Consider the following 54,720-nt stretch of genomic DNA (forward strand, 5'->3'; position numbering starts at 1 on the left):
GACTGATGTTCAACATTTTGATAAAATTATTAATTATTCTTATTATTATTATTACAGTTAGTCAAGATTTCTGATTTTTACCAGTCTTTGTTACTTTTTGGAATAGTTAAAAAAAAAATGTTTATAAATAATTAATATGTCAGTCTAAAAAACTGTTTATAATATATATATACATATATGTTTAAAAAACCTCTTGCAGAATGAGCGCAATGCTGTTTTTAAGGAACTTCTAGTTGCAATTCAAGAGATGGCAGCACCTGAGTGTTTGTTATTTATGTAAACGATTCATTCATAGATTTGTGATGAAGCCTATCAAAGTTCTGCATCTAACAGTGAAGTCATTTAGCTGATGGACGCGAAACAAACTACCTCTTATTTAATGGGAATTCCATAAAAGAAGAATTAAAAATTATGGCATTAAAATTTACATAATGTATGAGAAAGTAGTAGTGAACAAAGTTAAGCGGAGTTATGATTTATTGCATATTATATGTTTTTTCTTTTAACAATTAATTTTCTTAATAACATTGGTTGTTTCTGTAACATTAATTTATTACAGTTTAAAAAACAACACTGAAATAATTTAAATAAGGTTAAATTCGTTGTAAAAAGAAAGTTAAGAGTAAATACGAGATATTTTTCTTCAAAATCATTACAGAACTAAAAGTTTACTTCATTTTTCTCGTTGTAATTTCTCTTTTATCGAGTAATGTTTTTATTTTGTTTAAATAAAAACCTTTAAAAACACTTTACCCGAGTTTAACCCCAAAACAGGCTTATTTATCTTAGAGTTTTGCGAAAACATTTTAATACGTTTATAGTGAAGCGAATCACTTTTATAGGGGTTTGGTTGGATTGTTTTTAGTTCAGTTAGATGTCTTATACAATTCTGAGGATGAGTAAAGTTGTTCAGGAACTCTAAAGTCTTGAGGAAGTTTTTTAATTTCTGGGGGGAAACAATTTTTTTGCAGTATATTTTTTAAATATTCAATACAAAATCATTGACTAGTAACGACCTGCATCAATCAGGATAAAAAAATCACAGTCAACCAAAGGATGACCACCTGTTGTCTGTAGAAATGCCTTCAGCATTCCTCCGGGTAATATTATTTGTTTTCTTTAATAGTTCCTCTAAAGGTAAGATCGTCCATTCTCATTAACTTCTTATCCTTACGTCTTTATTTTAAGTTCATCGGGTGTAGATTTGATTATGTTACGTCTATAGCTTTGGACCAAACCAGGGGATCATGTTATTTCTGTTTTGGATGTATATTAAGCCTAATAGTTGAAGAGCCTATCGGATAATACTGGTCATTTATCTCCTTCTAAAATACAAATTAGAATAGTCCAGTATAAATATTATATAATCTTTTTTTCAAAAATATCTGATGTGGGCACCGCATGACTTCCTTGTACATCTATTAAATTACATATACCCATTTTTTTTTTACAATCAGAAGTTGATAATTATTAATAAATAAGTATATTTAAATTAAAAACACAGTTAAAAAAAAAGGAAATTGAAGTCGGATTCGAACCGATGTGCCTTCCCCTTGTATGATCCAAATATTTCATTAATTAAAATTTCATTTGGCTATAACTCTGGAACCAGTGAAAATAAGTACCACTTTGATATATCATTGAAAATCTCTCAATGAGGGCTGATTACTGCAGTTAAGAAAAAGTCCAAAATCCATGTTTTTGGATTTTGGGCTTTTTTGGACACTTTTGGCCCAGTTGATTGCAATCAAAAGGAAAGGTGCACAACTAGATGTTACAACAGTCCTAAATCCAAAATTTCAACATTCTACGACTAATTTTTTTTAAATTATGCGAGATATATATTTACGTATGAATCCCGAAACTATTCAAAATGAATTCAGGGATCGTCGCATCAAAATGGATATTTCCGTTGAAATCTGAATAGCGAAATTTTTCGCGATCACAATACTTCCTTTATTTCATACAAGGAAGTAAAAACGTTACTACAAGTAAATATCTACTTTTATTAAAAGAATTTTAACTATTTTTTACCACAATTTTGGTAATGTTAACGGAGAAGAAAGTTTCGAGGCAGAATTTTAATGCAATGATCTACATAATTAAACTTATGTGTATTTTTTTATAACGCACTTTCAAATTATCCTTTCAGAAGATATTTTTGAAGCAAGTACACGTCTTTTCAGCTGTAATTCCATCGGAAAAGTCGATGCATAAGTCGATAAATAAGTGAATATATTTTAAATACGCATAAAGTAAAAATAATGCTTCTTTTCTGTTATGCGCTCACACTTTGTTTTTATTTATCGCGGATTTATATAAAATTATGATGTAATATCGTTTAAATCATATTAAATTATTAAATAATGGTTTAAAATTATTTAAACCATTATTCAAATAATTGATTATTTAATGGTTTCAAATTATACTTTCAGAAGATTTTTTGAAGCTAAGTATACGCCTTTTCAGCTGTAATTTCATCGGAAAAGTTGATGCATAAGTGAATATATTTTAAATATGGATAAAGTAAAAATAATACTTCTTTTCTGTTATGCGCTCACACTTTATTTTTATTTATCGCTCATTTATATAAAATTTTGATGTAATATCGTTTAAATCATATTAAATGATTAAATAATGGCTTAGATAAATATTTTTATAAAATATTTATGTTTTGCATGTAGGCTTGCACGGCTTATAGATAAGATAGCGATTTGGTATTGCTTATTTGTACGCATTTTTAATATCTTGATCTGTGCACAAAAATTAACGTGTCTGTATAGTAATGTTCCGTTATTCAAAGTATTGTTTTGGTTAGTTAAGTATGTAGAATATACTAAAGTTTTAGCATAGTTTTAAAAGTAGTTTATAAAAAACGGCTACTTAAAAGGTTTAAGGTAGCTTTTCTCCGTATAGCAAGTCTGCTTTTGGAATTAGAAAATAATGAAAGTTTACATTTTGTTAATATCTTATTATTAAATGTTTCTTTGTGAAGTTAAGGTGATGTTTCGTTAGTTGCCGTGTAAAAGTACGCTGTAAAATCGTTGTTATGGGTGACACGACAATGTGATCTAAAAGATGTCCTGCTTTACTGTAAACTCGCAGTGTCTGATTAGTAAAGTGCTAGTCTTGTGTTCTGATGGTCGTAGGTTCCAAACTCAACGAAAAAAAAATCATTATTATTACATAAAAAGAGTGTGGACACATAAGAGAAAATACCGAAATAACAATATATTAAACGAAATATAGAAAATTCAGGGGTTTTATTTTTTTTTTTAAATTAGTATTTCTTAAAAATTCATCGATAGAGTAAATTCTTCTTTTACTCGTATTTTAAATAAAGTTGTTGGTAATAGTGGAATGTTGTAGGTAGCTAATGTCGTGTTAGATCAGATAATACGTTTGTTGAAGCTACAATTTACTTTTTTTACAGACATTTTAATTTCTTGAAAATATTTTTTTTAATGAATATCCAAATATAGATGTACTATAATACTTAATCATTTCTTTCTTGACATTAGAAAATCAGCAACTCAGTTGTAATTAACCTTTGAACTAGAAACCGGTGAATTTTCCGTCTTAACCCTTAACTGGTCGCGTCGGGTCTATATGACCAGAGACATTATTTTATAAAAAGTTTAATATTTGCCTCAATGGTATCAGGTTGGCAAGCCAACATTTCCTATCGTAATTCATTTTAACAGTCAGTATCCAGCTTCCCTTAGTTTGTGCAATATAAGTAACAGAAATAAGGTATTTGACCCGACGTGACCAGCTGCGTTACACTATTGCGAGAGATTTTCTTTAAAAAAATGTAGGCCACCTTTTAGTACAAAATTTACTTGTAAAAAGTATCTCACTCCGGGAAACCCAAAAAACTTGAAGAACAAAATAAAAGTATATTTTGAAGAACACGACATAACTGTAGTTGAAGTTCAACAACCAGAGGAGCGAGATTTGAAAGTTAGAAGGAAATTTAAACCCTGCACCTCTGCCCGAGCACCAAGGACAATATATATAAAACATTATTTGTGTGAGATGTGGGCACCATATTTGTAAAAATCACACTTCTTTTATTTGTAAATAATATTAGTGTTGGAAATAAAATACTTTCTAACTCTGAAATAATAAATTTAAGAAAAATGTATACAAATGTACTTTTCAGGACATCAAAGCAAATTGTGCGTTGTTTACTTTGTAGATGTTCGGCTCAGTACAAATATTTTAATTTGAAAACATATTTACAAAGATGACGTTAGTTTGTCTTCAAATAATCGGAAATGATTATATTTTTACGTCAGCAAAGTTCAACTAAAATGAAAATATTTTTTACAAGGTTTTGCAATTGTTGTTTTTGTTTGATTATTTTGTTTTAAACAAGGAGATATTTATTTTTATTTGAATAAAAAATAGTTTCTTTTTCGGTGTTCATTTCTTTTTAATTCTAATAAGTTATTAATTTAATTTAATTTACGAATTTTCGGGTCATAGTGACCCGACGTGACTAGTAATATAAAAAGAGCGTGACCAGTTAAGGGTTAACTAGTACGAGAATGCTACAGCATTTAAAATTTGTGGTTAATGTTCTTTAATAGTAGCGTACACAATATTAAACTTATTACGTTCTATCAACTTGCTGTCGCAATCACAACGTACATCAGCGCAGCTACATATCGGCTAATAAACAAAACTAAAGGAAATGTTTGTGGGGGGGGGGGAGATTATATGATACAACGAATGTTATTGGTAACATAGAAGTTAGTTATTTATCCAGGTTAATTTGTCTTAGTCAGTTGTGTTGATCAGTTGTTCGGTTGGTAAAGAACGCTACCTATTTACGCATTTTGTTCTTCATTATTAATTCTGTCATACAAGCAGGTACAATGAATGCATCTTAATTTTTATTTATTTATTTTTCTAACATGCATTTTTTTACTTATTGTAATACTCGTTAAAAGAATTAAATTATTTTAAGCTGTTTTATTCCCAACATATTTTTCTTTATAGACTGTCTAATAAATTTGTAGCTTTTATCTTTATGTTACATAAATTTCTTTTGCAATGTTTATCTTTTAATTTTAGCGTGGAAAACTGTTCACGTAATTCAATAACGGTATTATTGATTTAAATATTTTTTTAATATTATAATATAATATTAATATATTATAAAATATAATTATTTTTTATAAATATTAATATAACTTAAAATATGCGGATATTTTACCGATTTTATTATTTGGTTATACCACCACCAATTTTATAACAAATTTGAAATCTTCTTGTGGGTGAATTCCACAATTTGGTTTTTTTTTCTTCAGTCATTTGACTGATTTAGATGCAGCTCTCCAAAATTCCCTATCTAGTGCTAGTTGTTTTATTTCAGTATATCCCCTACATCCCTAACAATTTGTTTTACATATTCCAAACGTTGCTTGCCTGCACAAATTTTTCCTTCTACCTGACCCTCTAATATTAAAGCAACTATTCCGGGATGCCTTCATATGTGGCCTATGAATCTGTCTCTTCTTTTAACTATATTTTTCCAAATGCTTTTTTCTTCATTGATTTGCCACAACACCTCTTCATTTGTCATTTTATCCACCCATCTGATTTTTAACATTTTCCTATAGCACCACATTTCAAAAGCTTCCAATCTTTTCTTCTCAGGTACTCCGATCGTCCAAGTTTCACCACCATATAAAGCGATGCTCCAAACATATACTTTCAAAAATCTTTTCCTGACATTTAAATTAATTTTTGATGTAAACAAATTATATTTCTGACTGAAAGCTTGTTTCGCCTGTGCTATTTGGCATTTTATATTGCTCCTGCTTCGTCCATCTTTAGTAATTCTACTTCCCAAATAACAAAATTCTTCCACCTCCATAATCTTTTCTCTTCCTATTTTCACATTCATTGGTCCATCTTCATTATTTCTACTACATTTAATTACTTTCATTTTGTTTTTGTTTATTTTCATGCGGTAGTTCTTGCATAGGACTTCATCCATGTCATTTCTTCTAACTCGGCTAGAATTACTTTATCATCAGCAAATCGTAGCATCTTTATGTTTTCACCTTGTACTGTTACTCTGGATCTAAATTGTTCTTTAATATCATTAACTGCTAGTTCTATGTAAAGATTAAAAAGTAAGGGGGATAGGGAACATCCTTATCGGACTCCCTTTCTTATTACAACTTGTTTCTTATGTTTTTCAATTATTACTGTTGCTGTTTGGTTCCTGTAAATGTTAGCAATCGTTCTTCTATCTCTGTATTTGAACCCATTTTTTTTTTAAATGTTGAACATTTTATTCGCGTCTACATTATCAAATGCCTTTTCTAGGACTATAAATGCCAAGTATGTTGGTTTGTTTTTCTTTAATCTTCCTTCTACTATTAATCTGAGGCCTAAAATTGCTTCCCTTGTCCCTATACTTTTCCTGAAACCAAATCGGTCTTCTCCTAACACTTCTTCCACTCTCCTCTCAATTCTTCTGTATAGAATTCTAGTTAAGATTTTTGATGCATGACTAGTTAAACTAATTGTTCTGTATTCTTCACATTTATCTGCCCCTGCTTTCTTTGATATCATGACTATAACACTTTTTTTGAAGTCTGACGGAAATTCCCCTTTTTCATAAATATTACATACCAGTTTGTATAATCTATCAATCGCTTCTTCACCTGCACTGCGCAGTAATTCTACAGGTATTCCGTCTATTCCAGGAGCCTTTCTGCCATTTAAATCTTTTAATGCTCTCTTAAATTCAGATCTCAGTATTGTTTCTCCCATTTCATCCTCCTCAACTTCCTCTTCTTCCTCTATAACACCATTTTCTAATTCATTTCCTCCGTATAACTCTTCAATATATTCCACCCATCTATTGACTTTACCTTTCGTATTATATATTGGTGTACCATCTTTGTTTAACACATTATTAGATTTTAATTTATGTACCCCAAAATGTTCCTTAACTTTCCTGTATGCTCCGTCTATTTTACCAATGTTCATTTCTCTTTCCACTTCTGAACACTTTTCTTTAATCCACTCTTCTTTCGCCAGTTTGCACTTCCTGTTTACAGCATTTCTTAATTGCTGATAGTTCCTTTTACTTTCATCACTATCATTCTTATATTTTCTACGTTCATCCATCAGCTGCAATATATCATCTGAAATCCAAGGTTTTCTATCAGTTCTCTTTGTTCTGCCTAAGTTCGCTTATGCTGATTTAAGAATTTTCTTTTTAACATTCTCCCACTCTTCTTCTACATTTTCTAACTTATCTTTTTTATTCAGACCTCTTGCGATGTCCTCCTCAAAAATCTTCTTTACCTCCTCTTCATCAAGCTTCTCTAAATTCCATCGATTCATCTGACACCTTTTCTCCATGTTTTTAAACCCCAATCTATATTTCATTACCATTAAATTATGGTCGCTATCAATATCTGCTCCAGGGTAAGTTTTACAGTCAACAAGTTGATTTCTAAATCTTTGCTTAACCATGATATAATCTATCTGATACCTAGCAGTATCAGTATCATGGCTTTTTCCATGTGTATATTTTTCTATTATGATTTTTAAACTGAAATTTGGTTAGGTTGATCAAATTTGAAATTTGAAGAAGAATAAATTGAAATTTGAAAATTGAAACAGTATTCTCACTTGTTTAATACCTACTCTTCTTGTATTAATCATTTCCTTCCCTAATTACCTGTCTTTTTCCTTTCTCTCCTAGAACTTGATGTGAGAGCATAGCCTATAGGTGTACCAGTTATCCACATAACAGCTCTTCTCTCTGCTGAAGAGCATAGTATTACTGTTTCTGTTAAAGGACATTTTTCAATGTAATTTTATGCAATTTGTTTACAGTAACAACTCACACAAACTCAAAAAATTCCATTCATTTATTTACTACTGGATATGGTAATTTTCTAAGAAAATAAAACCCATAATCATCAGACACTTGCTTAAAAATTATCAATATAAAAGGTAAATGTATTGTAGGAAAAATAGTCAAGATAGGAAAAAAACTTTAGAGAAAAAAATCTACAAAATGCATTCTTGTGAATGCAAAAAAGAAAAGAGTGTGAGTGCATGGGCTGAACAGAAGAACAAAAAACACAGCATAATGGAAGAATGAAAGAATTCTGGAGGAGAAAGAGGAAAAATCAGAACAGAAGGAATTAAACTGACATTTGTATAGTCCTCCAGAGGCCTGTTCAAAAAAAAAAATTTATAATAATTTTTTTTCATTGAAAATTAGAAATGTATATTTTTATCACATTTCAATGGAACTGTTGATAGGCTTAAATAATATTAAAATTTTATAATTAAAAGCTGTTTTATCAAATTACATTAAGATAGTGTAATAATTAACTTTCAGATTTAAAGTTAAAACAAGAGCCGCTTACAAGGTTAATTACTATCATATATTTTGTGAATAAGATAATTATTCAAGTTTAATCCCCGGAGTTAAATACTGTTTGCTATATATGTTAGTATTATCTAATAATGTTTTGTTTAAAGTATCCTTTTTCATTTATTTTAACTGATAAACACTGACAAATCAGTGTAGAGAATCTAACATATTGAAAAATTTATTGCTGTGCTTAAAATAAAATTATTTCATATGAAACTGTTTTTAACATTTTGGTAACAGAACTACTGATTCAAAATTTTGTTTATTTTTTTGCTGGTTTTTTACATAGAATATGTAATAAGATCGTACATTACACAAAATGTTACTTTCTTATCTCTGTGGTAGAGTGGTTATCAACTTTGTCTTTTATCTGAAAGGTTCTGGTTTGAATTCCAATCATCTTTGGCATTTTTCACACACTAAAAAATCTAATAAACTATATTTGGGTACTAGTATGTTGTTCTAATATAAAAAAAATAAATAAATATAAAAATCTGATCTATTTTTTCTTTAAAATAAAGTTGTAAGACATTGTGTTCCTTTTTTGTGTATCAGCAAAATCATTGTGTGTGGTTCATTCTATATGTATGGCACTATCTTTCAGTAGCTGTGTTAATAGCTGATTAGTAATAGTTTTACTAAATTATTTCCCACTAGATATTATTTTCAATAGATAATCAATCAGTGTATGTTGTTGATCAGTATGAGAAAATGTGATGTGTTTAAAATTGTTCCCTTAATGAGCCTTTTGGTAAAATTATGCCACTGTTTCTATATCAGCTATATTTATTATGTGGCTGTTTATAAATGGCACATTTCTTAAAATAGTTAAGAAAAAAAGTAAAAAATAGTATGTTGAAAAAAATTATTATATCTTGTACTTATGCATTTCATATGTTATTTTTGTTATATTCTTTGAACAATATTTGTTTGTTCTATCAAAAGTATTACTATAAATCTTTTATCAAAATTTGTTAAATTTTGAAAACAATATTCAAACAGTACCTATCAGTTGATGATTAATTCACTACATAAGCTCAAAATTTGTGAATCGGAGTATGAATGGAAATATTGTTGCACATGAAAAATGCTATGCCTGACCAGGCAGATTTTATTTGTAATATGCAGTCTTTCTTACTTTTTTCCAGTTAGTGTTTCAAAATATTTCTCTAAAGAATTGCCAGTATTTTTATTTATTGTTATAATTAATTATTTTTCCTAATATTGTCATGTTTATCTCAAATAAGTGATATGTGCTTATTATTTAAAACTGCAGAATTTTAAGCAACTAACCAAACCAAATTTTGAAAATATAATATTTTTATTACTTACATTGTAACAATATCAATTGCTCTTGTAGTTCTGTTATTTTAACGTGTTAAAAACATTATATTCATTAAATGCAGTTAGGTTTATCATTAAAAAAATCTGTAATTTAAAAATAATTTACATCACCAAACATCATAGACAAAAATACAGTAAATGATAAATGTATTTTGTGTGATATTACTCTTATATTTTTTTAATAAATACTTAGAATTGCTTAGTACATTTTTTATAAAAATGATAATAATAATTGAAAACCTCTTCTGTCAATACAAAATAATTAAATATTAAGAAATTAATAAAAACTTCCAATTTTTATACTACAAAAATATATACTCTACTTTCAAAACTCACTGTAATGGCAGTTAAACTATTTAAATTAAAATATAGTGAAAAAACAATCATAAATGAACAGATTAGTAATCAAGTGGGTGTTTTATTTAGGAATCTTAATTTTCTCAGAACAGGAAATAGATAATTATAAAATAAATAAAGTTTAACCAGTAAATAAAAGAACAGGAAGAAAGAGTAGCCAGATAATGTATATGACTTTATGTCTTACAAAGTGGAAGAAGTGCCACAACAGTGAGTGAGTTTTGAAAATTGAGTATATACAAAATGCATCAACATATGATTTAATTATGAAGAAGCTAAGAAAGGTAGATAATTGTACTGAATACAACAATTATGAAGATCTTAGCCAGTAAAAGTATATTACGAGGTGTGTGAGAAAAGTAATGAAATTGGTAAGACTGCGAGCGATCTGGCAATGCTGTGTCTACCGGTCTGTGCTAGACCGGTTTGTTCATCCCTTCCACATGCTCAGTACGAGTTTCAACTCAGTTCAGCCAACACATTATTTTTGACAGCGCCATCAGTGAAGTTGTGTTTTTGTTGTGTGTTATGAAAATGGAGCATTGGAATTTGGAGCAACGCTGTGCAATCAAGTTTTGTGTTAAACTTGGGGAATCCATGAGTGTGACCTTCGAAAAGTTGAAACAGGTCTATGGGGAATATTGCACAGAAGGCTGAGAACAAAAGGGACATTTTTGGAAGGCTGAGAACACGTTGAAGATCAACCTTGCTCAGGGAGACCTTCAACTTCAAAATCTGATGAAAATGTTGAGTGTGTGAGGGTTCTTGTGAGATCAGACCGTCGTTTAACAATAAGGATGATGAGTGAATAGTTAAATTTAAAAACACTATCACCGTACATCAAATTTTGACAGATGATTTGGACATGCGAAAGGCTTGTGCGAAATTGGTGCCGACAAACTTCACAACGGAACAGAAGGACAATCAAAGAAATGTGTGCGTTGATCTTCTTGAGAGGATTGACAATGACCAGGAATTCTTCAATCATGTGATCACAGGTGATGAATCCTGGATATTTGAGTACGATCCTGAAAAAAAGCAGCAAAGTGAAGAGTAGCACACTCCGTCATCTCCACAACCGAAAAAATGACGAATGAACAAATCAAAGATCAAAACCATGCTTATTTGCTTTTTTGACAGTAGGGGTATCGTGCATAAAGAATTTGTTCCTCCAGGACCCAAACTGTCAACCAAGTGTTTTACAAAGGTGTCCTTGAAAGACTCGGGAAAAGAGTGATTCGTGTGAGACCAGACATTGCAGACAAGTGGATGCTTCATCATGACAATGCCCCATGTCACACGGCCATTTCCATCAGGGAATTTTTGACCTCAAAATGCATTCCTACAGTTCCTCAACCCCCCTATTCACCTGATTTGAGTCCTTGTGACTTTTTCTTTTTCCCAAAATTGAAACATGTGTTAAAAGGAAGTCATTTTGAAACTCTGAAGAACATTCAAAAGACTGTGACCGACCAGTTAAAAGCCCTAGTTGAAGCCTTCCAGCGCTGCTACCAGTAGTGGGAATAACCACTCTGCCGGGGTATAGCTGTCCAAGGGAACTACTTTGAATGGGATAATATTGTTGTTTGAAAAAAATAAAAACTTTGGCAAGTAAAAAGTCAGTCTTATTACTTTTCTCACACACTTCGTATATATTAATAATAAAATATTCTAATGTGAAATTAACGATTGTTGAACAACAAAGTGAATTATATAAATACAGTAAAACATTTTTTTTTGTTTATTTCAAAACATTTTCAGTCTTCTTTGACATTCTCAGTAATTAATGCTGCTGTTTTCATACTGGTATCAGTTAATGTTACTGTTGACAACTATTTTTTAATTAGGCAGATGTTAATTAAGAATATGGTCCAAAATAGTGTGTAATTTGAATTATATCTTCATTTAATAAGTCATTATTGGATATTTTTGTTTGTTCATATATCATAATGTTCAATTAATTTGTCTTTTTTTGTGTAAATGTAAAAAAAAATATTAAGGTTGTTAATGTTGATAGATTTATGATTTCTTTCTATAAGGTGATTAACAAGTGTTAGCTAATTCAGTATTAATGTGGAGGGCTTTTAAAAGTTAATTTTATCTTTTGTTTAAATAGGGTCCTGTTTGACCAGTGTAGATAACTGCAATTAGAACAGTTTTAAGTTACATTCTAGGACATTGTGCTAGTTTGGAGGTTGTGTTGCATTTGTAATAATTTGCTTTGTTTGTTGTTCTAAAGACTAAACTGTGTCCAGATTGTACAGTTTAAAATAACTGTTTTCTCTGAATTTTTAAAAAATTTTAAAATATATTTTTTATTCTAAATTATGAAATGTTTTCTCCATTGCAAAAAGTATTGTGTTATATATACAACGCAAACAATTATTTAAAGTAATAATAACAAATTAAAAAGAAATAATCTTATTAAAAAATAAAACAGGTTTTATTCTTTACACAATAACATTCACACTATATTGTATGAAAGCTATAATAAATACTTAATAACTATGACTAATTTCACATCCCTCATTTAAAATTATAATTAAAGAATATGTGAATACTGTTAATAACTACTATACTAATATTCTAATTTTGTAACATTGCAAATAATGAATGAAAATTAAAATTGTGATAAGTTTTTAAAGTACAATTTGTTTTAGATTTTATTTATAACTAAAAAGAAACTAAATCTTTCTTATAATTTTAGTGTGTAAAATCTTCAATATTTATTTCGTTTAATTTATCATTATACTTCTAATAAGATAATCAGGATATCTTTCTGTCACTTATTTTCTGTAGGATTTTTGTTAATTTTAATTTTGCAATTAACCAATTGATAGTAAAAATTTTGTTTATAAAAGATAGGAAAATTTTTTCCTAAATCTACTTTGTCTTCAGGAAAATAATATTTATTTTATCAAATTTTCTGTTAAGTTTATACATCCTTTATGGATTTAATTATAATTAAATTTTATTACATTTATTTTTAGAATTTTAACCGTTTTGATTGTGTATTCTTTTTTACATGATTTCCTCTTTTTTTCAGAAAAATAAAGATGCTACATCAAAGAGCCATTTATACATTTAAAGCAGTGATTAATAATTGTAATTCATTTTATTTGCCAAGAACTTGGATAGGTCATCATCGTAAATTACATAGTATATTGCTGCAGAGAGTACATAAAAAAATTAGAATAAATAATGTAAATTTTTGTGTACATCGTAATAATACGATAAGATACTTAAAAACAAATATAATTACGTCAGATAATGTCGTAACAAGTCCTTATAATGACATTAATATACCAGCTTGTTTGTTGCATGAATGCATTTGGGAAAATATTGATAGGTGGCCTGATAAAATTGCTATTGTAAGTATTACAATATATATTTTTTTAAATTAATGAGATAGAGTTTATCAAGGTCATATGAAATCTTATAAAAGGAAGTAACTTTTTTAATACATTAAAATTTGTATGTTATTTATAAAGATTTCTCATAAAATGTAACAATAGAAAATTAAAAAATTTGTCAGTTTGAATAAATGATAATAGTGGCCAACATTTTGTATTTTTTTGGATTAACATTATCAAATATCAGTTGTAGAACTGAGATGAAAAGTTTGATTCTTATGGATGAAATCAACCAGCTATTATAATTTCATAAGTGCATGTACTTACTTGTGTACTAGAATGTCTAGTCATATCTTGTGGAGGATGTCCGACTAGAACATGAATTCATTTGAGTAGATATCTCCAAAACAATCTCTTTCATGCCTTATTCATTTTATAAATGTGATACCAAAGGAATACTTTTCTTTACTGTTCCTTTTCCCACAGCATTTTCTTTTTTTCATGCTTTTACTGCTTCTATAATATTACTAGGCTGTCCCCATTACTGCCTGCATCTCAGCATCATTCATGACACATGTAAACAGCCTCATCTCATACTTTCATATGTTTTACAATAAAAAAGTTATGTTATTGTGTTGTTTTACCTTTTATATTGTCATTTTTATTTTTTGTTATAATGTTTATTTTCACTAACTTGTATTTTTTATTTATTTTTTATTATTACTAAAGTTTAACATTTTAAAATTATTTTGGCCATCATTTCATGTTAGGGTAGAAAAGGAAGTCAAGTCTTTTCTCTTTTGAATACTAATTAGAGTTTTATAAAATGTTTGAAATGTTTATAGAAAAAATTAATAAAAATATATAATAGCTTTTTTTTTTATACAGAGAGTTGAAAATTGTGTTTATTACACTAAAAATAAGTTCTTAATATATCAAATGTTTCAAGCAATGTTAGGAAAGAATTAATATCTGAATTAATAAAAATGTTTATTAGTATCATGGGTGCTAAAAAATCAGCATTCTCAAATACTAATGAAAAAGTTGAGCAAAGTGGTGAAATAATATTCCTTTAGAATCTTTTATAACTTGTTCTCCAAATTTCCAGTTTAATGGAAACCTTTCTGCTTGATATGCGAGGGCTCTTTACAAATGTCCAATGATATAAAATTTTTTGCTTAACAATTAAGTAATGGAGAATTAGGAAGTCTTACAAAGAATTCTTTTGGGTGGCTACAGTTCCTTATTATTATTATTTTTATTTTTATTTATATGGGCATCCTTTTCTACTGTCATTAGCTCTCATCACATTCTTTAAAATATGGTTTAAATCACCACCATGTTTGTCATTATGTAAGAGTGTAAAGAGCCCTTACATTTTATTTAAAAACACAAAAAAATACACAAAACATTTAATTATCATATACTATGATAGTAATAACACTTGCAGAGTGTAAAGGGCCCTGATAATAAAATTAAAAAAAATAAACACATTAAAAATTGTAATGAAAAAAGAAAGTCTTGACAATACCATCATTATTAAAAAAACAACCATGTTCATAGAAAGAACTACTTCATAAAGACAAACGTTTTAATCAACAACTTCTACTAAGTTACAGACTTGTTAATAGTCTGTTGGTGTGCAGATACGCAACTGTCTTTTCTTCTTTTCCATTTTCCAAATCAGCAGCAATATTATTTGTTAGATTGTACCTCTTTCTGAGGTCCTCATATATAGTACATGCTTCCAGTAGATGCTTGAGTGTAAGCTGTTTATTACAAACATCACACATTGGTCTTTCTTTGCCAGTTAACAAATATGAATTCATTATTCATGTGTGACCACTGGTCACTGCTACTTTTCTTGGTGAGTCAGTTTCATGACGCTCTTCCATTTGTATGGAGAAGTTTTAATTGCATTTAATTTTGTATTTAACCTTCTCCATTCATTACTCCATGTATTTCTTACAATGGCAGTTAGACAGTTTTTAACATCTGCCACTTGAACAGTAATTGTATCCATATTATTGTATATCTTTTTTGCGATACCAGCATGCCCTGGAGTCCATACAAATAGACTTCACAGTACTCATCGATTTAAAATGTACAGAATGAACAGGATGTTTGCAATAAGGACATCCTTAATGTTCTTGTTCTGAATAGCAGTAAGTGTGCTTAAGGAGTCGGAACATATGAGCACTCTTTCTTTACAGAAATTTTGTGAATAGCGAAGAGCTTGCTGTATGGCAATAAGTTCTGTCGTATAAACAGTTGCCATGTATGGCAGTTTCAAAAAATGAGCTTTTCCATTTACATGTACGAAGCATCCAATACCGTGTTCAGTTTAAGAACCATCAGTATAAGTTTTAATGTATTCTTCATAACTACTGATGGTTGATAAAAATTCCTGTTGGATGAATACTGCTGATTTCTCTTTTATTTTTCCGTGAGAGAGATCTAATCTTGTGTTTACCATTGGTAAAAGCCATGGCAGTATTTCTCTTATGGAAATTGTTAATGTGTCTGGTAAAGCAATTTCATGTTTTCTTGTTAATTCAAGATACTATATTCTGGTTGGTCTGGAATAGGAAGCATGACATCCATATAATGCAGCCAAAGGATGATCGTTAAGTGTTTAACTAAAGAATCTCTCTTCTATAATGTAGTGGCATTATCCTGGTCAGTAACTTACCCACTACAGTAACCTAGCCACTGAGATTGTTCAGAAAGCTTCTGTGGCATGTCTGATTCTGCTGTTATGTATTACGTCTAACCTTTGTAGATGTGGTTTTCTAGGGGATGAATATACGGTAAACCTGTAGTTGAGCTTCAATTTAACCAATGATTTATACAGCCTCTGTAATATTTCTTTATCTGAGCCCCAGTTGGTGATGATGATAAACATTTAATAATGTCTAGGGCTTTCTTGCATCTAACACTCAAGTCCTGTATATGTAATCGCCAGGTTAGTGATTTATCAAATAGTAGACTTAAAAATCATACATTATCCTTGTATTGCATTGGATGATCATTGATGGTTAAAACACGCCATTTGTTTTTCAACGCTTCCTGGGAAATTCTCTTCATCTTAGTGTTCATCAAGGTGTCTTCAAGTATCCTTGATCTCTCAGCGGTCCTACACTTTTTGTGCAATTCTGAGGGCTTTTGATAGGGCTCCCGCATACCTTGGTTGTCGTTTCATTCTTGTAACTTGTCTTATGAGCCTATCGCTCTGAGTTTTCAATAGGAATTGCACTAGAGCAATGATTTCATTTCTATATGCCGTAATCCTTTGCCTCCTTCTTTCCACGAGATGTACAGTCTATCCAAGCCTGCTCATGGATGCATCATTCCATGCATCGTGAGTAATTTCCTCATCTTATGATCTAATTCGGCTGCCTCCACTTCTGTCTATCCCACAATGCTGAAGCTGTATTCAGGCACTGGTACAGCCAAGTTTCTGATCACCATGATTTTGTTCTTCAAGGTCAGCCTGCTTCCTCGGATGGATCTTACTTTCCTAACGTATTCTTTGGTCAGCTTTTCTTTGACCTCTGTATCCTTACATTACCATCTGAGCAGCTGCATATACGAGATCATTGATCTCTGTTATTTCCAGCGTCTCCGTATTTCTCGCTTTGTCCTGTATTATGAGGTTCACTCTACTGGGTATCTGTTGGATGTGATTGTTCTTTTTTGTCTTGATGGGTCTTTGATGCATTTGCATGTTCTTCACCTCATCCTCAACAGTTCATTATCCCATGGAATGTTTGCTTCTTACTAATTTCTAATTCATTTTCCGTGATATTTGCAGCTATTTCATTTGCTCCTAGGTCCTGATCCTTTTGACCCCGTACTTTCAATCTCAACACGATCTCTCTTCATTTTGTGCTTCTATTGCTCTTCTTACTTCCATTTGAATTGTCTTCTGTATGCCTTGCTTATCTTTTCACTTTCTTCAATTTGTCGCCTTTGGTTACCCAGTTTTTAACTATTTACATTGGGCCTAAACTCTGGGTTGCATCCTCTCCATAAATTGCATACTTCTTTTTCAGTGCCCCTCGATTGCATCCAACAATAATAAAAGCACCACATCATTTCTTTCATTTCCGCTTCTGACCTAGGCCTCATGGTCTGGGCGCTGTCTGGTGTCATGTATTCTCATCCTCTCTTGCCTTCCTTTGAGTACTCAAGTTGTTTTCTTGCATTGTTATTTTGTATGGGGATGCCGGTTGGTCATGACTCCCTGCGGTGAGCAAAACATCACTTCGGTTCCAAAGGGCCATCACCCAAGTAACCCTACCACCCCATAATTATCATTTCTTTGCTTCTCTGCTTGTTTCAGTGGGTAATGCTAGGTAAGTTCTAGCCAGCTTGTGGGTCTTTACACCCCTCTTGTCATGACAGTCGCTTCTAACAAGGCAAACAGATGTTGACCAGAATGCTGCCCAGTAAGGGAAAAGACGTGTTTGGATTTGGGTGCCTGTGATTGGTCCATGGGTGGTATTTTATTTCCCATATACCTGACATGTATGGTAAGCATTCCCATATCTGTCACCTGGGGATGCGCCTGATGAGGAACGGATAATCCCACACAGCTTATTATTATTATTATAGTTAGTATATGTTTTTTAATGTATAATTAAAATAATATTTTTAATTTTGTGTAATTACTAAGTAATTTTGTGTTACTTTTGTGTAATTACTTTTTGTCAACTTTGTTTTTATAATTATGAATCTTAAGGTAATGATTCATAATCAGGAAAAAATGACTAATTACTGCTATTAAAACCATTACATTTAACAAAATGTGTGTGTGTGTATGCGTGCACGCACGTGCTCGTGTGTGGGCATTTTAATTTTTTTTTTTTAGTTCTAAATACTATTATAATTCTTAAGTAATTATTGCATTGATAATAATGTCATGTACAGAACTCATTCTTGCTATTTAAACTGATAACTGACTATATATTTACATATAAATGCCAGGATATAGCATTTTATAAGGAAAGAGGAAGTGGCAGGTGATAAATCATTGGGGTAAACTAATTCTTCTTATGGGACATGAAATTTCACTTTCAGTAATACATTACACTTTAAGAAGTAATTCACTTAAAAACATTTGTATAACTTCACTAAGGGAAAAACAGTTGAAACATTAATAAAAAAATATATATATATGTTCTAGATTTGAGTTGTTTTATGGATTTTATTTTTATTTATATAAAATTGTTGTTAAAATAAATAAGAACTAAGACAAATTATAAAATACATATCTTTTCAGAAAATGTATAGATAAACAATGATCTTCCACTTTATTTTCTATGAAATTCAATTCAATTCTATGCACTTTTGATTTTATATTTATTAAAAATAAGTGATGAACAAATTGAACCGTAATGATAACACAAATTAAAGTTTATCCAAAGCTTGACCCATGATAAATGGTAGTATATATAAAAATGATGTGTTAAGTAATATTACTTAGTCGTTATAAACAATTATATTATTTTTGTATACATTAAATTTATTTATAATAATATGATTTTAAGCATCTAAATAGTGGTAACTTTTTTGTTTCTGTCTTTCTGTTATTTCCTGATAAGGTAAACAAAAAACATCACTATACTGACCAATTTTAGGATTCTGGCTGAACAATTTGGATATGTCCAAACACTAAAATGGTTGGAGCTTTACCTATATGAATGAAACCTGAGTTAGGTTCAGATCTCTGAGTGACTTTATTTTCTAAAGGAAAAATGAATGTGGCAGCACTTAATAATATTATATGAAATTATTAAACAAAATGTGTTCATAACAAAAAATAAACAAAAATTTACAGTAGTTATAATAAAATAGAAAACTTGTCTATTAATGGTTCATGTTGGCTGGACCTCTAGGACATCACCCAGAGAGATGAGTTACAAACAAAACAGTTATTAAAAGAATAAAAACTTTATAATACCACAATTATGAGGCAAAAAACTAAAGAAAAAAATTAAATAAATCTTTCTCTGAAGGTAGACTTTTCACTTTCTAGAATGTGACAGGTCCAGCTGATACTAGTCCATTAAAATAATAACACAAATTTTTGTAGGTAAAACAGAAAATTTCCACTGGTAAGACTCATGAAGCATTAATATGAGCTCAGTACTTGATTAACAAGACAAATATTATCTGCTGTTGAAAAAATATGTATATACACACACAAATGCACGAACAACCCTTACATGCCCTATATACAGCACATAAAATTGTAAAAACAAATTTCCAAATGCAGCATGCTGCCATGAATACAGAATTTTATCATTAATATATTCCTCTCATTCTCTTTTATTTTAAAACTTAATTTCAAATTTGTATTTTGATAAAATGTATACATATTTAACTTTATATTCTCTACGAAAAATAAAACCTGGAATTTCTTTATTCAGATTTTGAAAATATAACCACATTAAATTGTATTTGGATTTTTATTCAAAGTTGTTAGTTCAAAAATTATGTTTTATTTGGTAAAACTTTTTATTTTTCAGGAAGATGGTATAACTGGGCGGAAGTACACATTTGCACAAATACGCAAGTATTGTAGAACATTTGCAGCATCATTATTAAAGTCTGGTTTAAAACCTGGCCAAACTGTGTCAGTTATTTTGCCAAATATACCAGAATATCCAATTGTAATATTTGGTGCAATTGAAGCTGGTCTCATTGTTTCTACTGTTAACCCAGCTTACACTGCTGGTAAATGATACTTTATTATTGTTTATAATTATTGATTATTTTCTAGTTCAATTCTGATCAGGCAATTAAAAACTGACCCTGCCTCCTTACTGAGAACAATGAATTTATTAATTTTATTATGTTAAGAAAAATTTTGTCACAAATTTTGCTCACAATATTAATTAATTCATTACGTATCTACCTACAAAAAAGTGATTTTCATAATCTCTTTAGCGTTGTCATTGATATTGCAAGCATATTCATAACACAAGCAATTAAACTGTTTAAAATAAAAATTATTCTTCCAAAAACTAAACATTATATTAGACTTTTTTTTTTATCCAACAGCTACATTAAACTAATAAACTATAAATAGTATAAAATCTTAGACCATTTGGGAAAAATAAACTTGAGAACATAGAAAAGAAAATACTAGAACTCAAAAAAGCAAATGATGGGAAAGAATGAAAAATCTATAATTTTACTAGATGGTAGACAAACTATCAGATAAGATTAGGAAATGAAAAAACTTGACCTCTATGATTACTTGATGAGAATATATAAAACAGAATAAGGTATTTTTGACTAAAGAAACAGCAGAATGATAACCAAGTAAGTCAAATAGGCCAAAGAAGATCTAAAAGAAACGAAGGTAGAAACACTCAAAATTACAAATAGAGACATGTTCAGCCAAAAACTCAAAACATGTGAAGGATTCCAAAAGAAAATAACAAGAATAGGAATGAACCCATATAAAAATATTTAGGTAAATAATAAAAAAACATTTGTTGTTTCAATCACTAACTGTCATTTTTTGGTAAACAGCTCCTAAAAAAAGAAAACAGTTTGATAAATTACACTACAATCAAGTACAATTATTGTATATATTATCAATCAGTGTTTATTTTTTTATTTGTAAACACTAATTTTTAACCAACTTCTTTACTAAAGAAGATAGTTTTTATATGAGCACAATTATCTACCTTTCTTAGCTTCTTCATAGCTAAATCAATCATATGTTGATGCGTTTAAGATATATTCCATTTTCAAAACTCACTGTACTAGCACTTCTTCTCCTTTGTAGGGCTTTGTATAGTGTTATATAGCTTCTATTTTATCTATTTCCTGAGGTAGATAAAATTAAAATAAATAGATGGAGTAAAACTAGATAACAAAGAACATGAAGAAAGACTACTCAGATAATGTATATGGTTTGAATGGGGCAAGGCGTGTGACCTAACACTATATAAAGCCCTACAAAGAAGAAGATGTGCCAGTACAGTAAATTTTGCACTGATCTCTATATAATTGGATAGAGGATTCCATGTATTGGAGTTTGTAAAATCTGAAACATGGTTTTATCCCTATCCCTATAAAACCACGTTTTAAACCGATGCAGTAGAAGTGTTCTGATTTTGTATTTTGAATAAAGCGACCTATTTTTATTACATTAAAAAACAATTAATTGTGATTACTTGTAAATTGAATTAAACTTTCTGAAACTATGCTTAAACTTGAAGGTTATTTTTTGAAATTGGTTCAAAATATGTTGCTAGAAATTGGTTTGAAAAACTGAACATCTTTTATTATATTTTAATTGTTCAAACTGGATTAGAAAATTGTTCATATATTTTCTTTTAATTCTGTTTAAATATCAGCTATTTAATTGCTTAAAAAAAATTCTGAAATTTTTTACAACTGTCTAATTTTCTGCTTGTGTTGCGAAATGAGACCGTTCTTTTGGTTATCTGACTTGAGTAAAGTAAACATTCCTACCATCACAATTATAGTTGCACAAGTGTACAATGGTTTTATTTAATTTCCAGTCACTCATTCTGGGGCCATGGAGTATGCTTCAATGTTGAATACTTAATTGTATTTTACGCCATAAGGATCCTCTAGCCAGTTTTACAGACATTAGTGGAATTTTGAAAATGGAATACATCCGAAATCCATCAACATATGATTTAGTTATTATGAAGCTAAGAAATGTAGATAATTGTACTTAATAAAAAAATTATGACTAATTTAGCAGAAAATATAAATATTTTAATAATAATTTTAAAGAAGATAATATTCTATTTCAGCTATAAAGGATATTTTTATTTAACATTAAAACAATTATCATTTAGTTTCTTCTGCTCTATCTGCTCTTCATTTTGTACTGTAATCTGTAATAAAATTAAGTGATGAAAGTTTTTTCTATTACTAAACTTAAATGAGAACTTCATTTTTTCTCATTAACTGGAATAACAGAGTTATTTGTACTTCTGGTTTAGTAAGCTCAGAAGCATGTGAAATTATTCTGCTAATAAATTCTACACCTTTAATTACCTAGATGGTGGATGGTAATATCTCAACCTCTTATCCGGAACATCCTCAGGTCCAAATCCCAGTCAGGCATGGCATTATTCATTAGCTGCAAATGTTCCTTTCCATATTCCTGTACTCCAAACATACAATGATGAATTTAATCATTTACAAAAAAAAATTAACCATCCAGTAAGTGCGTAAATGAAGTATTTTGACATTTAATATATCATCTTTTAGTCTTTTGGAGCACTCCTCTCTTAGTTTTGATGGAGACTACCCATCTTTTATAATATGTTTACTACTACTATTTAAAATTTACTTTATAATACTATTATTTTCTAATAAATTAACAATAAATCAAAAAATCAGATCACGTTTTCAAGTAAAAAAAGTGGACTGTCAGACCATTATTTGGTGCCAATAAATATGAATCATGCAAATTGATATTAAGTAAATTAAAAATAACTTGTTCACATGTTAATATTTATGAATCCCTAACCCTTGCTAAAAACATTAAGCCTTATTCTTAAAAAAATAATATCTACCTGCACCTTTTCAGACAACAGAACTGTCTTTATTTAACTCAACAAAAGTTTTCAGTTTACAAGAAAGGGCCTGATGCTTTTATTATGATCAGTAAGAGTGATGGTTAAAGATATTTCAACAATTTTCTTTTACAGAAACATAATTATTCTATCAAGGATCTTTTAAATAATACTAATTCATAAGTTTTATGGTTCTTATCTTTCTTTTATTTTGAACTAATTTAGGTTAGTTACAGTATTATACTTTTAATTTCTGGGAAATTCCTGACAAAATCAAAACTTCATTGAAAAATACTGAAGGTGTAATAAAAGATGTAATAGATTTTTTTTTATAGAAAAACATTCCATTTAATTATCATTCTTCAACTATTAAATCGAACAAATATGTTAAAGTAAATATTTCTAGTACATTTTATTATAAAGCATTAGTAAAAATTTAACAGATTATTAATGCCATTCATAAAATCGAATAAATTCAAAAACATTATAATATGTAAAAATTTGTTCATTATTGTAACATAATTTGCTTATATTCTCTAGAAACTACGTTTAATCCTTGTAGTTAATTGGCATTAGTGGTTTAATCACTTATCCAATCTTAATCTAATTATTATTTAGCTATTTAATTTGGTTAATTATGTTATTTACTTCCCTTTGATGTTGTGTGGACTGACAAAAAATTCTATCACCTTCTACGATGGAAACAAAACTCACTTTTATTATCTAAAAAATTGTGTTTCTCATTTAAATTTACTTACAAGCTTTTATGTTCTGCAAAAATATACATTTCACTGGTATTTAATTATGTGTATACATGAAAATTTACTTTTTTTAGATGAATTATGTCATCAATTTTTTGATTCTGGATCAGTATGTGCAATAACATATGCACACAAGTTAGATGTCATTAATGATGCAGTTAGAAAAGTTGAAGAAAAATCTAAAAAATCAGTTTCATTTAAAATTATATCCATACAAGATTATGATGGAATATCAAGAGAATATCCATCAGGAGTCTGGTCAATTAAAGAAATGATGGAGAGTAATATTGACACTTCAAATAATATACAAAATAATATGAAACCAGAAGATATCGCCATTTTACCATATTCATCTGGTACTACTGGGTTACCAAAAGGAGTCTGTCTAACTCATTACAATCTTGTTAGTAATGTATGTCAAATTGGTTCAAAAGATACTTTAATGAATTTACCACCAGACGGTAAGTTATTAGATTTTTAGTTTTGAAAACTAAATATGATATTTAATTCATTCTTTCAATTAACAATTCTGTTTTTTTGTGATTCCCATTATAAATGATAAAAAAAGGGTTTATTATTTAAGCATCACATTACACTAGATGTGGAGTTACACCTACAGATAGTGTGTCTTTTGTGTGTAACCTGCAATAAAGAGATCCTGAGTGTCTTGAAAAATTAAATCATATACTGTGTGTTCATAAAAAAATGATGTATTTTTGAATTCCTATAACTTTGAAAAGAAATATTATGAAACATGAATCGACCAACAAATTAATGAAATGCATTGTATTATTCATAATATCTGACGAAGAAGCATTGGATGTGAGCACAAGCTTGCACAGATAAGGGTGGATATACTTTATGGCCAACACCAGGTTTAGTAGATGAGACGGTGTCTATACAAAGGTTAAGTGTATTTTGACTGGCACAAAGAACAATGTTGCATGTTCAGTGAAGAAATAATTCTATCCAAGACAATATTAGTCATTGGAACTACTAGTTGAACGAAACAGAAGAATACTACTTGATTTGAAATGTGTAGATGACTTCATCATCTGTTAGTGATGAAAGCATTGAAAAATCTTGAGAAAGTTATTTTTATTATTGCATAAATTATGCATAAATGCATTCATGAACAGGCTGACAAAAACATCGTTCATATGCTGTTAAAAAAATTACCTGTACCTCATGTTATTCCATTTATTACACAAGTTACATCCAGGTGGACACACATAAGCAGGAAAGAATTTACTTTCAATATTTTCAAATGAGATTGATGAAAATGAAATTGTTTTAGTCTGATTGATTTTTAGTAAATCCACTTTTTATGTTTTGTAAGAATTTTCATCAACACAGTATCAAGAACAGGGTTTCAAAAATCCACATAATTTATTGAACTAAACAGATTTCCCAAAAATAAACATTCGGTTTGCTTTGTGTAAGATGGGGTATAAGATCATTTGTTTGTGGAGCCTACTGCAAGATCTTCCAGTTACTTGAACATGCTTGAACTTTGATTACATTTGTTGCATTCAAATTCAAACTGTTTGAATTTCCCATACAGAAGGATGGGGGACTCCTCTTCATTAAATAAATTATGTTTATATTATCCTCAATGACACATTTCCCCAACAATGGATCAGAAGACATGAATGAAATCAATGTCTTCCATAGTCCCATGATCTTACTTCTGTAGATGTTTTTGCTTCTGGGGGGTTTGAGAAGTAAAATATGTATATCATGCCAATCAATGATATTGCCATACCAAAGAGTGATTCAGGTAGGTAATTATAACAGTCATTCCTGATGTTCTTAATAAAGTATGGCAGAAATTGGATTACCTCATTGATAGTCACAGGGCAATACACACAGTTTGGATTGAACCTCATTCCTTCGGTAAAATATTAAAAATTTCTTTCATCTGGTGCTTCATATTTCCATTCAAAGCTACCATATACCATAATTCAAAAGTGACCTCAACTTTACAGCAACATAATTTATAAAATGAAGTCACAATTCACTTAAAACAGTATGATTTTCTCTGTAATATTGTAAAATTTAATATCACATAGATTTGGCATACATGGAACTGGTTTTACATTCTTAGACAAAAGAAAAGTTATATTCAAAACATAAAGTTCTAAATTTAATTATTGCCAACCTACAATGGCAACATTTTCCATAAATTTGAAAGTTATGAAGTTCAACCAGGTCAGATTATTCATATACTAAACATTTTCCACATAATATTTCTGTGTAAAATCTATGTAGTGATTAATCATAAAAAATTTCTTAATAAATACAGATGTATTTGATGTACTTAAATGTATGTATTTTTATGTATTTATGGTCAATTGTACTCAATGATCACCTCAGCTTTGTTAGGCGTTTTGTATTATTGGATAGGAAATATAAGTTTTTAGACAGTTTCATAGTCCTGCTTCTTTAAACCACACATTTGCCAAAGGTACAGAAGTCTAAGATTCTCACATCCTTAGTAGTGATTTAAACATAACCCACAAATACCCAAGGAACACCCAAATAATTTGGAGATTTTCCAACCCTTTCAGATAAGAATATTTTTATCAACAATGAAAGCAGCTTATTATTCATAAGTGGCTTTTCATTTGTCAAGTTAAATACACTACAAAATTTTTTTTTTTTAAAACTGAAGAATTCTTCATGTTCTGGATCATTTTATGATAAACACCAAAATACTACAGCTTGCTGTAGTATCTAACTGAAGTACTAACTGTTCAGACAAATCTTTGCTAAAGGGTAGAAGTACAAAATAGAATAGTTAAATATTATTTAACTATAGGCACACAGATCAAATAGTATATCAATGAATTATTCTTTTTTATTTATTTTACTCTGTACTAAAATTTAATTGTTTTAATAACTTTCCAAATTATAAAGATTAACAGTCAACCTCCACTATCATATTTCTTATGTATTTTTTAAAATATTTTTTGAGATGAAGAATTTAATAAAAATTGATATAATTTTTACTTTACCAGTATTGTAATATTTAATATTGGTAATTAATTGTAAAGAGGAAATATTGCAATCAGTAAAAAGTGAATACATAAATTTTTTTATGTATTTTACCAAAGTCCAGATAAAAAAAGCACTCCAGAAATCTAAAATCTTTGTTTCAACATTTTATTCGTTATGTGTATATTTATTTTTCTCTATTTGGATATGTATCTTGAAATACTTTAAATTACAACAATGACAACTGGGTACTTCTATATTAGAGAAATTGATTCTATAAAGTCTTTTAAAAAGTTGGACAGAAGAGCTATTTAAAAATCTCCTATATCCAAAATGATTTCAACACCTCTTTTCTCACTATCTCTGAGAATAAATTGTTTATTGAAATACAGTCAAATTGTCTACATATATCCATTGTCATTTATTTTGTTTGAGTTGAGAAATAAAGGAAATTATATATTTTTCCAATCTTCAAACTTTTTGTTTTTTCCAATCTTCAAAGTACCTCTGAACACAATTTCTGGTATGGTGTTTAGTTCCAGCGATTCTGTCTTTATCTCTTCAGTATTGGCAAAATTTTCTTTCATGGTTTTTTTCAGGAGGGAATAAAAAGATATTGCAGGGGCGTCCAGCAAATTCAAAGGCTGAGGGATCATAATGGTGTTGTTTTTGGCCAAAAATTTACAAAAAAGCAGTGTAGTGAGAACATGTGCATGATCGTGATGCAATTTTCATGAATTGTTTTGCCACAAATCCAGGCGTTTTCTTTGTATAGCTTCACATAAATGATGTAGAACTTCCAGGTAGTAATCATTATTGTCTCTCTCATAGTGATTCGGTTGGTGATTGTCCCCAATCAGTTTCTTCACTTTTTGACATTGGCATTGGTTATTGATGTGCTAGAACATCCAGGGCATTCTTCATTTTCAACATCTTCACGGCCCTTTTGGAAATGTTTTTACTAATTGTAAGCACTCGTTTTATTCATAGAAGAATTGCCAAAAGCAACATTCAACATTTCTAATGCTGTGCCTCACTTAATATTTATTTCATTCTTAAAACAAAATTTAATGCAGATTCTTTTTTCCATTTTTTCCACAAGTTAAAAATCACTAACCATACCAAAACACATGTAACCTTTTTGATAGCCAGCAATAAACTAAGCATCCAACACGGCTACTAGTGTAGAAGTACATTAGGGACAAGTGTACCAACACAAAAAAAGACAATTAAATTTATACAGCCTGGGAAATTTAAAGATTTCACATATTATTTTTTATCAAACATCACATATTGACATATATATATATATAAAGTTGTATCAGATTATCTGATACTGTAATGTTTTTCATATTTTATAAAAATAATTATTTATAAGTTGATTAAATAAAAAAATATGATTTTTAAGATGCCTTTCAATTTATGAGTTCTGTTTAATTAATATAATAAAACATTTTATAATGCTGATAAATGAATATATACATACTGTATATACTGATATGTTTCTTACAATCTGTACCAATCCGTGCTTTCTTCTATGCATTTAATTATGATGAAGCACTGGATGGGTAAACAACATCCAGAATTATTAAGATATTTAAAATTATATTATTAAGCTATTAAATTAAATTATTTAAAAAAATTTCATGGTTGCATAGCTGTTGTTTTTAAGTAGTTGTAATATCAGCACCAGAAGATACAGAATCGTCAGTCTAAATCCTTGAAATGCAGGTGCAGAATTTTGAAGTGATCAGTTCTGCATTGAAAAAGCAACCTCCAGGTAAACCAAAGAACTGTAGATATGATGTGCCTGAAAAAAATTGATTTTACAAGAGTTGCTGCACTATTTCAGGGCCAGCTCTAGCATTTTTGCTACTGTAGGCATACCCAAAAAATGTCTTCCCCAAGCTTAAAAAAAAAAAACAGAATTAAAAAACATAATAAAAGAACCATGTTAATAAGAAAAATGACATATAATTGAATTAATACCATAATACTAATACAGATGTATGGAAAATTGTTTTATTGAAAAACAAATTTACATTTTTAATGAGCTAATGACAATGAACTTACAAACTAAAACTAGTACCTACTATTTTCAGAGATAATTTAAATATACTTTTAATACAATAAACAAAACTAGTGCAGTAATAATAATATTATTCTACTAGTAAATAGTAAATAATATCATTTTCTAGATTCAAGTAATCAAAATATTTTTGTGGGTTATGTTTATTTTATTTTATTTTTTTGCACTCTAGTTGAGGCGATTTTGCCACTCCTAAATTTTGCCACTGTAGGCAGTCACTTACCTTGCCTACCACCTAGAGCCTAGGGCCGGCCTGGATACTTATCCCTAAACATTATGCACATTCTTATGCAGGTTCACTGAGTTTAACCCACCAGCATGGTCTAGTAGTGAACGCGTCTTCCTAAATCAGCTGATTTGGAAGTCGAAAGTTCCAGCAATCAAGTCCTACTAAAGTTAGTTACTTTTATTACTCATTCATCCTCTGAAGTATTATGTGAAAGGTAATTACCAGAGGCTAAACAGGAAAAAGAAAGGTTCTCTGAGTTTGTTTTACAGACATCCATACAAAATTCAAGTAATATAAACATTAAACGTTCATGATAAATTAAGTTATACTACTATTTTTCTACACTATTAACTACTTTTGAATATCATAAGTGAAGATAATACTCATAATATGCTATTGAGCAATAAAGAGGCACATATTTGTATGAGATTTATTTGAATATGAAATATTCATATGAGTAGAAGGATTAACTATCCTTTGGGGAATATATAAATAAATATTTTATTGGGTAATAACTAATCTTCAGGAACACATCTATTGCACAGTGCTAAAGACACTGTATCTTTTGTGTCTAGCAGCAGCCTTGGCAATAGTCATAATTTTTTTATGGCAATAACCGACATTTAGTTACAGTCACATTGGAGACTGTAGATACTTCAATCCTTCATTCAGTTTTCAAATTTTTCCTCTTCAAATAATGAAAATCCTGAAATGAACTCAGATAATGTGCGACCAGGTACATACCAGGCAATCAATGAATGTTGTTAAGCATTTGTTTACTACACATAAAAATATTGGTACATAAAATACTAGTAGTGATATCTCATGCCTCACAAGATTGTAATGTCTGACACCATGTGATTTTTTCTTATAGAATTAAGAGAAAGATGTTAAATGAGTTACTACTACAAAATATTGAAAAATTCAACCCAAAAAATGTACAACAAAGTTGTTACATTTCCTGGACAGTTATATTGTGTAATGGAAAATATAAATTTCTTCAGAACTTTATGAATTGAAATAGTAGCCACCTTCAAAACATGTGTATATATATATATATATTTTTTTTTTTTTTAATCCAGTAGTTTTTAGATGCAATGAAGTGCATTAATCTGAATAATATTACATTATTCAGCTGCTTTTTCTAAGAGTTTTGTGTTCACTGTCCAGTAAGATAGAATGGTAAGATGTCATTTATAGGGCTGAGTAGTTCCTCAATTTAAGGATCTTAGCAAACTTGTACACAATAGTATTCTGCTCTCTGAAGAAAGTAACAGGAAAATACTTCATCTCCATTTTATCTTTTAGCATGATATGTGATGTTTGTTATTCTTAAAAGCAGTAACACTGTTTTTAGGAGTGACTTACCTATGTCAGGTCACTTACAACTGTGGTTATGACTCATAAACAGATTATTTACCATTAATGAAATAGATAATAATATAAAAGAGTTATTTTCAGGCAATTTTCAAGACGTTTTACCAGCAGTATTACCATTCTTTCACATTTATGGATTGGTTATTATTCTTTTTGAAGCACTTAAACATGGTGGAAAATTAATAACTCTGCCAAAATTTGAACCAGAAACTTACATTAAAACATTGAATAATCATAAAGTAAGTAATAATATTTATTCTTTTTTCATTAATACAATTCCTTCCAAAAGAAACTCATTACACATTTTACTATATGTATGTTTACAATTATATTTCATTTCACCTCATTTGAAATGTTGAAAGTTCCTCAACTGGTGAACTAATCTAAACCAACTTTGGCTTAGATGAAGACTCATCTTTGGTAACTAGCTTAGGTTGTATTTTACTTTTTTGGATCAGCTACTTTATAGAGAAGGCTTTTACAGGGAAGGGATCATTCTTTTTAAAGCTGAATTACTGAAATTTAAGCTGATTTAGCCCAAATTCCAAAATGTTTACATATAATATTCAAGTCTGTAACTGTTAGAATTAATATTATTTGATGAATGAATATCACTTATTTGATAAAATATCACTTTCAGGTCGAAAATAACAATAGAAAAATAGATGTTTGAATTTCAAGATTTCATTATCCACTTATTAAGCCTAAATCAATGGCCTAACAAGTCTTTTTGAGAATAAAGAATTCTGACTTTAAAAGTGAGATGTAATACACACTAAAAATAAGGAATAGACCTCAGAAAGCTGGTCTAAAAAGTATAAGATAATACTTCATCAATTCTTTTCTAAATTGTAATTTTTTGAAGTCATTAGTAAATTAAAAACGACTATCAACATATACTAACCCTTCATTTATTGTCAGCTTCAAAAATTTTAAATTTAAAGAATTGATAATGTTCTATTTTTTTACTTTTACAGAAGTTTCTAAGTTGGTTTTAATATTTAAAAATATTATTTTATTATATTTTTAGTTCGATTTTTATTTGAAATATGTTAAAGATTATAAAAAAAAAATGTTGCTCGTAAGAAAAGGTTCATAACAAACTCAAAAAGAAAAACCTGTGTTTTGATAATAAAAAAAACTGAATTAGAAAAATTACTTAAAGAGACTGTTTAAGCATGCTGTTAAGCATGAACTTGAGCAGTTCAGGATACAGGGACATTTATTACTTTTTACCCTAATCTGTCTGTAATCGGGTAAACTGATTAGAAGTTAATCTGTAATATTCTGTTTTGGTTAAATGTCAAGATATCTTTTAAAGGGAGTTGGGGAATTTTTTATTTTCATGTTGAGTTCAAGTCAGAGACTTTTTAACAAGTGTTTTTATTTTAATCAAAGATGTGATCTTGTTTATTTTAACGTAAAATAAAATTAAGAATGTTTATTTCCATAATAAATGAAACCTGCAAACTGTCCAATGGAGATTAACTCATGCTTACAGCCAATTTACTTCAGTTTTAAATGAATAACTTCAACTTGTTTTAATAACAACAAAGGAAAAAAATGATATTTTTGTTGTTCAGGAAAGATTAATACTTTCTCCAGAGTTTTATAGCCCATATTGGGCCCTGGCCTTCAACAAGAATATGTCTCGAGTAAAAGTTTTTCTTCTCAAAAAAAAAAAAATTAAATTCTCTGAATAATCATTTATGATGAAAATGTAAGTTGCATTATCAGTTTTAAAAGTTGTCTGAGGAAACTAATTATTTTTAGTTTTGAGATTAGAATTAAAGAATTAGGAAATAATTATTTCTTGATAATAATTATTTTTACATATCTTTTATTATTAAATAAATGTTAAACACAGGGATATTTTAATTCATGACTCAATAAATTTAACAAAAAAAAAAGAGCTTGACCGATTATATTTATATTTTATTTATAAAAAATTACAAATAATGAAAACTGCAGTTTTAATATTTAATAAATGTTAAGATTAAGATTAAATAAATCTTTGACAAACTGTAGAACATAAAAAGAAAATTAAATTAACTGAAACAAGATGGAAGAGGACCTCTGAAGGATAGGCTTGAAAGAAAAGTACTGTTGCAATAAAATAGCTTCTGAAGAATAATTTCCAATATAAAGGTTCTTGTGGCAGAAAAAATAATGGGAGGAAAATGACAGATGAGCAAAAATGAAGCCGTGGCAATAAAATGGGAAATACATGGAAGAAGATAAAAAGAGCTAAAAAGAAGTGATACTTGTGTGGTCCTAAGTTGATCTTTTAACATAAAAAAATTACATACTGTAACAGTGTAATCAACAGATTTTACTTAAATTGTTCTGCTATACTGAAAATTTACTTCTGAGCTTCATTGGTAAAATGAGTTCTCTACACGGTTAGATTTGCTTGTGTGGAAATTAATGAAGAAAACTATATTTTTTATCTTAAAATATTAATATTGCTATTTTTTGTGTATTTTTCCAGAGTACAGTTCTTTTTACAGTTCCACCCTTATTTTTATTTCTTGGATGTCATCCTGGTATTAAAAAAAGCCAGTTTGAAAATGTACGTTATGTCTTATCAGCTGCAGCACCATTAGGATTATCTGATATTGAACGATGTGAAGCTAATTTTCCAAAAGATGTTGTTTTTAAACAAGGTAATTAATTTTAACTTTTCTCTTTAAAAATTAATTAATTTAATTTCCAATTATTCACTACTAAATGAATTGAGATTTTAAATTTTATGCTTATTTATTTATTTGATTATAAAATGTAGAATTTTTATAATGAATAGTATTGTTGTAAGGCATAATTTTGCTTATGTAGTTTATTTCGTTAGGATTTTGCATAATGAACTTAATGCTTCAGTATATTTTTTCAATACATATTGAAAAACACAGCCAATTTTACAGTTCTTACGTAATTGTTTTGCTGACCTTGATCGGGTGTGAAGTTCTCATAACCTTTAATACCATTAGTTTAAGATGATACCTTGCAAATCCATTTAATACAGGTTTACACAGAAGTACTTGTTAAAAATGTAATTGTTCAATGATGTTATACTTTAAGTATGAACTCGTGGAATGTTTATGTTTCATCAATATAACTGGGCTTGAAGCACCCAGCAACTGACCGTTGAAGCAGAAAAATCTGTAAAAATAAAAAGAAAATATATAAATTAAGCTGCTTATTTTATATCCAGCACTAATTTAGATGTATTTTGTATTTGGTGAACATAATTTTTATTATAATTAAGTCCTTGAAGACCTTAAGACAAAAAACATAGGAAAAGATCTCTCTCATTCTCTCTCTCTCTCTCTCTCTTGCTTCAAATCTTTCTAATCATTCTCTAAAATTGATCCCTCTGTCTTTTCTTTGATGATTTCTGTTTGTTAATCCATTATATGGAGTATATTTTGTTTTTGCTCTAGTCCGTTTGTTTTGTAGTCAACATTCACGTCCTTTCTAAATTGGTTAAATACAATATAATAACATAGTTAATATTTTTATTACTATATGTACTATAATATGCTATATGAGAATACTAAATACTTGTAAATTTTAATAACAGACCTACTTTTATGAAGAAAGGAATTCATCAATTAAATTAAATCCTTAATCAGTAAAAATATACATGGTTTTTTTAATGGTATTATAAATATTTTTTCATCTCTGCAATTTTTTATTCTGCTTCGGAAGTTTTAGAATTAGTTTTGCCTCCATACGTGATATAACAATTTGAAATAATATAAGTTATATTGATCATTGTGAATATTGTTTATTTGCTTGTTCAGTTCAGTAAATAGTATAGTTTACACTCATGTGACATTAACATTTGATGTTAATCATCATTGTGAAATGTGCTATAAATTTTACTGTAAACAAATTAAAAAATTATTCACTTTTAAAATAGATAAAAGTGTAGTCATCTGCAACACCACAAAAGCTAATGATGAAAAAATTACACAATAGTCCTAAAAAGATCTTCTAGAAGCATATTCCATCTATTTAGAAAATGTTATTTTGTAAAGTTGTTTAAAACATATATTTAATTATTGAATTTCATAATTTGTTTTTCTTATTTAATTTCTACTTAGGTTATGGCCTGACAGAAACGTCTCCAATAACAATGATAAGTGGTAATAAAAATAAAATTCTTACAAGTGTTGGGCCTCCTGTATCAAAAACAGAAGTAAAAGTAATTAATTATAATACTGGACAAAATCTTGGTATTGAGGAACATGGAGAAATATGTATTCGTGGACCACAGGTTTGTTTTAATGGAACTACATTTTTTGTTCTATTTTTATTTTGTTTTTAATAAACTAATAATGTAACTTTTTTGAAAGCAATGTTATTTTTTATTAAAAAACCCAACACTATTGATTTAAAAATTAAAAATTTGCAAACAAATTAAATTTAATTAAAAAGCATGTTCTTATATCACAAGAATGTGAAAGATACTCAGCAATAATGATCTGCCTTTACAAATTAAGATATGGCACATAAGATGTTGTATATTCAATATTGTATTAAATGATGTAGAAACTTGGATTCAGAATCAAACTGCTAAAAACAAATTGGACACCTTTGAAATTTGACTAAACTCATAGTTTTTGAAACATCATGGGTGGTCAGAGTCACAAACAGGTGATTCTTAAAAAGCAAGTTGTAATAAATAAAACAAAAGCACGGAATGTATAGTATTTAGGCCATGTTAAGTGTGGTGAGAAACAGTATATTACAGCTTGTAATTCAGCAAAGAAGAAATGTTTGGAGGAGAACATTTTGGTTATATTATTAAAAAAATTAAAAATATTTGTTTTAATATTTTTTATTACTTTTAATTGTTTAGCTTTGTTTTTTGTTTACCTTTAATTTTTTTTTCTTTGTACTCTTTGTTTACCCCGCCTCCCAGAGCCGAATCTGCAATTAAGCATAAATACAGCTCTGTGATGGGGGGGGGGGTGCCATCACCTCAAACTACCTTGGCAGAACTCAAGGTCACTCCCAGGTAGTCAGAACCTAGTCTTTCGATTAGTTGCCATGCCTCAAATGAGGGAACTCTGAAGGAATCCCCCACTCTCCAGTCTTTACACCTCGCCTCTAATGAGGAACCCCTAGAGGGATCCCCAGACTACGGTCTTACATTCCCCCTGCCATCCCTCTAACAGAGAACCCTTGAAGGGATCCCCCACTGAGACTACGGTCTTATTTACCCCTCCATGGCTCCGCCAGGAGTCCCTGTCCACTTACTGGTGATGAGACACCAGAGCGTCCCACCCCTTCTGGATGAGGCTATTCCACGCCGGACCCACCATAACTATATGCTCCACAGTGAGTACACCTCATTTCTGGTGTACATTTCTGCAACCTCGGCCCTCCAAAGCATGGCCAGAAATTTTTCAAGACGTTCAGTGGGCTTTCTTTTGGCAATTCATTTTGACGTGGCCAACCTCCCCGCAGTTAAAACATTGGTTGATCCTGTCAGGACTACTACACAGCTTCACCCGGAGCCCCATATCCCAACAACAGAAGCACCACTTTCAGTGAGGATGCATTACACTGACGCATTACTCTGCAGCCCACCCATCCAATCTGTACCTGGCTGTCATGTAGCAATCTGTCTTCTAGGATGGGTGGCAAAGCTAGCGTCACTACCTGAGTGGCCCTGTAGGAAAGTCTCATCAAAAGCACATCAATTATAACAGTCACCGGAAACACGATAAAGTTCTCTCATGAACTCTTCTTTTGTGGTTAAGGCATCCACATCCTTAATAAGGACATGAACTCGCCTACCTTTCCTACCTCCCAACACCATTGTAACACCACCTACCTTCTCTGCAATCTCCTTACAGAGCACCTCGTCATTACCCCCCTCAGCACGCACTCGAAGGAGAAGGTCTTCCCCCTGACTCTGATGGACCAAGAGGACACCATACTCATCCAGCAATATGTTGTTCTTCATTGTTCGCAAGAGGTCAGTATAGGACCTCCCCACCACCTTCACAACAATGGTCACTGTAGGCGGCCACCCCTGGCCTCTTCAGTGGAAGATGACTCTTAAGTACCTGCTCACCCTGTCGTCAAGGAACACCAGGAATATACAGCCACTCCTTCTGCCAAAATATTCCACCAACCGGCAGAAGTAGCTACCAACCCATCCAGCAGGCTCACAAAAACATACCCCACTATCCACCATCACCACAGCAGGGATGGCCTTCATAAGGCAGTGAACCATCCTGTCTTCTACCATTTACCTTTAATTGAATACAGTTATAATTTCTCATCGTTTTTTATTTACAGCTTCCATGTAATGTTATGCTACTTCAGGTTTTTTCTTCAGGTTTTGGTTTTTAAATTAATAATAATTACAAACAACATTGCATGATAAATTTTCTGTAATTTCTTATTTTAGGCATTTGTAAAAAGAAAGAAACCATTTGTGTTAAGTTGATATTATAAATGTGTGAAAATGCTATAATTACAAATTATTTATTCAATTCAGTTATTTCTATTCAATTTGTTTAAATAATTTATTTTAATCACTTTAATTCAGTGCCTAAAATCAACAAAACAAAAATTGAAAATTAAGAAAATATGTATTTGTAAAAAAAAAGACAGTTTCTCTGCATTTTATCAAATAATAATTTTATTAAAAATTAATAAATCTATGTAATAAAAAGTACAAAGATACATCTTTTTTATATTTTGATGACTGATTTTCAACATTTTTATTGAATCTTAGACTGAGTATACTATGAAGAACAGGATGCCTAGCTTTAACCAGTTAAAGCTGCTAGTTTGGTTTTTCATAATCCAAATTTTCCAGATAGGTATCAGACCCTTCTGACAGTTCCTTGTGCACAAAGTGTTGTTACTTCATTGAACTGGTAGTTCAGCAGCTGCTGGAAAGTATCAGCAGATCCACAGTTGAAATCAGGGTGGCAGGTAACTCAAACTCCACAACATTCAACCATGAAAGAAGTAATAAAGGATAAAGTAAGGAGTGGGAAGAGGATAGACAAGATCCAGCTAAAGAGAGATTTACTTTGCTTGGAAGTAGTTTAAATTAAATGTTTTAATTTTTTGTTGTTCTAATTAAATAATTTTATGATACTTATCTGCATTTGTTAGAAAAAAAATGTTTTATTTATCTGAAAGCAAGCATTTTCTTTTTCTTACTGGAAGGATTCCGGGTAAAAGGAAAGGTGGTTTATTTCTTACAACCTAATGATTTTGAAACATCTAACATATCTCAAGGAATAATATCTTGAAAATTAAAGGTTGTAAAGCAAGGTTATATGCCATGGACATTTAATATTTCAGTATATATACATTTTATATATTTCAGTATATTTATCCAGTACAGTTATTACCTTGTTGAAATAACTTTTTGTTTTGCTATATTAATTTCTTTTTGCTGTTAACGTTTTAATTAACATTTGTAGGTAATGAAAGGTTATCTTAACAGATCAGATGCAACTCATGAAATTATTGATAAAGATGGATGGCTTCATTCAGGGGACATCGGCTACTACGACAAAAATGGTTACTTTTATATAGTGGACAGAATAAAAGAACTTATCAAAGTTAAAGGATTTCAGGTAATTTAAGTTTTATAACCTCCCATTTATTTATTCTCAATAATCCAGTGACAAAATTTTATTTCATGATTAAAAACAAAAAAAAAAAACTTTGTATTTTATAAAGATATTTTGTGTTTGTCTGTCTATTCAATAAAAGTAGTGGGTTAAACATAACCTAGAAATTGACATGACCTGCTAGTTTGATTTTTGCCAGCTGTAGAACAAAGTTATAGTGATTTTTATATTCTCAGAAGATAAATATTAATATATATATATATATATATATATATATATATATATATGTAATTCTTTTAAGTTTAACTTACTGAAAGTCTTGATTGTAAAATGAAAAGTTTGTTCTTAACAAATTGACTGTGCAGTTATATGGTTATTTATTAATGTAGATCATAATAGCAGATATGTAAAAAGAATTGTGTAATTTTCTACCTTGACAGTCCTAATCTCTTATCTGGCCAATTTTTATAGCATAGCATAAGGATTGACTATAGTTTAAGTTTATTCCTATACAGACATTTATACATGTACATTCCATTAGAAATTATTTTGCTATGCTTACACATTAGTGCTGATAGATGTAATGTTTCATTGATTGTGTGTCTACTACATGAATATGTTCAAACTGCTTCTTTGTGCGTATTTTCACATCGATAATTCTTTTCTTTTTTTGAAAAATATCATATTTTACAATTCCAAAGAGATAATTAGTTTTTTATTTAAATCATTCAGTCAATAAGTTTAATCAATTTCTATCTGGCTCCTCAGGTTGTGTATTGGTTAGCAAACTGGCTTGTGGATAAGCTGGTTTTGGGTTCAATTCTCATAAAGGTCTACCAGTTTTTCATCTGTCACTTCAACCATCTACTTTTCTCTTTAAAATATGTGTACCACATTAAGTACTCGTATATATGAGTAGGTCATAATCACAAAAAATAAATAAATGAAAATGGTTTAATTTAGGAACTGTCAAAGTACAGAAATAAATATTAATCATAAAATATGAATCTTATTTTAATGAAACAAATTCATACAATAAAAACTGATTTTTATGCATGTTTAGCTAAAAATTCATCATGAGTTCAAGTTTTTCAGCATGAAATTTACAGTTTCTTTGTTTATTAGACCTTTTAGTGCAGCTCTTTATTTTTAAATATTTTATTTTCTTGTTTATTTTATTTCTGCGGGGAATATTTTCAGATAATCTGATATTTCAAAAGTGAATGTAATTTATTTTAATTACAGAGGTGTGTGAATTAATAACATAATTGTAAATCTGTTTACATATTTAAAAATGTTTATTAGTTAGAAAGAAAATATGAATAGAAAAATGACTGATGTCATGTTCTCATGCTCTAAAATAACAGGATTTTAGTTGAGTATTTAATGAACTAGACTGTAATATGGTCTCTCACTTCCCCTACTCCTTTGAAATTCTACTACTTTTTCATTCCCCTGCAATGTATGACTATTCAGATAATATCTTTGTTTACAATTAGGGTGTTATAACATTACAAAACACTTATATTTTAATTTAAAAAAGCAGATTATCTGGCATAACTGTATTAAAACTAATGTACAACCATTTTGTGTTATTTAAACTCATATTTTACATTTTTTGATGTTTAAATATATTCTACTAAACATGTTTTAATCAGCAGGCAAACATTATACTCATCTTGTATGTTTGCAAAGCTTTATAAAAATGATAGTATTGTATCCAAATTTATTTTGATAAATGCCATATAAAAAAAATGTATGTCTTAATTCCTGTAATAGATAGATTGTTTTCAGTTACTGACTAATTACCTATATGCTATGATAATCAGATTCCCCCCTGGTGATAAGCTTATCTTGAATAGTTTTCAAAATTATTATTGCTAATGAAGTAACAACTAACGTAATTAGCCTGTATATGGTATTATAAAAGTTGAAGCTTCACATTACAAAACTGAGTATGACTAGACATGAAGCATATGCATATGTGTACAGCTAAAAATAGCATTCAATTAAACAGCTAAAAATAGTTTTAAATTTTATTTGCAATCTTGAATGTAATCTTAATTTTTAAAATAACAAGATGGTCATATGATATGTGATTTTCATATAAAATTTGACAAGATCATGAATTTTGTTTTTTATAATTATCCCTATTTATGAGATCAGTAACCAAAAATACAAAAGATCACATAAAAAGTTAAATGAAAGAAAACACACTTAAGGAATCTTTTAATTTCATTTCATATTCAGATTGTGTTTAATAATGTTCTTATAATATTTATTATTGTAAATCAACTCAAATATTATTAATGCTATTTAATATTTTGTTCAACAGTTTAACTGAGGCAGAACACAAAAATACAAATATTTTTTTAACGTTCTTTTAAATAAATAATTAAAGCAGATATTGCTACGTAACTGTTTATTTTAAATAATATAAGAAAATGTTTAATTACAAAATTTTAAATACATATGTAAATATTCTCTACTCTAAATTATATAATAGAATAAAGTTTAGAAACGCACCTTTCTATACTAAATGTTCAAAAAATCTTCTGTGGATTGGCACCATGCTAATTTCAAGTAATATCATTTAAAAGTTTATCATGTAGCATCTTTTAGCGTTGTAAAATATAAGTTTATTCAATTTAATAATAGGTCATAAGTAAGTAGATATGATTGATTACTTCCTTAATATTCTCTTCAGGTATAACCACATTTCTAGATCATTGGTCATACTGTAAAGGGGCAATAGATTGAGTTGCCAGGTCTCTGTCTCTAGACCTTATCTCCACTGGATTATTTCTTCTGGGAATACCTGAAACATAGTGTTTACAAAACAAATCTAAAGCCATTCAATCAAATCATTACTATAGGTTTTGTTTTCAGTCTCTTGAGAATATTCTTTAATCATATTTTATTAGATTACTCATGCCTACACCTATTCTCATTTCTTAAGTTTTTTTTTTCACTATTAAAACCTGAGAATGTATACAAGTGTAATCACTTTTATGTTATCTTTATATTTATTTTGACTTTTTTGTGTCCATATATTATTAATTTAAGATAATAAACACATATTTCTTAAATTGGCATAATTTCTTTTATAGCCCTTGTACAACATTTTTAATGTTTCAATAAATGAAACATCAATTAAATTTTTGAAATATGATTATGAACATGTCTGACATGCATTTTTTTCCTTTAGGTAGCACCAGCTGAATTAGAAGAATTATTAAGATGTCATCCAAAAGTAGCTGATGTGGCAGTTATTGGAGTACCAGATGCAAAAGCTGGTGAAGTACCAGTAGCATTTGTTGTTCCACAATCAGAATCAGAAATACCTGCATCAGAAGAATTAATCAGTTATATTGATGAAAAAGTAACTAAATATAAGCGACTATCAAAAGTAGTTTTCACTGATTCTATTCCGAAGAATCCTAGTGGAAAAATATTAAGAAGGAAATTGAAGAACGATTTTATAAAAGCTGCACAGTAACTGAAAGAATAAAAAAACTTCAAAATGTGTGTTATGTGTGTGTTATATTATTCAATTTTAGTTGAAATAACTTACTAGTTTTGAAACATTTTTATACATTACCTTCTAATACTTCATTTGAAATGTGGTGTGTGATGAAGATACTAAAAAAAATTGAAAAAAACATTTTTAATTTAAAAAATTTAGGAATTTTGATGACTGCAAGGATGAAAACGTTGAAACTTACTATCAATAGTTAAAAAAATAGTTTTAAAAAATACTTTTATCAATAGCTTTAAAAAAATACTTTAAAAATTGACCAGAATTGTACACTTTTTTGATACTTTTCATTATCAAGAAATAGAATAATAATTTTGTACTACAGATTTAAAGAATGTTCATTTTGTAAATTAGTTTTTCCAATTATAAACCTGTTTTTTCACTGGTGTGTAGATTTTTTTCTTGTTCCACAACTTTGCCGTCTTTATATTGGCAATATATTTACAATGAGTAAAATTATAAAGACAAATAACAATATTTTCCTTGCAAAATCTGTCTTTCAGTAGAATCTGTATCTCAATAGATTTGAATAAATGTCCTCTATATTTTTTAGTTTTGTGCATCTTCCTTCATTTTCTTATAGATTTTTTCATTCCTAATGTCCATTAGCATCCCAGTCCTTCTTTGTCTTTCTTCTCCTTTTTTCCAGTTATCTCTCTGTGACTGCTGAAAATATTTTCTATACAGGATATGTTCTAACCAAGATATTTTCCTCTTCCTTATCATTTTTACCAATTTCTGCTCTTCACCTATTTTTCTCAATACTTCCTAATTTCTGATTATATGTGGCTCATTTTGCTTTCTCCATTCTTCTTCACAACTACATTTCAAAACTGTCCAAGCATTCCTCTTTATTCTTTCTGATCATCTATGATTCAGATACATATAACAACTCCAGGCACACAAAACATTTACACATCCTTTTTTCAATCCTTTCATATTATCAAAATTTCTTTCCCCATAGATGTCCTTCTTGTTATTTCCCCTATTCATTCATTCTTTAAAAAAAGCATTCTTTGCTCATTCTTTATATTTTTTTTATTAGTTATCGTAATCTAAACAATGATACATTAAACTATTTGTCTATATATCTTCCATTCTTATGGAATTATTTAATATTACAAGGTACCAATTTTTGTATTCCTTGTCTTTAAAAGAGGTAGTATGAGAAAACCTACTCCTACTTCTAAACTACTTTGTTGATCATCATTTTCATCTATAACGTCATCAAAATTTGGAAAGAATCCTCTTCAGGAGTAGAAAAAGTTGAAAATTACATAGTGTTTTAAGTTTAGACTGCAGGAAACAATTTATTTACTCCCAACCAAACAATGAGATGGGTTCACAATGTGTGGCGAGGCATCTTCATGAAGTAACAGAATGACTAAGCATAAGAATAAACATAATGTAACTATATTATGCAAATAGGCAAATCTTCTTTACCGAGTTGAAGTCCCAATTTGCGAGCAAAATTAGATGTGCAAAAGTTTAACTGACTGCCTGACTAACAAGATTTTACACAAATGAGAATGACCAAAAATGTCATCTTCATTACATACAACAGTAAACAAAATTACATTTGTGTTTAATTGTGAACAGTCATTATTACTAAATCTAACATTACTTAATTTAGAATTATTAATTTTATCAGTATGAATGAATGTGTTGTGTCTTTGTTGACATAAATCACATAACTTATTTGAGTAACACTGATTGCTACTATGACCTTTGTAAAAACATACAATACAACAATTATTATGTTCTACAGAAGCTCTTCATCATAGGATAAATTTAAAAATGCTTTGCATTTTTGTACTTGATGATTGAGCTTACAAAATAAACAATTTTAAACTTAGATGTAGAATAATAACTAATTTTATATAGTTTATGAATCTTGTTAACATTTGAAGTAGCATGTTTGCAATGAGATTTAAATGCATTGTTGTAATGTTCTCCTTTAAAATTTCCAACACTGAATTGTGAGTTTGTATTACTTAAACTAAGATTTTACAGGATTTGTTGTCTGGTCTCAAGAAATTCTAGGAACTCTTGAAAGTTTGGACAGCCCTTATTTGATAATCTTTCCTTCCATAATTTGGCAGTATTATAATCTAGCCTTGTTGTTAAAAATTGAATTACAGTGAATTCAAATATGTTAAATGGAAGTTGCATTGCTTCAAGTGAGTCAACAAATGAAGAAATGTCATTAATAAATTTTAGATAAATCTAATGATTCTCTTTTTAAAAAATTTATTTTTAAAATGTGATCTGCATTAAAATTGCAATCATAAATTTGTTATCAAATCATTTTATCAATAAATCTAATGCAATTTTATAATTTTCATTGGTTAATGAAAGATTTTTAATAATGGCTAAGGCTTCATCTCTTAGCAACGAATGTAAATAATGCAATTTTTTAATATTTGTTAACTCTTTTCGACTGTAGATTAAATCATTAAATATATTAAAAAAGTGAGGCTATTCAAGAATGGTAAACCTTTAAACAATGGTAAATTGACAGGCTGCAATTGTAACTATTTAATAGCTGTGTCTACAGACAGTTTGATTATTTACTCTATGCTGACTAATAAATGTTGCAACTTATATTCTATGTTGCATAAATTTTCCTCGACTTGTTCTCGATCTAAACACAAACTATCATCATTAATGTTCATTTCTAATTGTATCTGAATGGATTCTTATTTGTGGTGTACATCAAGCAGATTTCGTAATTTGACTTGCAAAGTGTAACTGTCATCTTGTGAAGCATCAAATTTATCCGCAATTGTTCCAGTTTTTGTAATGGAAGCCTTAATTGATTTTCTTTGTCTTAATAAATGTTCTTTATCCATAATGATTACAATAACTAGTATGGCAAAAAAACAAAGTAAAACTAATTTTTTTTTTGTCTTCAGTCATTTGACCGGTTTGATGCAGTTCTCCAAAATTCCCTATCTAGTGCTAGTCGTTTCATTTCAGTATACCCCCTACATCCTACATCCCTAACAATTTGTTTTACATATTCCAAATGTGGCCTGCCTACACAATTTTTTCCTTCTACCTGTCCCTCCAGTATTAAAGCGACTATTCCAGGATGCCTTAGTATGTGGCCTATAAGTCTGTCTTTTCTTTTAACTATATTTTTTCAAATGCTTCTTTCTTCATCTATTTGCCACAATACCTCTTCATTTGTCACTTTATCCACCCATCTGATTTTTAACATTCTCCTACAGCACCACATTTCAAAAGCTTCTAATCTTTTCTTCTCAGATATTCCAATTGTCCAAGTTTCACTTCCATATAAAGCGACACTCCAAACATACACTTTCAAAAATCTTTTCCTGACATTTAAATTAATTTTTGATGCAAACAAATTATATTTCTTACTCAAGGCTCTTTTAGCTTGTGCTATTCGGCATTTTATATCGCTCCTGCTTCGTCCATCTTTAGTAATTCTACTTCCCAAATAACAAAATTCTTCTACCTCCATAATCTTTTCTCCTCCTATTTCCACATTCAGTGGTCCATCTTGTTATTTCTCCTACATTTCATTACTTTTGTTTTGTTCTTGTTTATTTTCATGCGATAGTTCTTGCGTAGGACTTCATCTATGCCGTTCATTGTTTCTTCTAAATCCTTTTTACTCTCGGCTAGAATTACTATATCATCAGCAAATCGTAGCATCTTTATCTTTTCACCTTGTACTGTTACTCCGAATCTAAATTGTTCTTTAACATCATTAACTGCTAGTTCTATGTAAAGATTAAAAAGTAAGGGGGATAGGGAACATCCTTATCGGACTCCCTTTCTTATTACAACTTGTTTCTTATGTTTTTCAATTATTACTGTTGCTGTTTGGTTCCTGTAAATGTTAGCAATCGTTCTTCTATCTCTGTATTTGAACCCATTTTTTTTTTAAATGTTGAACATTTTATTCGCGTCTACATTATCAAATGCCTTTTCTAGGACTATAAATGCCAAGTATGTTGGTTTGTTTTTCTTTAATCTTCCTTCTACTATTAATCTGAGGCCTAAAATTGCTTCCCTTGTCCCTATACTTTTCCTGAAACCAAATCGGTCTTCTCCTAACACTTCTTCCACTCTCCTCTCAATTCTTCTGTATAGAATTCTAGTTAAGATTTTTGATGCATGACTAGTTAAACTAATTGTTCTGTATTCTTCACATTTATCTGCCCCTGCTTTCTTTGATATCATGACTATAACACTTTTTTTGAAGTCTGACGGAAATTCCCCTTTTTCATAAATATTACATACCAGTTTGTATAATCTATCAATCGCTTCTTCACCTGCACTGCGCAGTAATTCTACAGGTATTCCGTCTATTCCAGGAGCCTTTCTGCCATTTAAATCTTTTAATGCTCTCTTAAATTCAGATCTCAGTATTGTTTCTCCCATTTCATCCTCCTCAACTTCCTCTTCTTCCTCTATAACACCATTTTCTAATTCATTTCCTCCGTATAACTCTTCAATATATTCCACCCATCTATTGACTTTACCTTTCGTATTATATATTGGTGTACCATCTTTGTTTAACACATTATTAGATTTTAATTTATGTACCCCAAAATGTTCCTTAACTTTCCTGTATGCTCCGTCTATTTTACCAATGTTCATTTCTCTTTCCACTTCTGAACACTTTTCTTTAATCCACTCTTCTTTCGCCAGTTTGCACTTCCTGTTTACAGCATTTCTTAATTGCTGATAGTTCCTTTTACTTTCATCACTATCATTCTTATATTTTCTACGTTCATCCATCAGCTGCAATATATCGTCTGAAACCCAAGGTTTTCTACCAGTTCTCTTTATTCCGCCTAAGTTTGCTTCTGCTGATTTAAGAATTTCTTTTTTAACATTCTCCCATTCTTCTTCTACATTTTCTACCTTATCTTTTTTACTCAGACCTCTTGCGATGTCCTCCTCAAAAATCTTCTTTACCTCCTCTTCCTCAAGCTTCTCTAAATTCCACCGATTCATCTGATACCTTTTCTTCAGGTTTTTAAACCCCAATCTACATTTCATTATCACCAAATTATGGTCGCTATCAATGTCTGCTCCAGGGTAAGTTTTGCAGTCAATGAGTTGATTTCTAAATCTTTGCTTAACCATGATATAATCTATCTGATACTTTGCAGTATCGCCTGGCTTTTTCCAAGTGTATATTCTTCTATTATGATTTTTAAATTGGGCAATTACTAAATTATACTTCGTGCAAAACTCTATAAGTCGGTCCCCTCTTTCATTCCTTTTGCCCAGCCCGTATTCACCCACTATATTTCCTTCCTTGCCTTTTCCAATGCTTGCATTCCAATCTCCAACTATTATTAAATTTTCATCTCCTTTTACGTGTTTAATTGCTTCATCAATCTCTTCGTATACACACTCTACCTCATCATCATCATGGGCGCTTGTAGGCATATAGACGTTAACAATCGTTGTCGGTTTAGGTTTTGATTTTATCCTTATTACAATGATTCTATCGCTATGCGTCTTGAAATACTCCACTCTCCTCCCTATCTTCTTGTTCATCGCGAAATCTACTCCTGCCTGCCCATTATTTGACGCTGAATTAATTACTCTAAAATGTAACATAAGAACAGTAATTATTCAGTATTGTTATGAAGATTTAACAGCCAAATTTCTTGTCATTCCCAAAATTTACTGTCAAGTTTATGTAGTGTGCTTAAGCACATTACACAATAAAATGATAAAGCACAAATTTAATGTGCTTTATCAAATGTAATAAGTCTCCATACTGTGAACTGCTATTTTGATTGTTGATTCAATGAAATACTTGTGGTGTTATATGACAACTTAAGAAACTTTTGGCAAGAACATTTTAAGTTCAGTTACTGAAGTTCGCCTGTCCAAATTTTTCTACCCACTTATAAAAATTTCTCTTGTTCATACAACTTTCTCTGCATTGCTTGGTCATATGAGAATTAACCAGTTCTTCACCTTTGGAAAGCAAAAAACAAATCGCTCCATACTGTTTAACTAGTTTGCAAACTTCAAGAGAACTTGTCATCGAAAAAGAGATTTTGAGGTTATAAACAAGAAAATTTTGTTCAGACAGCTAATCAAAAGTCATCACAGGATTACCAACTTTTTTTTCTTTTTCTGTTTAGTCTCTGGAAGCACTGGTATTACTAAAGAGGATAATTAAGGATGATATGTACGAGTGTAAATGAAGTGTAGTCTTGTACAGTCTCAGGTCGATCATTTCTGAGATGTGTGGTTAATTGAAACCTAACCACCAATGAACACCGGTATTCATGATCTAGTATTCAAATTCATATAAAAATAACTGCCTTTACTAGGACTTGCTGGAACTCTTGACTTCCAAACAGTTGATTTGCAAAGATATGTTCACCACTAGATCAACCTAGTGGGTTCAAGGTTACCAACTTATTGTTCTGAAAGTATTGTAACACTCTTATCAACTGTTTGACAATACTCATGGCATTAAATCCTTCAATCTCTACAAAGACTAAAGATTCTTCTTTGATTTTATTGGCCTTCTCATCGAATAAACGTAATCCAACAGTCAGCTGTTGTTTGTCACAAATATTGGCTGTTTCGTCAGCCAAAATTCTGTAAATGCAAGCATTTTTAATGCTTGTGTGTTCGCTGATTGTACCGCCTCATAGATCAGTTATTTTATTTTGGATGATAGTTGATTGATATGACGCGTTTTTTGGTTTATGTTCAAAACGATCTCTTAGTTATGAATCACCTGTCTCGATGCGTAATTTGTATAAGTCGATAAGTAGATTTTTATCCAGAGATTTTTACCTCTGTGAGATACATCATGTGTGGCGGAAAAAATGATGCAGAAAACAATTGAGGACAGTCCTTGTTTGTTTTTTCTATTAATTTTCGTGATGACTGGTTAAGTTGGATGCCCACTGGAAAGCCCTCCTTGAACGCTTTTGCAGATTCCATTGCAATCAGATATCCCTGAGACTGTACATGTGCTTTGCAATAATCATGCGCATTCTTGCACTTGACAAGTGAAAGGTCTGTTGGAAAAAGAACCTGTCATTGTTCTGGCTGACGGTGGAAACAAAACGTAATATTTACCAGAAACACCTTTCAGTCACCTTGAGTAAGCTAGCTCTGGTAAATATGCATCTAGCCACGGGTGACTGAATTTCCTCTCGAAGTGTTTGGCATCTGCCACAAACTTTGAAGGTACCCAGACATTTTTTCTATATCAACCAGCATAGTGCCCACTAAGCTGACGAATGTTTTCCTTTCTTTAGTGACAAATCAAGATAAACTAGAAATGAACTGGTTTTACTGAATATAAAAACCAAACAATTGGCAAAAGCAGTATTGGTAATAAGGCCATGTTTTGAATTATTTTTAATTGTTCATCAAAAGGATGAACAATGAGATGATCTTTATATTAATGGAACCACTTACCATATTCATCAACTAGAGAAAAAAGTGATCATAGTTTTCATGGTATATATAAAATAAGCTAATTACGTTTATGCTCATAGATTGTTGTTAATTGCTGAAAAACATTTTTATTTAGTTCACCGAATGAAAATTTAAATCTGTTCCTTAAAAATAGGCCTATTATGGATCAAAATGGTGCTTGGTTTCTTTTATTTTAAAAGATAATCACTAGAATATAAAGTATATAAACATACCCAACAAATAATTAGTTTAAAAATACTTTATTTGAATGCATATAACTCTCTTTACAAAGTATTAAATTATAAGATGTTAGGATAAAAAAAAAATGAAACACAATTTATTAAATGATTTAATATTATGTTTAAAAAAAAATTTATTATGCTGGACTAACATACTTCCTCGAAAATATTATTATTCTCTTCAATATTGAAATCAACTTCTGCTATTCCTTCCAAGTCAAGTTTAACACCATCTCTGGAATACAGGCTTTTGTAAAAGTCTTGGTAGGTCACTGGTATAAGATTAATTATTGATTGAATGTCGTTAAGTTCCTTGATGGAGATGGGTTTACCATCAGGCCAAAGAGGAACAAGGTTTGATGAATAAAAAAAACTGCTGGCTTGGCCTTCTTTTCTTTAATATCTTCTGAATTGTGTGGGCTATTTTCATCAAAGGTCTTTCTCATTTCCAGAATCATTGGCTTAGTCATATTCAATCTTATTTCCCTCAGTTTTAGCCAATTCACTTTCTGTCAAACTAAATCCTTTTTTCTATTAGTGAAATCTCTATTTCTATTAGTAAATCTTCTATTTTTGTTGTGCCTTTAAAGTCTTCCTTATCCATGACAGAAACACAGAACTTTTCTTTTTTCTTTCTATATGTTTCCATTACATTAATATAATCTTCCAAAATATATAAGTATTGCTGATACTTCAGAGTCGACTCAACATCTCCAAAGTGAGGATCATTTTTGAGATAGCAAAGTCTAGATACTAGGTATTTTAATCTAATTTTATTCAAATGGGGCATGTCATCAAACAATGTGTTTAACAGTAATACTATTTTTATATTGCAATTTTGCCTACCACAAGAATCGGACAACAAATTAAGTTCTGTGATATCATGTGAAATATCACTTAAAATGTGTTTCCACAAACAAGATCCAACCTTTTCAGCACCCCATCCAGCAGTCCCTTCTACCCAAACATAAAAGTAACTTCTATTTTTTTTGGCTGAATATATCCTATTATTGTACACACAAATTTGTCTTTTATAATAAATAATATTGATAGGAATATGAGGTAGAGGCAGAGTTTTTGCAAATCTACGTTATTGATATTTTTTACCTCTATCACCATCTTGATATCTTGTGTCATTTGATATTTGGCTTTTGGGTGCTTCAGACTGATGCAAATTATAATCATTTTCAAATGTTTGTTTGTCTTCTTCACTAACAGAAGCCATTTTCATTATTACATTAAATTCGTCGCAAATATCTTTTTTCATTTTTTCCAATGTAAATTGAAATTCTTGTGTAAAACATGTCTATACCAAACCTACTGACTTTTATTCCACTGGCATTTTCTTGCTTATATAATTCAAACATTTTCTCAACAGTCATTTCTGCGGGCAAATATTATGTGTTGCCATTTTCTTTACAGCAATAATGTGATTTATATCATGGAAAATTGCTGATGTGTTTCTTGACATTTTCAATAATATCGAGAGGAAGAGGAGGCTTTCCATTTCTGTAGATACCATGATTATCTGTTACTTTGTCTGACCACATCTTACTCAATGCAGTGTTCACTCTCTTTGTTGATATAGATAATGTTTTTGTGAACATTTGACGGCATACTTTGACTTTGCCTGAAAAATATGTTCTTGAATATTTTCTTTTCTCAGTTAATTTTACACTTTTTCGTTTTACATCAGTTTCTTTTAAGCAAGCAACAATGAAACTTGTCTGGCAATTATAATGATCTTAACTCCCAAAACCTTTCAAATATTTTTCTTCTCAACTCGGCTGATATTTTTTCATGGCATTTGTTTGTGTACTGACATTCAAAATTATCAAAGTCCTGGGGTTCTTAAAGGTCCCTTTTATAGTATAATGGGCTTTATTAGAATCTCTTAATTTTTTGCAAGAAGTAAATGTCTGCACAGTATGCTTCCTTTTTTTGGACAGACTTTATCGCCACCATTTCTTTCACTTTTTTCACCTTCAATATTCTCATCACTTTGCTTACAGTCATCAGTAGTATTTGAACTACTAGGTTCATATAATGAATATATATATATAAATGGAGGAATTGTCAAAATGACAATCTCTGATTCTATAATTAAACATTTAAACTATTTTACTAAAAAGATAAAAAGTCAGTGACATTATAATTAGTCTAATCTTATCTGAACGTAAAGTAGATCAACATTAAACGAGTTTAAAGTTAAATTACGTTAGTATTTAATAATTTATTATTTATTTAAAAATTACGTTTTGGTTGTTTAAATTTATTAGAAAAAAGTGAAATAACTGCTTTTATAATTGTTTGTAGCAAGTTGTAAGAATTTTAACAACTTTTGTAACTGATTTCGAAGGAACCGATCTGGTCTAAAATTAGGATGCTTACTTCACGACGGAAAAGTTATCCGTAACACTTGATTTTGGAAGAAAAATAATTAACAGATTACAAATAAAGAACTACATTCCAAATCGACCTAAATAATTTTTTGTTAAAAATTGGTTGGAGTGTTTATCTTGGAGTCAAATCATATGAGAATATACTTTTTTCTTTTTTTTGTTAAAGAGGTGGAGGAATCCCTTTTACGGGCACCGAAACAGTGTCGGACTCGCTAACAGGTTCCACAAAATGATATTAGGTGCGTATGTATTCCTGCGAACTACCGACTAAACCTCCACCCTGGCTACCCCCTTCCTGGTACAGTTGGTGTGCATTTCATCAGGAAGGGGGTAATACGCCCACATACACACAATCAAACACCATGAAGAAAGTAACACACACACGAACAAGATCACATAAGGAAAAAGCGCACCACACACACAACACAACATAACAGCAACCACAAACTACATACGTCACTACATATAACAAGTCACATCCCTTCCCATAACAACAACCACATTCGTCAAAACTTACTTCAGCAGACAATAGTATCACACCAATCGCATCATAGACACATCCTCAACAACACACACACTCATAAACAGTTACTGGCGTAAAACATACTTATCACATACCACTTACTACAGGTCACTATTCTCCCCCAGACATCATCACTCTAAGGCGATCTCCACATTGTACGGGAGACCCCGTATGCGTTAAGCCGAGAGCCTGTTCTCCCAAACGCCCTCCGGCAATTCCTTCTTCACCTGCCCCTACGGGACTTCTCCCTGGCCTACAGCTCCTGCATTACCTTTCTGGCCAACATTGCTACGGCCGTCCAATTACTTGCACTCTTAAGCATGATCCGTTGCACTTCCTTAGGTGAAAACATATCCTTTTTCCCTACTACATACAATGCTTGACTCCTATGATCCTCGAATATCTGGAACAGCTGAAAAAAAAACGTGGTACGCTGTCTCATCCACAATCTCACAAACCGGACAACATGGGGAGTAGTAAAGTCCAAACCTATAAAGGTATTCTCTAAACCTTCCATGAGCCCCAGAATCTGTGTAAGACAGTAATCCAGCGAGCCATGGGTACGCCCGCACCAACCCTCCAGGTCCCTGATCATGCGGTACGTCCATCAACCCCTCTCACTGTCATCCTACCGCCTCTGCCATTCCCTTCTCAAATCTTCCATGATGGAACTGACCAATTCCCTTTTATCAGCCGGTATTAGAGCACCTTGTTCTTTCATTCTCTTCCTACGAAGAATCTCAAGGTCTATCGGTAATATTCCCGCTAAGACGTGCGCAGCCTCGCGGGAAACCGTGCGGTACGCTGCCGTGATTCGGAGACAGCTCCTTTTTGTATCGCTTCGAGAGCACGCCTGTATTTACCATATTTGGTGATTCCTTCCCAGACTTTGGCACCATATAGTAGCACAGAGGACACGACGCCAGACAGCAGCCTCCTCCTCTGCTGCCTGGGTCTCCCGTTATTCGTTAGCAAACACGCTATTAGCCGCCTCACCTTTTCTGCCTTTTGGCATGTATCATAACATGAGTGCCAAAGCGTAGCCTCGCATCCACCCATACACCGAGATACTTTATGGTAGCCTTCGAAACTACCGTCTGACCCTCAAGACCATTTTCAAAGTTGGTCTTCTCTTGGTAGTTGTTATAACAACGACCTCAATCAGGTCTGGGACCATGGTTAGCCCTGCTCCTGTAATCCAATCTCTAATCGCGGCATAGGACTCCTGAATTCGGGCAACGGACTCCCTCAGCGTGGTCGCCTCAACCACGAGGGCAAGATCGTCCGCATACCCTACAACCATGACTCCTGGCTGTAATGGAACTCGGAATACACTGTCGTAGACAATATTCTTGGACTGACCCTTGTGGTATTCCACTATATATATGCCGTTCAACCGGTCCGTCCGTTGAAAAATTAAAATTTTTTTTTTTCCAAAGTGGCCTAAGTCATATGGTATTCTCCAGAGAAGCCTAAGTCAACAAATCAGCTGATGAGAGGCTGCAGTATTAACCACAACACACCACGCAATAACCGTAATAAAATTGTGTGTATGTGTATACACGTATATACTCTTAGTTTTACTGAATTATTGAAAGTATTAGGCCAAAACTGGTAAGTGTATGATTATAAACAAATATCAGAAACTGTAATTAAACAATAACTTCCATTTAAACCTTTTGATCAGCGAGTACTTATTTATTGCAAGGGTTTTCAAAAAATACAAACTAAACAAGTTTACTTTAGCGGTCCAGATACGCATCAAGTGTTGAAGAAAGAAGTGCAGCTAAATGAAGCATATGACCTCATTTCATATATTCAGCCTGTTAGCTAAATAAGCAAAGAAAAAAATAACGATGTTTTTAAACTTTTGCAATATGTATCCCTTAATGATGAAGAAAAATATTTTTGTGATAATGCTTTGGGAACAGAATATAATGGAAATGATACAGAGGTATCAATGTAGAAACTGAACAATTTTTGTAAATGTTATATTTCTGATATTTACTTTCCTTTTTCCTGAATTCGCTTACATATACAGATATTTTTTGTGTAAATTGTTTTAATAAATTTATTACAATGGAAAGTTGTGAATGGTCATTATTTTCTCCTAGACGTTAGTCTTAAGTAATATCATTACCTAAACAAAATTACTTAGTTTATCCTATGTCAGTGACTTAGGATGCTTTGGAAGTAACTCTTTTAATTTTGGTTAACTGTAGAATTAAAAAAAAAAAATTAGATAATCTTTCTTTATTAGGACAGAAAATATTTACAAATTTTCAGTTGAAAGTTTTCACTATTGCACATATTATTAGCAGTGGCGGCTCGCGTATAAGCTCTGTGGAATTGCAGCATCCCCTATTTCCAGTTGATATTATCGATAACATTTATTATAACGAGTCCTTTTTTCTTTATACTTGTACAATATATAATTTTAAGCTTAATGACA

At 30.3% G+C, this 54,720-nt stretch overlaps 1 protein-coding gene across 2 annotated transcripts; it reads left to right on the top strand.

The window, feature by feature from the left end:
• Positions 1–4,722: 4,722 nt before the first annotated feature.
• Positions 4,723–42,040, top strand: LOC142330816 (uncharacterized). 2 transcript variants are annotated; one of them, XM_075376247.1, is made up of 9 exons: positions 4,723–4,878; positions 13,170–13,494; positions 20,010–20,217; positions 23,890–24,276; positions 30,592–30,746; positions 32,999–33,173; positions 34,614–34,786; positions 37,968–38,123; positions 41,329–42,040. In XM_075376247.1, exons 2-9 carry the CDS (start codon positions 13,180–13,182, stop codon positions 41,617–41,619), a joined length of 1,860 nt encoding a protein of 619 aa, XP_075232362.1. In that variant the 5' UTR covers positions 4,723–4,878; positions 13,170–13,179; the 3' UTR covers positions 41,620–42,040. The 2 variants fall into 2 exon arrangements, with proteins under 2 accessions (XP_075232362.1, XP_075232363.1); XM_075376248.1 differs by lacking the exon at positions 23,890–24,276.
• The last annotated feature ends 12,680 nt before the right edge of the window (positions 42,041–54,720 follow it).

Source organism: Lycorma delicatula, chromosome 10, assembly GCF_047948215.1.
Source record: "Lycorma delicatula isolate Av1 chromosome 10, ASM4794821v1, whole genome shotgun sequence".
Lineage (NCBI taxonomy): Eukaryota > Metazoa > Arthropoda > Insecta > Hemiptera > Fulgoridae > Lycorma > Lycorma delicatula.

What these genes read in the sequence shown, in the direction of transcription:
- LOC142330816 (XM_075376247.1), top strand. Translation starts at nt 13,180, where the DNA reads ATGCTACATCAAAGAGCCATTTATACATTTAAAGCAGTGATTAATAAT. An exon ending in GGCCTGATAAAATTGCTATT is followed by an intron (nt 13,495 to 20,009) that starts GTAAGTATTACA and finishes TTTATTTTTCAG; the next exon opens with GAAGATGGTATAACTGGGCG. An exon ending in AGATGTTGTTTTTAAACAAG is followed by an intron (nt 33,174 to 34,613) that starts GTAATTAATTTT and finishes ATTTCTACTTAG; the next exon opens with GTTATGGCCTGACAGAAACG.